At 46.1% G+C, this 72,089-nt stretch overlaps 1 long non-coding RNA gene across 1 annotated transcript; it reads left to right on the top strand.

The window, feature by feature from the left end:
- Positions 1–40,510: 40,510 nt before the first annotated feature.
- Positions 40,511–42,270, top strand: LOC140724299 (uncharacterized). Its single transcript, XR_012098086.1, has 2 exons — positions 40,511–40,579; positions 41,999–42,270. It is a non-coding gene; the product is annotated as an uncharacterized lncRNA (long non-coding RNA).
- Positions 42,271–72,089: the final 29,819 nt, after the last annotated feature.

The raw sequence follows: 72,089 nt of genomic DNA on the forward strand, positions 1-72,089 counted from the left end.
TCTGGCGGCGAGAGGGACCCTCCCAGTCTGATCCTTGCTGCATGCCCGGAGATCACTCCCACAGCGCGCTGCCGCGGGATTACTGCAGTGGAGACGAGACGGTCACTCACCTCTTTGCGGACTGTGGGCTGGCGAAGATCTGTGGAGAAAGATGCAAGGGCCTGTGCCACAGCAGCTGCGTGACAGAAGGCTCACTGATCCTCGGGTAAAGACATTGCACGGTTTATCCCTGTGAATATTTCATGGTGAATAATGCTTATTTTGATTTTTTTTTTAAAAAAACGTCAACGTCTGGGCTCTGTCCAGAATTGTGGAAACTGGTCTTTCACTGGAGCTGGGACAGACATGGGTAAAGTCAGAAAGTTTATTCAGGGCTTCACCGACCAAAATAATCTTTTCAACCCTGTGACGTGGAATGTCCAGTCCTGTACATTTCCCTGCAGCCACAGCATCCGTCTTATCACAGCACAATATTCTCTCGACATCCCCACTTTCAAGGCATGAACTAATTTAATAGTTTTTTTTTTAAATGGTTACTTAACCCCTGTTTTACACCCCCGTCTGACTCTCTTTACACTTCGGGAGAAAGAAAAATAAAAAACGAGCTGCTGGAGGAACTCAACGGATCAGGCAACATCTGAGGGAAATGGCGATCGAGATTTCGGGTTGAGACAGTCCAGCTGAAGGATCTCGACCTGAAAGTCGATTTTACATTTCTCTCCACAGATGCTGTCCCTGGAGTTTCTTACTCGAGATTCCAGCATCTGCAGTCTCTTGTGCCTCTCTTTTCAGAACTCGCCCCTTTCAGTCCTGCCTCAGACTGAACCAGGCTCTTCTCTCCGGCTTCATTTCTGTTCTGCTTCTTCTTTAGCCCATCACGCCTACCGGGACACAGGCCGCCAACAGCAGCTCGTCAGAGTCCCCTGTCCAGGGCGAAGGTTACCGGCCCTGTGGCTTCTCCTTTCTCCGCACGACTTCAATCGTCTTCCAGGGGAAGGTCCTTCCGATCCCAGGGATGAGGCCTTTGGCGGTTCATTTGACATTTCTGTGCACTGCCACTTTTTGGGATGAGGTTGCAAACCCCTGGCCCAACGCCGCTCCTTTCGCAGCCGGGCTCAGGCAGTCCATGGCCGAGTTTTCATTTCTGTTCTGATCTGTTTAATGTGTTGCTGATCTCACCCTGCGATGGAAATTACCACTATTACTTCCCACTGAACATATCCAGCAGCAGAATGTTCATTCCCCGAGTCTGCAGCGCGCGTAGTGGACAATCGCGGTACTGCAAGGGATCAGCCCCTCCCCGAAAGTGAAAGCATTCTGAATCAGGAAGTGCCGGGAGTTAACATGGCTTCGAAAGGACCGGTCGAGAGTTTGAGCGAGGAGGTAATTTGTCCCATCTGCCTGGATTTCTTCACCGATCCGGTGTCACTGGAGTGTGGACACAACTTCTGTCGCTCTTGTATCTCACAGTGTTGGGAAAGGGAGGAGAGAAACTCCTGCCCGGAATGTACAGAGGTGATTGCTGACCGCACCCTCAGGGCCAGTCGGGCCTTAGCAAATCTGGCTGAAAAAGTTCGGAATCTAAACCTGAATCCGAAAGGGAAGGAAAGTAAATTTCACTGCGAGGAACATGAGGAAGAACTGAAGCTGTTTTGTGAAACGGACAAAACACTGATCTGTGTGATCTGTGCAGTGGCGGAGGAACACAGAGAGCACCGCTTCAGGCCGATTAAAGAAGCTGTTAAAATCTACAAGGTAAAACGAAACCGAATTTGATACTCACCCCATCGTCCACTGTCCACGACACGAGCATCCATAAACAACACATCATCCCCCCACCGTTCGCCATCTCCAATGGGATTCTGCCACGAAGCACATCTTTTCCTCCAAAAGCCCACTCCCACCCTCCACCACTACAACTCTCCGCTCTCTATAGGGATCGCTCTCTACTTAACTCCCTTTTATCCACTCGCTCCTCCCCACTGATCTCCCTCCTAACACCGATACCTGCAAACGGGACAAGTGCTACACCAGACTCCTACCGACCCCGCCCTCGTCACGATTCATGGCTCCACACAGCCCCAAATCACTCCGTTTCCTCCATGGTCGATTGTCCTCTCGTATTAGATTCCATTTTCTCCAGCTCTTTACCTCTTCCACCTGTCCCCTCTCAGCTTCTCACTTCATCACCTTCCCCCACGTTCCCCCTCACGTTGTCTCACCTGTCAGCTGGTTCTCATCCCCAAGCTTTTTATTCTGGCTTCTGTCCCATTCCTTCCCAGTCCTAATGAAGGGTCTCATCCCGGAACACCGACTGTTTATTTCCCCTGAATAGATGCTGCCTGACTCACAGAGTTCCTCTGGCATTTTGTGTGATAATCGGGTTTGATCACCTGTTTCCTTTGATGCATCTTTGTTTCTATTTCCTTCACTCTCTGACTTCCAGGATCAGCTAAAATCTTCCTTAGACTCTCTCACAAAAAAGAAATCAGACTTCCAGGAAAAGGAGCAGCAACAGAAAGAGAAGATTTCCGGAGTTCGGGTGAGGCTTCCTGGGCGGAATTTCTGATATTACTATCGAGTTTTGCTCCATTTAATGCAGAATAGCTGAGATCACAGCTCCAGTGACCTGGGTTCGATCCTGACCTCTGCTGCCGTCTGTGTGGAGTTTGCATGCTCCCCCTGTGGCCATGACAGTTTCAGACACATTCCAAGGACCTGCTGGATGAATGGCTAATTACAATTAACCCTATGAGGGATGTATGTGGAGGAGGATGTATGTGAATCAGGTGGGAGTTAAAGGGGAGAATACGTTTCAGGAAAACGTGAGTGAATGGGAATGTTTCAGAGCTAGCATGGACATTAATGGACCAAATGGTCACCTTAATGTCATCAGGAAATACAACACAGCAATACAGTAAACTAATCTTCACCTTTCATTCGATAGGAACAGTCACACAGCCTTCAGTCCCACATCACATCCCAGTTTGCTGAACTGCGCCAGATTATCACTGAGAAAGAGCAGAGCTTACTCAGGGATCTCAGGGAAGAAGAGGAGAGGATTCTCAACCCAATGGAGAAAAATCTTCTAGCTCTTCAAGAGAATATAAGGATTATTCAGGAAGAAATCTCAAAGTTAAAGGAACAGATGGATCAAAAAGACGGTGTGATATTTCTCAAGGTGAGGGATTATATTTCAATTTGTTCCTGTCAAAGGGCACTAAATGAACAGTGGTATATTTGAAATAACCACAGCACAGCGGCCAATTCTAACAAATCAATTGTTGCTGCTGGTGTCCTCACACAGATTGTTAGACTTATAAACTCCTCAGCACAAAACTGCCCAGAACAAAGCATGGATATGTAACTTATTCCCTTCACTATTACCACACCCCACACGCGTGACTAGTTACCATAACAATCACGTGACATGGAATACAATGCAGACAGGACCATCAAAGACAGAAAACAGAGGTATTGCTCCTAGACACAGCATTTACAAATGGCAGTAAACTGTTTCTCACCAGACAATTGATACAACTATTCAGGGTTGTTGTTGTCCTAAAATTGGACTTAAAACAACTCATGTACATCGTAGGACAGAATGTAATCATTTCTGAAATGATTTACTCTGATTATAACACACGGCTGCTGATTGTGCCCTTAATTATCTCATTCAATATCCTTAAAACTCCCATTAACACCCAGATCCAGTCACAGGCTGTTAGTGTGTCTGGTGCGGTGGGTGTGAGGGTCTCTCTGTCAATCAGTGAGAACAAAGAATATGACCCACACATCAGACTTATCCTCTTTGTCCGGTTTCAGTCAGATTAGGGAAACTTTCACTGTTTCTTTAATTATTCAGATAAATTTCACATTAGAAACGTAGAAATATAAACATTGAAAACAATACAGGCCCTTACTGTGCCGAAGATGTCCTTACTTTAGAAATTACCCTGGGTTACCCATAGCCCTCTATCTTTCTGAGCTCCATGTACCTCTCCAGGAGTCTCTTAAAAGTCCCTATCGTATCCACATCCACTGCCGTTTCCGGCAGCCCATTCCACGCACTCAGCACTCTCTGCGTAAAAATATTACCCTGACATCTTCTCTGTACATTCTTCCAAGCACATTAAAACTGTGTCCTCTCGTGTTAGCCGTTTCAGCCCTGGGAAAAAGCCTCTGACTCTGATCAATGCCTCTCACCATCTTATACATCCCAATCAGGTCACCTCTCATCCTCTGTCGTTCCAAGGAGGAAAGGCCGAGTTCACTCAACTTACTCTCATAAGGAACTCTCCCCAATCCAGGAAACATTCTTGTAAATCTCCTCTGCACCCTTTCTATGGCTTCCACATCCTTCCTGTAGTGAGGTGACCAGAACTGAGCACAGTGCTCCAAGTGGGGTCTGACCAGGGTCCGATATAGCTGTAACATTACCTCTCGGCTCCATAACTCAGTACCATGGTTGATGAAGGCCAATGCACCATATGCCTTCTTAACCACAGAGTCAATTTGTGTAGCAGATTTGAGTGTCCTATGGACTTGGACCTCAAGATCCCTCTGATCTTCCACACTGCCAAGAGTCTTACTATTAATACCATAGTCTGCCATTATATTTGACCTACCAGAGTGAACCACCTCACACTTATCTGGGTTAAACTCCATCTGCCACTTCTCAGCCCAGTTTTGCATCCTATCAATGTCCTGCTGTAAACTCTGACAGCCCTCCACACTGTCCACAACACCCCCAACATTTGTGTCATCAGCAAATTTACTAACGCATCCCTCCATTTCCTCATCCAGGTCATTTATAAAAATCACAAAGAGAAGGGGTCCCAGAACAGGGCCCTGAGGCAGACCACTGGTCACCGACCTCCATGCAGAATATGACTCGTCTACAACCACACTTTGTCTTCTGTGGGCAAGCCAGTTAGAACCATAGAACACTACGGCACAGTACGGGCCCTTCAACCCTCCATGTTGTGCCGACCCATATAATCCTTTAAAAAAAGTACTAAACCCACACTACCCCATAACCCTCCATTTTTCTTTCATCCATGTGCCTGTCCAAGAGGCTCTTAAATACCCCTGTTTTAGCCTCCACCACTATCCCTGGAAAGTCATTCCAGGCACTCACAACCCTCTGTGTAAAAAACTTACCCCTGATGTCTCCCCTAAACATTCCTCCCTTAATTTTATACCTATGCCCTCTGGTGTTTGCTATTCGTTCCCTGTGAAATAGGTACTGACTATACACCCCATCTATGCGTCTCATAAACTTGTAGACGTCTATCAAGTCCGCTCTCATTCTTCTATGCTCCAAAGAGAAAAGTCCCAGCTCTGCTAACCTTGCTTCATATGACTTGTTCTCCAAACCAGGCAACATCATGGTAAATCTCCTCTGCGCCCTCTCCATAGCTTCCACATCCTTGCTATAATGAGGTGACCAGAATTGAACACAATACTCTAAGTGCGGTCTCACCAGAGATTTGTGGAGTTGCAACATGAACTCTCTACTCTTGAACTCAATCGCCCTGTTAATGAAGCCTAGCAACCCATAGGCCTTCTTAACTACCCTATCAACCTGTGCAGCGACCTTGAGGGATGTATGGATTTGAACCCCAAGGTCCCTTTATTCATCCACACTCTTAAGTAACTGACCATTAATCCTGTACTCAGTCTTCTGGTTTGTCCTTCCAAAATGCATCACCTCACACTTGTCCAGATTGAACTTCATCAGCCATTTTTCTGCCCAGCTCTGCAGCCTGTCTATATCCTCTTGTAACCTTCGACCACCTACAGCTCCATCTACAACTCCTCCAATCTTTGTGTCATCCGTAAACTCATTCACCCATCCTTCCGCCTGTACACCCAAGTCATTTATAAAAATCACAAATAGCAGGGGTCCCAGGACAGATCCCTATGACAGGTGTGGTTGAACAAATCAATGTCCCCTTGGATCCCTTGCTGAAATCCATATACACTATATCTACTGATCTACCTTTGTCAATGTATTTTCTCACGTCCTGAAAAATTCAATCAGGGTCGTAAGGCACGACCTGCCTTTGACAAAGCCATGCTGACTATTTCTAATCATGTTATGCCTCTCCAAATGTCCATAAATCCTGCCTCTCAGGATCTTCTCCATCAACTTACCAACCACTGAAGTAACACTCACTGGTCTATAATATCCTGGGCTATCTCTCCTCCCTTTCTTGAATAAGGGAATGACATCTGCATCCCTCCAATCCTCTGGAAACGCTCCTGTCCCCATTGATGATGCAAAGATCATCGCCAGAGGTTCAGCAATCTCCTGCCTCACCTCCCACAGTGGCCTGGGGTACATCTCGTCTGATCTCCATCAGAAACAGGCCATTCGGTCCATCATTTTCTATCAATTTCCCTGCTTCAGAATTCTCCTCCCACTTACTCCCACACCCAGCCACAGAGCCCCGAACTCGATGGTCCCTCACGTGTTTATCTAGTTTTCCCATTACATTCAATCTCTGCTGTTCCGCTTCAACCACTCCTGTGGCAGCGAGTTCCACTTTACTGAATTTCTTATGGGATTTATTAAAATCCATCTGGAATTTCATCTCCCACAATTCTTCCCATAAAGAGAGGTACATCCCCCTCCCTCCCGCTCACAAATAAATCCATCACTGATCTTAAATTCCTACATCTTATCACTCTGATGTCTTATCCAGATGAAAATGCACAACCTGTCCTGTCTTCCCTGTAAGTTTCATCCTCTCAGTAATGTTCTGACATTCAGAAACTTTCTCTGTAATTTAACCCGTGGTTCTGTATTGTCCGTGTGTCTGAGTGATTGCAGGAGTGGGAATTTTCAAAACCTTGTAATGATTTGGATGAAATTTAGGAGGTGGACAGTAAGTCCAAGTCTAATCAGATTTGTGTTTGATTTATTTCAGGAGGAAGCTCGTCGGAACAGGAGGTAGGACATACTCTTTATTGAAAACCTGTATAGTACAAAGTTTCAGTTTATAACCAGCAGTTTAATATTTACAGGATTAATGATGATGTCCAGGAATTGTCAGTGACAGATGAGGCCCAACCGTTTGAAAAATTCGATCACCCCTATTTGTTGAACACAGTGCTGAGGGAAACAGTTGATGCCATTAATCGAGGTAAAACTTACAAAGATTCATTTCTCCTTGTTCAATTAAGTTCCAACTTGAAGCAAGGATTGGCTGTGATAATGGACTGAAGGGGAACTGAATTTTATTCCACATCAACCCCACCGACTGGGAGGCATCACTGTCACATGGTCAGCTGGAGATGTCAGACCCCTGGACACACCAGCACAGGGTTACAATACAAACAATACACGGGACTGGCAGATGAACCACTGTGTCCTGATCCCAGGCACACTGCACTAACACACGAAGACATGAATTTGAATCCTACCACAGGAGCTGGGAATTTAATACTGACTTGATGATATTGTAGGGAATAAAAGCGGGTATCAGTGTGGTGACCGGGATTGTCAGGGAAATACACAAGTCCTTCGTGGGCTGTGAGTGCAGACTCTGACTGACACAGGTCTTCACCCCACCCCCTCCTGAGTCTGCAACTCTCACTGATATTAGATGGAGAGGTGGGGAGCTGTAGTGACAGGGGACTCAATCGTCAGGGGAGCAGACAGGAGAATCTGTGGGTGTGAACGGGACACCCGAATGGTATGTTACCTCCCAGGTACCAGGGTTAGGGATGCCTCGGATCGTGTCCGCAACATTTCAGAGAGGAAGAGAAAAATGACACAGGAAGTAAAAGCAAACTGGTCCTGAAAATAGAATTTAGAGAGCTCAGTATAAAACTGAGAAGCAGTACCTCCAGGGTTGTAATTTCTGGAATGTTGTCTGCCCCACGTGCCGGTGTGGGTAGGAACAGGACGTTTTGGCAGATAAATGTGTGGCTGAGAAGCTGGTGCAGGGGGCAGAGCTTCCGATTCTTGGATCATTGGGATCTCTTCTGGGGGAAGTATGACCTGTTCAAAAGTTCAAAAGTGATGGGTTGCACCTGAACCCGAGGGGGAACAATATTCTCTCAGAGAGGTTCGATAGAACTGTTGGGGAGGGTTTCAAGTAATTTGGCGGGGGGGGGGGGGGGGGGGGTTGGAACGAGAGTGAAGGGACTTTGGATAGGATTGATGGTAAAAATACAAAGATAGCGTGCAGTCAGTCTGTCAGATAGGGCGGACAGATGTGAGTACAGAATTGCAGTCAGCAGGGTGAGTGTCAGTGCATTAGGGATGCAGAATTAAAAAGGATGGCAAATACAGAACTCAAAGTGTTAGATCTCAATGCATGGAGTATAAAAAATAAGGTTACAGATTATCGGGTGTGATGTTGTAGCCATCGCTGAATCGTGACTGAAGGACGGTTGCAGTTGGGAGCTGAATGACCAAGGTTACACAATGTATCGGTGGTATAGGAAAGTAGGCAGAGGGGTGACATGGCTCTGCTGGTAAATCAGTAGAAAGTTGTGACATGAGATACGAACATGTTGAATCCTTGTGGGTTGAGTTATGAAACTACAAATGTAAAAGGACCCTGATGGCAGTTATATACAGTCACCCCAACAGTAGCTGGGATGTGGACCACAGGTTACAACTGGAAATAGAAAAGGCATGTCAAAAGGACAAATGTTATGTTAGTCATGGGAGATTTGAACATGCAGGTCATCTGGGAAAATCAGGTTGGTAATGGATTTCAGGAGAGTGAATTTGTTCAAAGCCTAAGAGATGGCTTTTTAGAGCAGTTTGTCCCCGAGCCTACTAGGAAATCAGCTTTACTGGATTGGGTGTTATGTATTGAACCGGAGGTGATTAGGAAACTTAAGGTAAAATAACCATTAGGAGGCAGTGCTCACAACATGACAGAGTTCAATTTGAAATTTGATACGGAGAAAGTAAAGTCTATGACGTTGTAGTATTTCACTGGAGTAAAGGAAATTACAGTGGTCTGAGAGAGGAGTAAGCCAAAGTAAATTGGAAGGAGAAGCTGGTAGTGATGAGAGCAGAGCAGAAATAGTGTCAGTTTCTAGGAAACTGAGGAAGGTGAAGGATAGGTGATTCCAAAAATAAATAAATACTCAAATGGCAAAACAGTACAACCGTGGCTGACAAGGGAAGACAAGCTGATGTAAAAGCAAAAGAGAGGGTATTCAACAAAGCAAAAATTAGTAGGAAGACAGAGGATTGGGAAGCTTTTAAATATATACAGAGAGGAACTAAACAAATTATTGGAAGGGAAAAAATGAAACATGAAATTGAATTGAATTGAATTGACTTTATTACTTTCATCCTTCATATACACGGAGTAAAAATCTTTAGGTTACGTCTCTAATTGTGCAAAGTGCAAATTATAGTAATTTATGATAAATAATATGTATAACATACTAGACAATATAACATAGAAATACAGTTGTGTCAGCATGAGTTAATCAGTCTGATGGCCTGGTTGAAAGTTGATGGCCTGTTGCTCCTGGATTTTATGCTGCGGTACCGTATCCTGGATGGCAGTAACTGGTACAGTTTGTGGTTGGGGTGACTCTGGTCTCCAATGATCCTTCAGGCCCTTTTTACACATCTGCCTTTGTAAAACAAGCTAGCAAACCGAATCAAATTGTGTTTCGTATTGTAAAAAATAGAGAAGAGAGTGGATATAGGATCACTTGGAAATGAGGCTGGATATACATTAACGGGGGACAAAGAGATGGCAGATAAACTAAATGAGTACTTTGCATCAGTCTTCACTGTGGAAGACACTAGCACTGTGCCCGGTGTTGAAGGGTGCGAGGGAAGAGAAGTGAGTGCAGTTACTGTTACAAGGGTGAAGGTGCTCAAAAAGCTGAAAGACTTAAAGGTACATAAGTCACCCGGACCAGATGAACTGCACCCTAGTGTCCTGAAAGAAGTAGCGGTTGACATTGTGGAAACATTTGAAATGATCTTTCAAAAATCATTGGTGGCAGAGGACTGGACAATTGCAAATGTCACTCTACTCTTTAGGAAGGAGGAAGGCAGCAGAAAGGAAATTATAGAGCAGTTAGCCTCACCTCTGTGGTTGGGAAGAAGTTAGTGTCAATTGTTATGTATGAGGTTATGGAATACTTGGTGACACTGGACATGATAGGACAAGTCAGCCTGGATTTCTTAAGGGAATATCCTGCCTGACAAACCTGTTGGAATTCTTTGAGGAGATTACAAGTAGGATAGATAAAAGGGATGCAGTGGATGTTGTATATTCGGAATCGCAGAAGGACGTTGACAAGGTGCCACACATGAAGCTGCTTACCAAGTTAAGAGCTCATGGTATTACAGATAGTTATTGGCTTAGTTAGAGCATTGGCTGACTGGTAGGAAACAGCAAATGAGAGTAAAGCGATCCTTTTCAGGTTGGCTGCCAGTGACTAATGGCATTCTACAGGGGTCATCATTTTATGCTGTATATCCGTATACCCACCTCTCTCTCTGTGGGAATGTTACCCCATAGATCCCTCATAAAAAAACTCTGTCTCACTTTCAATCTGAGCTCTCTGGTTATGTACTCCCATTTCTCGGAAAAAGACTCACTTTATCTAAGTCCTTTATGAATGTGTTCAGGGGTCATCGCTCAACATCCTACACTCCATTTAAATAGCCCAAGCTTATCCACTCTCTGCTTTTAACCTAAGTCCCCAGTCCTGGTAACATCCTCCTGAAGCCTCCTGTCCAGTGTAATGACATCCTCCCCATATCTGTGGAACCAGAAATGCAGACAATACTCCAAGTGTGGTCTATCATCAACATCAAAGACCTTACTTCAGTTCATGTGGACAGTGTGGAATAGGCTGATGAATACAGGACTGAAGGTGTTGTATTTGAATGCACCAGTATACGGAATAAGGGAGATGATGTTGTAGCACAGGTAGAGATTGGCAGGTACAACGTTGTTGGCATCACTGAGTTGTGGTGGAAAGGAGATCCTGGCTTGAAGCTCAACATTCAAGGATACACCTTGTATTCAAAGGACAGGCCGGTAGGCAGAGAGGCCGGGGAGGCTCGGTTGGTAAAGAATGAAATGAAATCTTTAGAGAGAGGTGAGATAGTATTGGAAGATGTCGAATCATTATGGGTAAAGTTCAAAAGCTGCAAGGGTAAAAAGACCCTGATGAGAGTGATGTACAGGCCTCCAAACAGTAGCCATGAATAGAAATGGGATACAAATTACACCAGGAGATAGAGAAAAGGACAAGGAGGTAGACTGGGAAAATCATGAAGATGCTGCATTCCAAGAGAAAGAATTTGTACAATGCCTCCATGATGGCTTTTTGGAACTGCTTGTGGTTGAGCCCAATGGGAGAAAGGCAATTCCAGAGTGGGATTTGTATAATGAACCAGATATGATTTGGGAGATTATGGTAAAAGAACCTTTAGGAACCAGTGATCATAAAATGATAGAATTCACCCCAGAGTTTGAGAGGGAGATAATGTCGGATGTATCAGTATCAGAGTGGAGTAAAGTTAGTTATGGAGGCACGAGGGAGGAGCTGATCAAAGTAGATTGGAAGGGGACACGAGCAGGGATGATTGCAGAACAACAAAGACTGGAGCTCCAGGGGCAATTTGGATAAATAAAACCCAAAGATGAAGAAGTATTATACAGGGAGGATGAGCTAACCGTGTTTGACACGAGAAGTCAAAAGCAGCATAAAAGCAGAAGAGAGGGCATACAATAGAACAAAAATCAGCCGGATGTTGGAGTATCAAGAAGATTCTGTTCATTAACAGAAAGGAATTACAAAGCCATAAGGAGTGAAAATGAGATATGAGGGAAAGCTCGCCTACAATACTCAAGAGGACAGAAAATGTAAAGAGTAAAAGAGAGTGAGAGTGGATATTGGACCCCTAGAAAATGACACTGGAGAGGAGAAATGTGAGATAAAGACATGGCAGAGGTACCTATTTAGTATTATGTGTCACTGTGGAAGATACCAACTGTATGTCAGAAATGTGAGAGTGTCAGGGGACAGAAATGAGTGTTGTTGCTGTTACTGAGGAGAAAGTACGTGGGACGATTGAAGATCTGAAGGTCCTGGACCAGATGGACTACACCCCAGTGTTCAGAAAGAGTTAGCTGAAGAGAATATGGGGACATTAGTGATGATCTTTCAAGAATCACTAGATATTTGGTCATTCAAGATGACTGGAAATTGCAAAGGTCACTTCACTCTTTAAGAAGGGAGAGCAGCTGGGGAAAGAAAATTATAGGCGGGTTATCTGGATGTGGTGTGCTTGGGAAGATGTTGGAGTCCAGTATTAAGGACGAGCTTTCGGGTACATGGAGGCAAATGATAAAATAGAGCAAAGACAGCATGCCTTCCCTTAAGGGGAAATCTTGCCTGACAAATCTGTTGGAATTCTTCGAGGAACACAAAGCCAAGATAGACAAAGAATGATTTCGATGAGAGAATTGTTGCCTTTGTGGCCGAGCTTGCAGACGATATGAAGATAGGTGAAGGGGCAAGTAGTGCTGTAGAAGCTCGGAATCTGGGGAAGGACAGAGACAGATCAGGAAATGGGCAAATATGTGATAGATGGATTATCGAGTAGGGAAATCGGGCATGCACTTTGGTAGAAGGAATAAAGGCATAGACAATTTTGTAAACAGGGCGAAATTCAAAAATCAGAGGTGCAAATGGACATGGGTGTCATTGTGCAGGATTCCCTGAAGGTTAACTTGCAGTTCGTGTCAGTGGTAAGATTGGCAAACTCAATGTTTGCTTTCATTTCGAGAGGATTAGAGTACAAGAGCAGGGATGTAATTCTGAGGTTTTATAAGGCATTGGTCAGACCACACTTGGAGTAATGTGAGCAGTTTCTGGTCGCATATATCGGAAAAGATGTGCTAGCATTGGAGAGAGTCCAGGAGGTTCACAAGAATGATTCCGGAAATGAAAAAGTTAACATATGATGAGTTAATATGATGTTTCTGATGGTAATATGATGGTTCTGGGCCTGTACTCATGGGAGTTTAGAAGAATGGTTGATTTATTACCCCTCTCAACCCTATTCTCCTGCCTCCTCCCCATAAATTTTGAGACTCTGACTGATCAAGAGGTTCACTTACCAACTTCTGCTTTAAAAATCAAACAGGAGAAAATCTGCAGATGCTGGTAATCCAAGCTACACAGGTTCTGATGAAGGGTCTCATCAGACCTTTCTGACTCCTGTCTGGAGAGAGAGATGATTTTGGGAGGATGTGGGTGGGTCCAGAACGGAAAGCACAGTCTCCGACTATAGGGATGTCCATTTATGACAGAAATGAGGAGGAATTCCTTTATCCACAGGATAGTGAATCTGCCACAGGCAGCTGTGGATGCCAAATAACTGAGTATATTTAAAGCAGAGTAACACACACAAATTGTTGGGGGAACAGCAGGCCGGGAAGTTTCTATGGAAAAGAGTAAACAGTCCACGGTTCAGACTGAAACACTTCATCAGGACCTGTGTTGCTTATGGGTCCCAGCAAATTCATCCCCTGTCCTAATGAGGGGCTGCAGGGGATGGGGTTCTGGGAAAGGGGACAAAGTCATCCTCATCTGCCATCTTTGCCCCCTCTAGCTTCTCATTACGTCTACACACACAGTTCACCCACAGGCTTTCCACCCCTCCCCCTCTTGGTTCAATCTGCCATTCATCTCTCCCCTACTGGTTCCCATTATCACCTCCTTTACTGTCTCAAACCATCACACTCCCCCACTTCACACTCACAAATGAATGTGAACATTGAATGAAGGGCCTGTTCCTGTGCTGTACTGTTCTATGTTCTCTGTTCCCTGTTTAGAAGGAGAGGAGATCTCAGGGAAACATGAAATTCTTTCAGGGGTCAAAAGGCTGGAGCCAGGGAGGATGTTTCCCCTGTCTGAGGAGTTCAGGGTCAGGGGTCACTGTGTTTGGAATTCTCAGCACCCGTGGGGGTTTGGGGGTTCTTAGCGATTCAGTTCACAGAGCCATCGCCATACAGCATAGAAATGTGCCGTTCGACCCATCACCTCTGTGCTGACCTATTTCCCATCCACATTCATCCCATTGGCCGGCATTAGGTCAGTCTCCCTCTGTGCCTTGCCTATTGAAGTGTCTGTCCAAGTGTCTCTTAAACACAGAGGACGGGAGGCCTGTGACCTGCAGAGGTCGGTGCTGGGGCCGGGTTGTTTGTCATTCATATTAATGATTTGGATGAGAATGTAAGTGACAAAGTTAGTAGGTTTGTGAGAGATACTAAAATTCATGATATAGTGGAGAGGGAAGAGGATTATCTCTGTTTACACGGGGCCGTTGATCAACTGTAGAGATGGGTACAGGGAGAATGTTTTAAAATACATCTTGCCAGGAATAAGAAAGGTTGGAAGAAATAATGGGCTTTTGTCGAGTCAAAGGTTCGTGTCGGCCACCCGACCGCGCCTGAGGCCCAGCGGCCTTTCCCTCGGTCCCGGGGCCGCGCTGCCCGGGTCTCCCCCCCATCCCCGGGGCCGCGCTGCCCGAGTCTCCCCCCGATCCCCGGGGCCGCGCTGCCCGAGTCTCCCCCCGATCCCCGGGGCCGCGCTGCCCGAGTATCCCACCGATCCCCCGGGACCGCGCTGCCCGAGTCTCCCTCCCGATCCCCGGGGCCGCGCTGCCCGAGTCTCCTCCCCGATCCCCGGGGCCCCGCTGCCCGAGTCTCCCCCCCCCGATCCCCGGGGCCCCGCTGTCCGAGACTCCCCACGATCCCCGGGGCCGCGCTGCCCGAGTCTCCCCACCCCCCGATCCCCGGGGCCCCGCTGCCCGAGTCTCCCCCCGATCCCTGGGGCCGCGCTGCCCGAGTCTCCCCACCCCCCGATCCCCGGGGCCCCGCTGCCCGAGTCTCCCCCCGATCCCTGGGGCCCCGCTGCCCGAGTCTCCCCCCGATCCCCGGGGCCGCGCTGTCCGAGTCTCCCCCCGGATCCCCGGGACCGCCGCTGCCCGAGTCTCCCTCCCCCCCCGATCCCCGGGGCCGCGCTGCCCGAGTCACCCCCCGATCCCCGGGGCCGCGCTACACGAGTCTCCTCCCCGATCCCCGGGGCCCCGCTGCCCGAGTCTCCCCCCCCGATCCCCGGGGCCGCGCTGCCCGAGTCTCCCCACCCCCCCGATACCCGGGGGCCCCGCTACCCGAGTATCCCCCCGATCCCCGGGGCCGCGCTGCCCGAGTCTCCCCACCCCCCCGATCCCCGGGGCCCTGCTGCCCGAGTCTCCCCCCGATCCCCGGGGCCGCGCTGCCCGAGTCTCCCCCCGATCCCCGGGGCCGCGCTGCCCGAGTCTACCCACCCCCCCCCCCGCCTATCCCCGGGGCCGCGCTGCCCGAGTCTCCCCACCCCCCCGATCCCCGGGGCCGTGCTGTCCGAGTCTCCCCCCGAACCCCGGGGCCGCGCTGTCCGAGTCTCCCCCCCGATCCCCGGGGACGCGCTGCCCGAGTCTCCCCCCCCCGATCCCCGGGGCCGCGCTGCCCGAGTCTCCCCACGAACCCCGGGGCCGCGCTGTCGGAGTCTCCCCCCGATCCCCGGGGACGCGCTGCCCAAGTCTCCCCCCCGATCCCCGGGGCCGCGCTGCCCGAGTCTCCCCACGATCCCAGGGGCCGCGCTGCCCGAGTCTCCCCCCGATCCCCGGGGCCGCGCTGTCCGAGTCTCCCCCCCGATCCCCGGGGCCGCGCTGCCCGAGTCTCCGCCCCCCCCGATCCCGGGGGCCGCGCTGTCCGAGTCTCCCCCCCGATCCCCGGGGCCGCGCTGCCCGAGTCTCCCCCCGATCCCCGGGGCCGCGCTGCCCGAGTCTCCCCCCCGATCCCCGGGGCCGCGCTGCCCGAGTCTCCCCCCGATCCCCGGGGCCGCGCTGCCCGAGTCTCCCCCCCGATCCCCGGGGCCGCGCCGCCCGAGTCCCCCCCCGATCCCTGGGGCCGCGCTGCCCGAGTCTCCCCCCGATCCCCCGGGCCGCGCTGCCCGAGTCTCCCCCCGATCCCCGGGGCCGCGCTGACCGAGTCTCGCACCGATCCCTGGGGCCGCGCTGCCCGAGTCTCCCCCCGATCCCCCGGGCCGCGCCGCCCGAGTCTCCCCCCGATCCCCCGGGTCGCGCTGCCCGAGTCTCCCCCCCGATCCCAGGGGCCGCGCCGCCCGATTCTCCCCCCGATCCCCCGGGCCGCGCTGCCCGAGTCTCCCCCCGATCCCCCGGGCCGCGCTGCCCGAGTCTCCCCCCGATCCCCAGGGCCGCGCTGCCCGAGTCTCCCCCCCGATCCCCGGGGCCGCGCTGCCCGAGTCTCCCCCCGATCCCCGGGGCCGAGCCGCCCGAGTCCCCCCCCGATCCCTGGGGCCGCGCTGCCCGAGTCTCCCCCCGATCCCCCGGGCCGCGCTGCCCGAGTCTCCCCTCCATCCCCGGGGTGGCGCTGTCCGAGTCTCCCCCCGATCCCCGGAGCCGCGCCGTCCGATTCTCCCCCCGATCCCCAGGGGCCGCGCCGCCCGAGACTCCCCCCGATCCCTGGGGCCCGCGCTGCCCGAGTATCCCCCCGATCCCCCGGGCCGCGCCGCCCGAGTCTCCCCCCGATCCCCCGGGTCGCGCTGCCCGAGTCTCCCCCCCGATCCCAGGGGCCGCGCCGCCCGATTCTCCCCCCGATCCCCCGGGCCGCGCTGTCCGAGTCCCCCCCCCCCGATCCCAGGGGCCGCGCTGTCCGAGTCTCCCCCCGATCCCCGGGGCCGCGCTGCCCGAGTCTCCCCGCGATCCCCCGGGCCGCGCCGCCCGAGTCTCCCCCCGATCCCCCGGGCCGCGCTGCCCGAGTCTCCCCCCGATCCCCGGGGCCGCGCTGCCCGAGTCTCCCCCCGATCCCCGGGGCCGCGCTGCCCGAGTCTCCCCCCGATCCCCGGGGCCGCGCTGTCCGAGTCTCCCCCCGATCCCCGGGGCCGCGCTGCCCGAGTCTCCCCCCGATCCCCGGGGCCGCGCTGTCCGAGTCTCCCCCCGATCCCCGGGGCCGCGCTGCCCGAGTCTCCCCCCGATCCCCGGGGCCGCGCTGCCCGAGTCTCCCCCCGATCCCCGGGGTCTCTCTAATTCTCTGCTTCTCCCCCCAGTCTTTGTCACCCTGGATGTGGAAACGGCGAATCCGTGTCTCGAGGTGTCTGAGGATCGGAAGAGTGTGAGATGGACCGGGACCTGGAGGGATCTCCCTGACACCGGGAAGAGATTCACAGACTGGGAATGTGTGCTGGGATCGGAGGGATTCACATCGGGGAGACATTACTGGGAGGTGGAGGTGACGGGGAATCAATACTGGTGTCTGGGAGTCGCCGCAGAGTCTGGGGAGAGGAAGGGATGGTTCAGTCTGAGTCCGGAGACCGGATTCTGGGTCATCGGGCGGGTTGATGACGTATTACATCGGGATTATGACGTATACAGTGATCTCCCCTCCCCCGTGTCCCATCTCGCTGCCGGTCCCATCCCCGGGAGGGTGGGAGTTTATCTCTGTTACGAGTCCGGGACAGTTTCATTTTACAACACGGAGACCAAGTCCCATCTCCACACCTTCACTGGGAATAAATTCACGGGGAAACTTTATCCTTTCTTTCGGACTGTGGGTGTAAACCAGTGGCTGAGAATCTGCTCCGGTTCCGCTCCGGGTCTGTAAACGGGTCGGGCCCCGGGACCGGCGTCAGGAGTAAAGTCCCTGTAAATATAAATGTGCGGAGAGTGCAGCTAAATACGTGGCTAAGGAGATGGTGCAGGAGGGAGGGCTTCATGTTTCTGGACAATTGGGCTTTGTTCCCGGGAAGGTGGGGCCTGTTCCGACGGGACGGTTTGCCCGTGAACTGGAGGGGGACTAACATCCTTGAGGGTAGATTTGCCAGTGCTGCTCGGGGGGGGGGGGGGGAGGGGGTGGGAGTGGGTTAAACTAGATTTGCAGAGGGAGGGGAACAAGAGTGTTAGAGCAGATAGTGAGGTGGAGGAGGATAAAGGTCATGCGAGGACTGCATGTATAGGCAGAAATCAAAGGTTTGTACATTAGGTTGTAAATTAATTTTCAGAGCTTTAGAAATTGTAGAAAATAAAGATTTCCAAAAAGATTTTGATGAAGAACATGACCAGAACATATGTGAAAAAGTGGCCACTTCAGTTTTACACCTATCGCAATAATTGTCTATGTTAGGAAATATTTTGGATAGTCTCTCCTTTGTTAAATAGTAACAGTGAACAATTTTAAATTGAATTAAACACTGATAGTTAATTAGCAAATATTCTCTCTCTCAAACACACTTACTGCAATATCTTCAGGTTAGACATTTTTTTACAAAACATAATTATCTAAGTTCCCACATATGCAAGAATCTGATTTGTTGGATACTATTTTAAATATGAATCCTTCAGTAAGAGAATTTGTAATTCTCATTGGTAGAATTTATAATTTATTTTTAATACATTAATACAAAAAGATAACCTCCCACCTAAGGTTTATACATGATAGAAATATTCGTTGTTTCAGACGTGATAGAGGGGGAGGGATGAAAGGGGGAGGAGTGGCATTACTAGTCAGGGAAAATATCACAGCTGTGCGTAGACAGGACAGACCGGAGGGCTTGTCTACAGAGGCCATATGGGTGGAGCTGAGGAACAGGAAAGGTGTGACCATCCTTTTCTTCTATACTTTCTCCTTGGCTTTGTAAAATTTTTAAAGATGCATTAAGTATAGGTAAACTACCACAATCTTTTTATAAAGCTTCTATTTCCTTAATTCTTAAAAAAGATAAAGACCCCACTGAATGTGCATCCTATCGGCCTATATCTTTGCTGAATACGGATTTTAAGATTTTTAGTAAAATTTTGGCTATTAGATTAGAAAATATATTGCCTCGGATTATTTCTGAGGATCAGACTGGATTTATTAAAAATCGCTATTCATCTTTTAACATTAGAAAATTAATTAATATTGTTTATACCTCTTCATCTAAAATCCCAGAATGTGTCATTTCCTTAGATGCCGAAAAAGCATTTGATAGAGTCGAATGGTCATATTTATTTAATACTTTGCAACATTTTAATTTTAGTTCAAAATTTATATCATGGATTAAATTAATATATCAGAAACCTTTAGCTTCGGTCTTCACTAATAATCAAAGATCCCCTTTTTTTCAGTTATCTTGGGGCACAAGGCAAGGTTGTCCTTTAAGCCCTTTATTATTTGACATTGCTTTGGAACCCTTGGCTATAGCTATTCGTGAATCACCCAATATTTCAGGTATTACCCGTGGGGAGACGATGTATAAGGTATCATTATATGCGGATGATTTGTTATTATATATATCTGACCCTGAAAGATCTATTCCTGCTATTTCTTCTTTGCTTGCTCAATTTAGTAATTTTTCTGGATATAAATTGAATTTTAATAAGAGTGAACTTTTTCCATTAAATATGCATACTTCAATTTATAATCAGGTACCATATAGAATTGTTACAGACTATTTTACTTATTTAGGTATTAAAATTACTAAAAAACAAAGATTTATTTAAAACTAATTTTTTGCCTTTAATAGATCAAATTAAGCAACTTGCTAATAGGTGGTCCCCACTATCTTTGTCTTTGGTAGGTAGAATTAATGCCATTAAGATGATGATACTACCTAAATTTCTATATCTATTTCAAGCATTACCAATTTTTATTCCTAAATCTTTTTTTGATATAGTTGATTCTAAAATATCTTCGTATTTGTGGCAGAACAAAAATCCTAGGCTAGGTAAAAAATATTTACAGAAGCCTAAGAAGGAGGGCGGTTTGGCTCTACCAAACTTAAGATTTTACTATTGGGCAGTTAATATACGGTATTTGATATTTTGGACACAAGAATCGACTACAGTTGCTGGCCCACAATGGGTAAATTTGGAATGTAAATCTGTGCAAGATTTCTCATTGATCTCAATCTTAGGATCTTCACTTCCTTTTTCGTTATTCAAAATGAATAAACAGATAACTAATCCTATAGTCAAGTATACATTACGAATCTGGTTTCAATTTCGTAAATTTTTTGGTTTGAATAAGTTTATGCTGTCAAGTCCTATAATATCTAACTACTTTTTCCGACCATCATCTATAGATCAAGCTTTTCTTTTATGGAAAACAAAAGGTATAACATGTTTTCGTGATCTGTTTTTGGATGATAACATTATGTCCTTTGAACAGTTATCTAATAAATATAATTTATCTAAAACCCATTTTTTTAGATATCTACACGTTAGAAATTTTTTATATAATGAACTAAAGTCTTTTTCGAAAGAATGTCCATTGGACATTACAGAAAGAATTTTAGCTCTTAATCCTTGTCAAAAGGGCTTAGTAGCTATCATTTATAATATGATTATGAATGTACAACCAGATATATCAGAAAAAATTAAGAAGGAATGGCAGGAAGAATTGCATTGCCCTATATCTATTGAGCAATGGGAAAAATTTTTATTATTGGTAAACTCATCCTGTATCTGTGCTAAACATGCTCTAATACAATTTAAGGTTGTACATAGAGCTCACATGTCTAAAGATAAACTTGCTCGATTTTATTCTTATGTTAATCCAACCTGTGATAGATGTCATTCTGATGTTGCTTCGTTGACCCATATGTTTTGATCTTGTCCTTGTTTACAAAACTATTGGAAAGATATTTTTAATATTATTTCAAGAGTCTTAAATATTAATCTCCAACCACATCCTTTTACCGCAATTTTTGGTCTACCAATGATAGATAATAAGCGTTTATCCGCTTCATCCCAACGAATGATTGCATTTGTTACACTAATGGCTAGAAGATCTATTTTACCGAATTGGAAAGAAATTAACCCTCCAACTGTATTTCAGTGGTTTTCTCAAACTATTTCCTGTTTGAGCTTAGAAAAAATTAGAAGTGTGGTTTTTGACTCTTCAGTTAAATTTGAGGAAACTTGGAGACCATTTATTCAACATTTTCATATGAATTAAATTGTCTGATCCTGAACCTTATTGTTACTATCCTGGATTGTGTGGATGGAGGTTGGGAGTCATTGGCACTGCTGTATGTATTCAACATTATGCGATTGCCCATGTTGGTTAGTTTTTTTAAAGTTTTTTTTTAGTTGTTTTTTTTGGGGGGGGGGGGGTTCTTTTTTTTTCTTAATTCCTTTACATTATACTATGAGTTTGAGAGACTCTGTGTATTGATTAATACATATTTGATTGTTAATTAATCTATTATGTACTCTCAAATGTTTTGTACTAATATTTTTCTTATGTTTTTCTTAAAATTAATAAAAAGATTTGAAAAGAAAAGAAAAAAAGGAAAGGTGTGACCACACTAATAGGGGTGTATTATAGACCGCCCAATAGTCAGAGAGAATTGGAGGAGCAAATCTGTATAAAGATAGTAGACCGATGTAAGAAACAGGAAGTTGTAATAGACGGGGATTTTAACTTTCCACATATTGACTGGGACTCCCAAACTGTAATAGGGCTAGAGTTTGTGAAATGTTTTCAGGAAAGTTTTCTAAATCAATATATAGAGGTACTTACGAGAGAGGATGCAATACTTGATCTCCTATTAGGAAACCAGACAGGTCAGGTGACAGAAGTATGTGTGGGCGAACATTTTGGGTCCAGTGACCGTAATGTCATTAGTTTCAAGTTAATTATGGATAAGGATGGGTCTGGTCCTCGAGTTGAGGTTCTAAATTGGAGAAGGGCTAATTTTGTGGAAATGAATAAGGATCTAGGAAGAGTGGATTGGGATAAGTTTTTTTTTCCTGACAAGGATGTGTTCAGTAAGTGGAAGGCCTCCAAATGTGAAATTTTGAGGGTGCAGAGTTTGCATTTTCCTGCCAGGATTAAAGGCAAAGTTAACAGGCATAGGGAACCTTGGTTTTCCAGGGATATTGGCGATCTGGTTAAGAAAAAGATAGAGGTGTTTAGCAGGTATAGGCAACAAAGAGCAAATGAGTTACTTAAAGAGTATAGAAAACGTAAGAAAATACTAAAGAAGGAAATTAGGAAGGAAAAAAAGACATGAGGTGGCTTTTGCAGATAATGTGAAGGAAAACCTGAAGGGTTTCTACAAGTATATTAAGAGTAAAAGGATAGTAAGGACTGTAGTAAGGCCTTTGACAAGGTCCCACATCGCAGGTTAGTTCAGAAAGTTCAGACATGAGGTATCCATGGAGAGGTTGGAGAGATTGAAAGAGTGCAGAGATTTACTAGGATGCTGCCAGGTCTTCAGGAGTTGAGTTACAGGGAAAGATTGAACAGGTTGGGACTTTATTCCTTGGAGCATAGAAGAATGAGGGGAGATTTGATAGAGGTTTACAAAATTATGTGGGGTATAGACAGTAAATGCGAGTAGGTTCTTTCCATTTAGATTAGGAACGATAAATACGAGAGGACATGGTTTAAGGGTGAAAGGGGAAAGCTTTAGGGGGAACATTAGGAGGATCTTCTTCACTCAGAGAGTGGTGGGAGTGTGGAACGAGCTGCCATCTGACATGGTAAATGCAGGCTCACTCTTAAGTTTTAAGAATAAATTGGATGGATACATGGAAGGGAGAGGTCTGGAGGGTTACGGACTGGGTGCAGGTCAGTGGGACGAGCGGAATAAAGTTTCCACACAGACTAGAAGCGCCAAATGGCCTGTTTTCTGTGCTGTAGTGTTCTATGGTCCTATGGAGTGAAATAAACACGACATGAGAATTGTCGATCGATTAATTTTAACTCGTTCACCGCATCCGTCAACCAAACAGAAACACCGCGGATTCAGCAGCAGCCGTGGGCGGCGGGTCCTGAGCTCCCCTGGGTCCTAGAGTCCACCCGTAATGAGACAGGTTAAATGGGACAAGTGGGGGCGGTACTGACTGGAAAAGACAGTGAAGATTGTTCATTAAGTTCATCTGCCATTTCTTAGTCCCCCATTACTACTTCACCAGCATCATTTTCCAGTGGTCCAGTATCAACTCTCATCTCCCTTTCACTCTTCATGTAACTGAAAACTAAACTTTTAGCATCCTGATTTATATTATTGGCCAGTTTGCCCTCATATTTCATCTTGACCATTCTTATGGCTTTTTTCGTTGCCTTTTGTTGGATTATAAGAGCATCCCAATAATCCAACATTCCACTCACCTTTGCTACACTATATGTCATTTCCTTAGGTTTAACACAATAATTACATGCCTTTTCCAGCTCAAACTGTGAATTGATTTAAAGTCAGTCCCATAATTTAATAAAGTTTTTATCTGAAAACTATCTACCCTCGCAAAGATTGTACTGAAGGCTGCATTTGATTTTTCTTCAGCCTTGTACGCTTCACATTGAAATAGTATGTGTTTCGACAGTTTCATAATGACAAAATGTACACGACACAGAATGAAGTTTTCCAATTAGTTACAAGTCATAATTAAGCATAGTGTGGACATTTCTATGTCATGTCAATATCATTCCTTCCCTTGTTTTAAGCCCTTCTTCTATAAACCCAACAGGTTTATGTATTCTGTAAAAGTGTCTGTCCTTATGTCCATTATCCTACGTCTTGCCATAAGCCCCTAATTCTTAACACTACCAACCCTTTAGCTTCTAATTTGCTAAGTGGAAGGTCTATAATCCACAGCTTAACATTTAACAACTTTTAGTGCTAAACAGTCAACCCCATCATTTCCCTCAACAGTGTGATGTGCAGGTCCCATAATGTGCAGACATATAAATCAAACTTTATATATGAAATACCATTTGAGGAGTTTTCAACAGTCAATCTGACCTACTGCCAGAATGACCTGTTTAAGACTCATCAAAACCGAAATGTATTATGAGCAAATTATAAGGACCAATTTCCTCCACCCACTGTAAGCCTAAACTGTTGGCAAAGAATTCTTCTTTCTATGCTGATAAATGACATAAGTCATTTCTTTATCATTACCTGCAATTCAGGCACACAAAAACAGCCACACCAACATCCCCAGTTACTTATCTTTTGATTCATCTGTAAAAATGGTTACTGTATGATAATAAATTTCATTAGTTGTTTGTAAACCACGTAATGTGTTTTAATGACTGAAAGCTTAAAATCCTCATCAATCTGCCCACTGTTTGACCTATTAATTGTAAATTGCAATTAATACCTCTAATCTATAAAGCTACATCATCTGTATATTGTGATTTACCCAGGGTATCCCACTTTCCCATCTCAGAGAAAATATTAAACCAACAGACTCTCAGGCAGAACCGAATCCGATCGTGTAACCTAAAATCAACTGAAGTCATTGGAAAAGACAAGGTGGGGTTACGGAGAAAGCTACGGTGGGACATATTGTACCAACCATCCAAAACTTAAAACACTCTTCTTGTGATTTCCCCAACCGTCCTCCAGCACAGCATTAACAAGATGATTATTTCTTTGCCCCTGCAAATTAATCTAGTATGTTGACATCAACTTGAACCTCTGTTACTTTGAGGGCAATTGTCCCATTGCAATCAGTAAAGCCAAAACAGGAGACAACATTACTGCACTAGAAAACAATCTTAATGTCTGTAATTGTATCACATGCAAACATTTTTAATTTGAAGATGAAGCTGATCCATAAGCCACACAGACATAATCAAGAACTGATCAAATTAAACAAATATATTTGGTCAACAAAGATTTTCAAGTTGCACCCAAGAATACCCACATAGATATCTGAGGAGATTTAAAGCTCCTTTACATTTATCAATTATTTTACTGATAGGTGCTTCCATGTCAGCTTATTATCCATCCACCTACTGAGAAATCTTACCACTGACACTTCCTCAAGATATTAATCATATAATTTAAAATCAAGTGCAAGCCTATTAATGTTGTTTGTAAACCACGTAATGTGTTTTAACGACTAAAAGCTTAAAATCCTCATCAATCTGCCCACTGTTTGACCTATTAATTGTAAATTGCAATTAATACCTCTAATCTATAAAGCTACATCATCTGTATATTGTGATTTACCCAGGGTATCCCACTTTCCCATCTCAGAGAAAATATTAAATCATAATATTAAATAATGAAGGGCTACAAATACTGCCTTGTGGGATCCCATTTTCTATTTCATAGAAACACAAACATAACATGCTGACCGATACTTGGACAGTCCATCCAAAAAAAAAATCAAAAAACTTATACAATGTCCCCCTTACTCCTAATTTAATCAAAAGTCCTTTCTTCCATATCATTTCCCTTTTCAGTATCAAGAAATACTGCTATTACAACATCTTTATTTAATTGTGCTTTCCGAATATCATCTTCCAAACCTAAAACTGAATCTAATAACATTTCACCCTTCCAAAATCCACTCTAATAAAACACTTTATCACCACTCTTTCCAAAATATTACTCAAGCGCTTGATTACCATACATTCCATAAGTTTACATATTTGAGACATTCACGATATAGGCCCTTAACTAGAAGGATCAAATGGGGATCTGCCAGGTTTCAGAATAGACACTACTATTTCCATTTTCCATGAGGAAAGTAGATGCACAATTCAAACATTTAACATTTTCACAGAAGAGAATTATATACAATTACAATTTCAAATATCACTCTTTCCTGGGGACACCAGACCTGCATTATTAATAGACTTCTTAAATTCATACAAAGAAATCTCTCCATCAGTGATGCTATCATTGCTACAGCTGACTTCCAGTACATCAGGGTATACACTGAATAACATATCCTTACATTGTTTAACTTCTTCACTTTAATTATCCTGATTGTGAATCTCAGCAAATGACCCAGCCAGTAACACAACCTTCCCTGTTTCAGTAACAATCATTTTGCCCTCATTAATCAACACTGGAATATTATGATCCCCACAAATCCCCCCATTTTCTAAATCATATCCCAAACAATTCCAAGTTTGATATCCCTTCCAATATTATCTCCATATAAACTCCAGTAGATAACCTCCTTCCTCACCACGGCCTTTGCCCTTTTATTGTTAATAATGTCACTCGGAGACTGATGCACCATCACATAAAAACTCACATTTCTCCCAATTTGCTTCCTGTTCCGTTATAAATCCAAATCCAAACTCATAAAGACAGGAAGGCTGACTGACGTTCACATAAACTAATCACCCTCCGAGTTCCCATTTGAGCGACAGTCTCTACAGCCAATGACAGCAGGGGTCAGTGTTAAATCTGAGCTACGAATGGCTGGAGGAAATCGGCCCATGATCAGCCCCTCCTCTTCCGCTCCATCGCCATGGCGGTGATCAGCGATGCGCTTCTGTCGGTGTCGCCGGTCTCGGCGCCCACAAGGACGGGTGTGATTCCCCTTCGCGCCTCGCTGGGTCTGTTTCGGTGACGTCTGTGGTGGCTGACAGGGAGCGAGCGAGGACAAATGACTACAACTCCCAGAAGGCCCCACTGTTTAGGGGTAAGGTATAAAAGCAAAATGGAGGAAAATGTAATGCATTACGTTTTCTGTACTGTGTCGAGCCTTCAATAAAAAATTAAATTAAAAGAGAGATTCCAGCGAGAAATAGATAGAACATAGAACAATACAGCACAGTACAGGCCCTTCGGCCCACAATGTTGTGCCGACCCTTAAACGCTGCGTCCCTAAATTTAAATTCCGCCATATACCTGTCTAACAGTCTGTTAAACTTCACTAGTGTATCTGCCTCCACCACTGACTCGGGCAGTGCATTCCACACACCAACCACTCTCTTGAGTATAAAATCTTCCTCTAATATCCCCCTTGAACTTCCCTCCCCTTACCTTAAAACCATGTCCTCTTGTATTGAGCAGTGGTGCCCTGGGGAAGAGGCGCTGGCTGTCCACTCTATCTATTCCCCTTAATATCAACTATACCGCTATCATTTCTCCTCTCATCCTCCTTCTCTCCAGAGAGTAAAGCCCTAGCTCCCTTAATCTCTGATCATAATCCATACTCTAAACCAGGCAGCATTCTGGTAAATCTCCTCTGTACCCTTTCCAATGCTTCCACATCCTTCCTATAGTGAGGTGGCCAGAACTAGACAGAGTACTCCTTGTGTGGCCCAACCAGAGTTTTATAAAGCTGCAACATTACATCGCGACTCTTAAACTCTTAAATCCTTCAACTTATAAAAGCTAACAACCCATAACCTTTCTTAACTACTCTGTCTACCTGTGAGGCAACTTTCAGGGATCTGTGGACATGTAGCCCCAGATCCCTCTGCTCCTTCACACTTACAAGTATCCTGCCATTTACTTTGTACTCTGCCTTGGAGTTTGTCCTTCTAAAGTGTACCAGCTCACACTTCTGCAGGTTGAACGCTATCTGCCACTTCTCAGCCCTCTCCTGCATCCTATCAATGTCTCTCTGCATTCTTTGACAATCCTCTTCACTGTCCACAACACCACCAGCCTTTGTGTCTTCAACAAACTTGCCAATCCATCCTTCTACCCCGACATCCAGGTCATTAATAAAAATCACGAAAGGCAGTGGTCCCAGAACTGATCCTTGTGGGACACGACTAGTCACAACCCTCCAATCCGAATGCACTCCCTCCACCACAACTCTCTGCTTTCTGCAGGCAAGCCAACTCTGAATCCACCTGGTCAAACATCCCTGGATCCCATGCCTTCTGACTTTCTGAATAAGCCTACAGTGTGGAACCTTATCAAATGCATTACTAAAATCCATGTAGATCACATCCACTGCAATACCCTCATCTATATGCCTGGTCACATCCTAAAAGAACTCCATCAGGCTTGTGAGACACCATCTGCCCTTCAGAAAGCCATGCTGACTGTCACTGATCAGACCATGATTCTCTAAATGCCAATAAATCCTATCTTTGTGAATCTTTTCCAACAGCTTTCCCACCACAGATGTAAGGCTCAATGGTCTATAATTATCCGGACTGACCCTACTACCCTTTTGGAACAAGGCGACAACATTCGCCTCCCTCCAATCCTCCGGGACCATTCCCGTGGGCAATAAGGACATAATGATCCTAGCCAGAGGCTCAGCAATCTATTTCCTCGCCTCGGATGCAGAACTGGGAAGTGGCAGAGGGAGTTCAACACAGATGAAGAGGTTCATTTCTGCAGGTCAAATTTGAACACAGAATATCATATTAATGGTGAGACTCTTGGCAGTGTGGAGGGTCAGAGAGATCTTGGGGTCTGTGTCCATACGACATTCAAAGCTGCTGTGGAAGTTGGCAGTGTTGTTAGGAAGGCGTCTGGTGTGATGGCCTTCATCAACCGTGGGATTGAGTTCAAGAGCTGTGAGGTGATGTTGAAGCTATATTTCTCCTAACCTGTACATAAGTAATTGTAATAAGATGATGAGAGGCTTTGACCATGTGGATAGCCAGCGGCATTTTCCCAGGCTTGAAGTGACTAACACGAGGGGACGTAGTTTTAAGCTGCTTGGAAGTCGGTACTGAGGGAATGCCAGGGGTATGTTTCTTACACAGAGAGTGGTGGGTGCATGGAATGCACTGCCTGCAGCGATGGTGGAGGTGGATACAATGGGGTATTTTAAGAGACTCTTAGATAGGTTCATGGAGCTTAGAGACATAGAGGGATATACGATCAGGAAATCCTAGGCAGTCTCTAGAGTAGGTTACATGGTCGGTACAACATTGTGGGCTGAAGAGCCTGTAATGTGCTGTAGATTTCTGTGTTCTGTGTCAAACACAGGCAGAGGGATTAGTTTAAATGGACAGGAGGACAGCATGGAAAGGTTGGGCCGAAGGGCCTGTGTTAGTCCCGTAAGTGATGGGTTCTGTCCCAACCATCGACTCTATTCCCCTCAACAGATGCTGCCTGACTTGACAACGTTCTTGAAAAGTTGCTTTCAGTTCCGCTTAGCATTCTGTACAAAGGATGTTTTGTGGTGGAAGAGTGCAGAGGAGATTCATCATGATTGAGGGGGCTTGTGTTCATAAGTCCATAAGGCATAGGAACAGAATTAGGCCATTCAGCCCATTGAGTCAGCCACCTTTCCATCATGGCTGATCCCAGATCGCACTCAATTCCAGATATCTGACCTCCCGCCATATCCTTTGATGCCCTGACCGTTCAGGAAACGATCAACTTCCGCCTTGAATATACCCACACACTCGGCCTCCACCGCAGTCTGTGGCAGAGCATTCCACAGATCCAATGCACCTTGGCTAATAAAAAAAATAAGCTGCTTACCTCTGTTTGAAAAGGTGGCCCCTCGACTTTGTGGCTGTGCCCCACCACAGGAAATACCTTCTCCACATCCACCTTATCCAGTCCTTTCAACATTTGGTAGGTTTCAATGAGATGCACCCGCATTTTTCTGAGTTCCAGTGGGCACAGGGTCAAAGCTGCCAAGTGCTCCTCATATTTTAACCCCTTCATTCCCGAAATCATCTTTCTGAACCTCCTCTGGACTCTCTCCAATGACAACACATCCTGACTGAGATGGGGGGCCCAACATTGTTGACAATACTCCAAGTGCGGTCTGACTAGTGTCTTATAAAGCTTCAGCATTATCTCGTTGCTGTTATATTCAAGGGGTGATATTGGACTGTGTTGATCTACAGGGCAGCGGGGCCCCGGGGATCGGGGGTGGGAGACTCGAGCAGCGGGACCCCGGGGATAGGGGGGAGACTCGTGCAGCGGGGGCCCCGGGGATCGGGGGGAGACTCGGGAAGTGGGGCCCTTGGAATTGGGGGGAGACTCGGGCAGCGCCGGGGATCGGGGGAGACTCGGGCAGCGGGGCCCCGGGAATCGAGGGGAGACTCGGGCAGCGGGGCCCCGGGGATCGTGGGGGGGGAGACTCGGGCAGCGGGGCCCCGGGAATCGGGGGGAGACTCGGGCTGCACGGCCCAGGAGATTGGTGGGGGGAGACTCGGAGAGTGCGGCCCCGGGGATCGGTGGGGGGGGAGACTCGGGCAGCGGGTCCCCGGAGATCGGAGGGAGACTCGGGCAGCGGGTCCCCGGGGATCGGGGGAGACTCGGGCGGCGCGGCCCCGGGGATCGGGGGAGACTCGGACAGCGCGGCCCCGGGGATCGGGGGGAGACTCGGGCAGCGGGTCCCCGGGGATCGGGGGAGACTCGGGCAGCGGGGCCCCGGGGATCGGGGGAAGGCCGCTGGGCCTCAGGCGCGGTCGGGTGGCCGACACGAACCTTTCTCGTGGTTTGACTCGACGAAAGTGGATGGACATCTGATGTCTCCCCAAGGGTTTTACGCTGGACCGAGAGCAGAAAGACCCCTGGCCCTTGACTCAGACAGGGGCTCTCATGACCCGCCTCAAAGGGCCTAACTGGGTAGACAAGCTTCCCTGGGTCCTGCTCGGAATCCGCACGGCGCCCAAAGAAGATCTGCGCACCCCGTCGGCCGAGTTGGTGTACGGCGCACCCTTGGTCGTCCCCGGGGAGTTCATACCAGCCCCAAGGGGGCAAGAGGAAGACCCCGCAGCAGTCCTGAGCAGACTACGAGAGAGGCTCGGCAACCTGGCCCTCATACCCACTTCGCAGTATGGGCAGAACCCGACCTGCGTACCCAAAAACCTGCGAAACTGTAAGTTTGTTTTTGTACGACAGGGCGGACATCGGGCACCGCTACAGCAGCCCTACGAGGGGTCGTTTACGGTGATCAGGAACAACGGGTCCACATTCCTACTGGACATTGGGGGGAGAGAGGAGGTTTTCTCGGTGGACCGACTCAAACCGGCCCATGTGGACGTGGCGCAGCCGGTCGAGATTCCGGCATCGTGGGGCAGAGGCAGACCTCCCAAACAGGGTCCGGCCCAGACTGTGGACATTGGGGGGTGTATCGCCGGTTCTGCGGGGTGGGGTATGTGGCGACCCACTTCCCAGCGCACTCGAACCGGCTCACAAAGTGGTGCATTGAGGCCTGTCCCAAAAAGGTCACCAAGCCTGCTGGGGAAAAGCCCACGCGTGGGACAGGACTGTGAATACGCGCCCCCTACAGCATCCGCGCGCGGGACGGGACTGTGAATACGCGCCCCCTACAGCATCCGCGCGTGGGACGGGACTGTGTATACGCGCCCCCTACAGCATCCGCGCATGGGACGGGACTGTGAATACGCGCCCCCTACAGCATCCGCGCGCGGGACGGGACTGTGAATACGCGCCCCCTACAGCATCCGCGCGTGGGACGGGACTGTGAATACGCGCCCCCTACAGCATTCCCGCGCGGGGCGGGACTGTGAATACGCGCCCCCTACAGCATCCGCGCATGGGACGGGACTGTGAATACGCGCCCCCTACAGCATCCGCGCGCGGGACGGGACTGTGAATACGCGCCCCCTACAGCATCCGCGCGTGGGACGGGACTGTGAATACGCGCCCCCTACAGCATTCCCGCGCGGGGCGGGACTGTGAATACGCGCCCCCTACAGCATCCGCGCGTGGGACGGGACTGTGAATACGCGCCCCCTACAGCATCCGCGCGGGACGGGACTGTGAATACGTGCCCCCTACAGCATTCCCGCGCGGGACGGGACTGTGAATACGCGCCCCCTACAGCATCCGCGCGTGGGAAGGGACTGTGAATACACGCCCCCTACAGCATCCGCGCGTGGGAAGGGACTGTGAATACGCGCCCCCTACAGCATTCCCGCGTGGGACGGGACTGTGAATACGTGCCCCCTACAGCATTCCCGCGTGGGACGGGACTGTGAATACGCGCCCCCTACAGCATTCCCGCCCGGGACGGGACTGTGAATACGCGCCCCCTGCAGCATCCGCGCGTGGGACGGGACTGTGAATACGCGCCCCCTACAGCATCCGCGCGTGGGACGGGACTGTGAATACGTGCCCCCTACAGCATTCCCGCGCGGGACGGGACTGTGAATACACGCCCCCTACAGCATCCGCGCGTGGGAAGGGACTGTGAATACACGCCCCCTACAGCATCCGCGCGTGGGAAGGGACTGTGAATACGCGCCCCCTACAGCATTCCCGCGTGGGACGGGACTGTGAATACGTGCCCCCTACAGCATTCCCGCGTGGGACGGGACTGTGAATACGCGCCCCCTACAGCATTCCCGCCCGGGACGGGACTGTGAATACGCGCCCCCTGCAGCATCCGCGCGTGGGACGGGACTGTGAATACGCGCCCCCTACAGCATCCGCGCGTGGGACGGGACTGTGAATACGCGCCCCCTACAGCATCCGCGCGTGGGACGGGACTGTGAATACGCGCCCCCGACAGCATCCGCGCGTGGGACGGGACTGTGAATACGCGCCCCCTACGGCATCCGCGCGTGGGACGGGACTGTGAATACGCGCCCCCTACAGCATCCGCGCGTGGGACGGGACTGTGAATACGCGCCCCCTACAGCAACCGCGCGGGACGGGACTGTGAATACGCGCCCCCTACAGCATCCGCGCGTGGGACGGGACTGTGAATACGCGCCCCCTACAGCAACCGCGCGGGACGGGACTGTGAATACGCGCCCCCTACAGCAACCGCGCGGGACGGGACTGTGAATACGCGCCCCCTACAGCATCCGCGCGGGACGGGACTGTGAATACGTGCCCCCTGAAGCATCCGCGCGGGACGGGACTGTGAATACGCGCCCCCTACAGCATCCGCGCGGGACGGGACTGTGAATACACGCCCCCTACAGCATCCTCGCGGGACGGGACTGTGAATACGCGCCCCCTACAGCAACCGCGCGGGACGGGACTGTGAATACGCGCCCCCTACAGCATCCGCGCGGGACGGGACTGTGAATACGCGCCCCCTACAGCATCCGCGCGGGACGGGACTGTGAATACGCGCCCCCTACAGCAACCGCGCGGGACGGGACTGTGAATACGCGCCCCCTACAGCATCCGCGCGGGATGGGACTGTGAATACGCGACCCCTACAGCAACCGCGCGGGACGGGACTGTGAATACGCGCCCCCTACAGCATCCGCGCGCGGGACGGGACTGTGAATACGCGCCCCCTACAGCATCCGTGCGCGGGACGGGACTGTGAATACGCGCCCCCTACAGCATCCGCGCGTGGGACGGGACTGTGAATACGCGCCCCCTACAGCATCCGCGCGTGGGACGGGTCTGTGAATACGCGCCCCCTACAGCTTCCGCGCGTGGGACGGGACTGTGAATACGCGCCCCCTACAGCATCCGCGCGTGGGACGGGACTGTGAATACGCGCCCCCTACAGCATCCGCGCGTGGGACGGGACTGTGAATACGCGCCCCCTACAGCATCCGCGCGTGGGACGGGACTGTGAATACGCGCCCCCTACAGCATCCGCGCGTGGGACGGGACTGTGAATACGCGCCCCCTACAGCATCCGCGCGCGGGACGGGACTGTGAATACGCGCCCCCTACAGCATCCGCGCGCGGGACGGGACTGTGAATACGCGCCCCCTACAGCATCCGCGCGTGGGACGGGACTGTGAATACGCGCCCCCTACAGCATCCGCGCGTGGGACGGGACTGTGAATACGCGCCCCCTCAGCATCCGCGCGGGACGGGACTGTGAATACGCGCCCCCTACAGCATCCGCGCGTGGGACGGGACTGTGAATACGCGCCCCCTACAGCATCCGCGCGTGGGACGGGACTGTGAATACGCGCCCCCTACAGCATCCGCGCGCGGGACGGGACTGTGAATACGCGCCCCCTACAGCATCCGCGCGTGGGACGGGACTGTGAATACGCGCCCCCTACAGCATCCGCGCGCGGGACAGGACTGTGAATACGCGCCCCCTACAGCATCCGCGCGCGTGACGGGACTGTGAATACGCTCCCCCTACAGCATCCACGCGCGGGATGGGACTGTGAATACGTGCCCCCTACAGCATCCGCGCGCGGGACGGGACTGTGAATACGCGCCCCCTACAGCGTTCCCGCCCGGGCAGGGCGTGATCAGGAAGGCTTTAAAGCGAGGCCGCGGTTTGAATAAACCTCTTTTGTATCTGCAGCTTATCGACTCCGTGTCGTTTATTGCAGAGCTGCGTGTAGCCACACCGCTACAGTCTCTCCTTTGTTAAATAGTAACAGTGAACAATTTTAAATTGAATTAAACACTGATTGGCACATATCAAAGAAGAATTGACCATCTTCATTAACAAAGGTCATATTAAGTTCTCTCTCCCAATGTTGTTTAATTTTTAGTGATTAAGGGGATCTGTTTTTTGCTTTTATTTATTTTTATTTTCCTTTATTTTGTGATGGTCGATTGATGACATTAAGAGTTAATTAGCAAATATTCTCTCTCTCATACACACTTACTGCAATATCTTCATGTTAGACATTTTTTACAAAAATAATTATCTAAGTTTCCATATATGCAAGAATCTGATTTGTTGGATACTGTTTGAATATGAATCCTTTAGTAAGAGGTTCCATTGGTAGAATTTATAATTTATTTTTAATACATTAATACAAAAAGATAACCTCTGACCTAAGGTTTATGCGTGATAGAATTATTTGTTGTTTCAGACGTGATAGAGGGGGAGGGATGAAAGAGGGAGGAGTGGCATTACTAGTCAGGGAAAATATCACAACTGTGCGTAGACAGGTCAGACCGGAGTGCTTGTCTACAGAGGTCATATGGGTGGAGCTGAGGAACGGGAAAGGTGTGACCACACTAATAGGGGTGTATTATAGACCGCCCAATAGTCAGAGAGAATTGGAGGAGCAAATCTGTATAAAGATAGTAGACCGATGTAAGAAACAGGAAGTTGTAATAGTAGGGGATTTTAACTTTCCACATATTGACTGGGACTCCCAAACTGTAATAGGGCGAGATGGCTTGGAGTTTGTGAAATGTTTTCAGGAAAGTTTTCTAAATCAATATATAGAGGTACCTACGAGAGAGGATGCAATACTTGATCTCCTATTAGGAAACCAGACAGTCAGGTGACAGAAGTATGTGTAGGCGAACATTTTGGGTCCAGTGACCATAATGTCATTAGTTTCAAGTTAATTATGTATAAGGATGGGTCTGGTCCTCAAGTTGAGGTTCTAAATTGGAGAAGGGCAAATTTTGTGGAAATGAAAAAGGATCTAGGAAGAGTGGATTGGGATATTTTTTTTTCTGGCGAGGATGTGTTCAGTAAGTGGAAGGCCTTCAAAGGCGAAATTTTGAGAGTGCAGCGTTTGCATGTTCCTGTCAGGATTAAAGGCAAAGTTAACAGGCATAGGGAACCTTGGTTTTCAAGGGATATTGGTGATCTGGTTAAGAAAAAGAGAGAGGTGTATAGCAGGTAGAGGCAACAAAGAACAAATGAGTTACTTGAAGAGTATAGAAAATGTAAGAAAATACTAAAGAAGGAAATCAGGAAGGAAAAAAGACATGAGGTGGCTTTGGCAGATAATGTGAAGGAAAACCTGAAGGGTTTCTACAAGTATATTAAGCGTAAAAGGATAGTAAGGGACAAAATTGGTCCCCTAGAAGATCAGAGTGGTTGTCAATATGTGGAGCCTCACGAGATGGCGGAGATCTTAAACAGTTTTTTTGCATCATTATTTACTCAGGAAACTGGCATAGTGTATATGGAAGGAAGGGAAACAAGCAGTAGCGTCATGGAACATTTGTAGATTAAAGAGGAGGAGGTGCTTGCTGCCTTACAGCGCATAAAGGTAGATAAATCCCCCGGGCCTGACTTGATATTTCCTTGGACCTTGAGAGAGACTAGAGTAGAAATTGCAGGGGCCCTGACAGAAATATTTAAAATGTCTTCAGCCACGGGTGCAGTGCCGGAGGATTGGAGGGTAGCTCTTGTAGTTCCGTTGTTTAAAAAAGGCTCCAATTGTAAACCAGGTAACTACAGGCCGGTGATCCTGACATCAGTAGTAGGTCAGTTATTGGAAGGTGTTCTGAGAGATAGGATATACAAGTATTTGGACAGCCAAGGGCTGATAGTCAGTATGGCTTTGTGCGTGGTAGATCATGTTTAACAAATCTTGTAGAATTTTTCGAAGAGGTTACCAAGAAAGTAGATGAAGGAAAGGCTGTGGATGTTGTCTGCATGAACTTTAGTAAGGCCTTTGACAAGGTCCCACATGGGAGGTTAGTTCAGAAGGTTCAGACACGAGGTGTCCATGGAGACGTTGTAAACTGGATTCGGAATTGGCTGTGTGGGAGAAGACAGAGAGTGGTAGTGGATGATTGCTTCTCAGACTGGAGGCCTGTGACTAGTGGTGTGCCTCAGGGATCTGTGCTGGGACCATTGTTGTTTGTTGTCTATATCAATGATATAGATGTGGTCAATTGGATCAGCAATTTTGCTGATGACACCAAGATTGGAGGCGTTGTGGACAGCGAGGAAGGCTTTCAAAGCTTGCCGAGGGATCTGGACCAACTGGAAAAATGGGCCAGAAAATGACAGATGGAATTTAATGCAGACAGGTGTGAGGTGTTGCGTTTTGGAAGGACAAACCAAGGTAGGACATACACAGTAAATGGTAGGGCACTGAGGAGTGCGGAGAAACAAAGGGATCTGGGAGTCACAGGTAGACAGGGTTGTAAAGAAGGCCTTTGGCATCCTGGCATTCATAAATCAAAGTACTGAGTACAGGAGTTGGGATGTTATGCTGAGGTTGTATCAGGCATTGGTGAAGACAAATTTGGAGTATTATCTGCAGTTCTGGTCACCTAACTATAGGAAGGATATCAGTAAGATTGAAAGACTGCAGAGAAGATTTACTAGGATGTTGCCAGGTGTTCAGGAGTTGAGGTACAGGGAAAGATTGAACAGGTTAGGACTTTATTCCTTGGAGCATAGAAGACTAAGGGGGGATTTGATAGAGGTTTACAAAATTATGAGGGGTATAGACAGTAAATGTGAGTAGGTTCTTTCCACATAGATTAGGAAAGATAAAAATGGGAGGACATGGCTTTAGGGTGAAAGCGGAAAGGTTTAGGGGGAACATGAGGAGGATCTTCTTCACTCAGAGAGTGGTGGGAGTGTGGAACGAGCTGCCATCTGACGTGGTAAATGCAGGCTCACTCTTAAGTTTTAAGAATAAATTGGATAGATACCTGGATGGGAGAGGTCTGGAGGGTTACGGACTGGGTGCAGGTCAATGGGACGAGCGGAATAAAGTTTCCGCACAGACTAGAAGCGCCAAATGGCCTGTTTTCTGGGCTGTAGTGTTCTATGGTTCTATGGAGTGAAATAAACACGAGATGAGAATTATCGATCGATTAATTTTAACTCGTTCACCGCATCCGTCAAACGAACAGAAACACCGGGGATTCAGCAGCAGCTGCGGGCGGCGGGTCCTGAGCTCCCCCGGGTCCTAAAGTCCACCCGTAATGAGACAGGTTAATTGGGACCAGTGTGGGTGGTGCTGAGCGGAAAAGACTGTGAAGATTGTTCATTAAGTTCATCTGCCATTTCTTTGTCCCCCATTACTACTTCACCAGCATCATTTTCCAGTGGTCCAGTATCAACTCTCATCTCCCTTTCACTCTTCATGTAACTGAAAACTAAACGTTTAGTATCCTGATTTATATTATTGGCCAGTTTGCCCTCATATTTCGTCTTTACCATTCTTATGGCTTTTCTCGTTGCCTTTTGTTGGATTTTAACAGAATCCCAATAATCCAACATCCCACTCACCTTTGCTACCCTATATGTCATAATGTGCAGACATATAAATCAAACTTTATATATGAAATACCGTTTGACAAGTTTCCAACAGTCAATCTGACCTACTATCAGAATGACCTGTTTAAGACTCATCAAAACCGAAATGTATTCTGAGCAAATTATAAGGACCAATTTCCTCCACCCACTGTAAGCCTAAACTGAGACAGAGAAGCAGTTTCAGCGACAGGTTACTATCGATGCAATGCTCCTCAGACAGGATGAAGAGGTCAATACTCCCCAATGCCATTAGGCTTTACAATTCTACCGCCAGGAATTAAGAACTTTTTAAAGCTATTATTAATGCTTTTTGAGATGGTGATTTAGATGCATATCACATTTTTTTTTACTGAGTTAAGTATTGTATGTAATTAGTTTTGCTACAACAAGTGTATGGGACATTGGAAAAAAGTTGAATTTCCCCATGGGGATGAATAAAGTATCTATCTATCTATCTATCTGTTGGGAAAGAATTCTGTTTCCTATGCTGATAAATGGCTATAAGTCATTTCTTTACCATTACCTGCAATTCAGGCACACAAAAACAGCCACACCAACATCCCCAGTAAACTTATCTTTTGATTCATCTGTAAAAATGGTTACTGTATGATAACAACTTTCATTAATATACTGATGAACCAACAGACTCTCAGGCAGAACCGAAACCGATCGTGTAACCTAAAATCAACTGAAGTCATTGGAGAAAACAAGGTTGGGTTACGGAGAAAGCTACAGTGGGACTTATTGTATCATCAAATGCACCCATATTCCCAGCGTGGTAAGAACCCAGCCACCCAAAACAAAAAACACTCTTCTTGTGATGTCCCCAACCGTCCTCCAGCACACCTTTAACAGGATGATCATTTCCTTGCCCCCGCAAATTAATCCAGTATGTTGACATCAACTTGAACCTCTGTTACTTTGAGGGCAATTGTCCCATTGCAATCAGTAAAGCCAAAACAGGAGACGACATTACTGCACCAGAACACAATCTTAAAGTCTGTAATTGTATCACATACAAACATTTTTAATTTGAAGATGAAGCTGATCCATTAGCCACACAGACATAATCAAGAACAGATCAAATTAAACAAATATAATTGGTCAACAAAGATTTTCATGTTGCACCCAAGTATACCCACATAGATGCCTGAGGAGATTTAAAGCTACTTTACATTTATCAATTATTTTACTGATAGCTGCTTCCATGTCAGCTTATTATCCATCCACATTCTGAGAAATCTTGCCACTGCCACTTCCTCAAGACATTAATCATATAATTTAAAAATCAACTGCAAGTCTATTAATGCTGTTTGTAAACCACATAATGTGTTTTAACGACTGAAAGCTTAAAATCCTCATCAATCAGCCCACTGTTTGACCTATTAATTGTAAATTGCAATTAAAACCTCTAATCTATAAAGCTACGTCATCTGTATATTGTGATTTACCCAGGGTATCCCATTTTCCCATCTCAGAGAAAATATCATTAATCATAATATTAAATAATGAAGGGCTACAAATACTGCCCTGTGGGATCCCATTCTCTATCTCATAGAAACACAAACATAACATGCCGACCGGTACTTGGACAGTCCATCCAAAAAAAACTCAAAAAAATTATACAATGTCCCCCTCACTCCTAATTTAATCAAAAGTCCTTTCTTCCATATCATTTCCCTTTTCAGTATCAAGAAATACTGCTATTACAACATCTTTATTTAATTGTGTTTTCCGAATATCATCTTCCAAGTCTAAAACTGAATCTAATGTCATTTCACCCTTCCAAAATCCACTCTAATAAAACACTTTATCACCACTCTTTCCAAAATATAACTCAAGCGCTTGATTACCATACATTCCATAAGTTTACATAAATGAGACATTCACGATATAGGCCCATAACTAGAAGGATCAGATGGGGATCTGCCAGGTTTTAGAATTGGCACTACTATTTCCATTTTCCATGAGGAAAGTAGATGCACAATTCAAACATTTAATATTTTCACAAAAGCGAATTAGAAACAATTACAATTTCAAATATCACTCTTTCCTGGGAACACCTGACCTGCATTATTAATAGACGTCTTAAATTCATACAAAGAAATCTCTCCATCAGTGATACTATCATTGCTACAGCTGACTTCCAGCACATCATTCCAGCAGTGAAAAACAGATCCCTACATTGTTTAAATTCTTCACTTAAATTATCCTGATTATGAATCTCAACAAATGACCCAGCCAGTAACACAACCTCCCCTGTTTCAGTAACAATCATTCTGCCCTCATTAATCATCACTGGAATATTATGATACCCACAAATCCCCCCATTTTCTAATCATATCCCAAACAATTCCAAGTTTGATATCCCTTCCAATATTATCTCCATATAACCTCCAGTAAATCACCTCACAACGGCCTTTGCCCTTTAATTGTCAATAATGTAAATCGGAGACTGATGCACTATCACATAAAAACTCACATTTCTTCCAATTTGCTTCCTGTCCCGTTATAAATCCAAATCCAATTGCTTCCTGTCCCGTTATAAATCCAAATCCAAACTCATAAGGTCAGGAAGGCTGACTGACGTTTACATAAACTAATCACCCTCTGAGTTCCCATTTGAGTGACAGGCACCACAGCTAGTGACAGCAGGGGTCAGTGTTAAGTTTGAGCTACGATAGGCTGGAAGAAATCGGCCCATGTTCAGCCCCTCCTCTTCCGCTCCATCGCCATGGCGGAGATCAGCGATTCGCTTCTGTCGGTGTCGCCGGCCTCGGCGCCCACAAGGACGGGTGTGATTCCCCTTCGCGCCTCGCTGGGTCTGTTTCGGTGACGTCTGTGGTGGCTGACGAAACATACTTTGACAGGGAGCGAGCGAGGAATATTGACTACAACTCCCAGAAGGCCCCACTGATGACGTTGTGGTGTTGTTCAGGGGTAAGTTATCAAAGAAAATGGAAAATGTAATGCATTACGTTTTCTGTACTGTGTCGTGCCTTCAATGAAAAATTAAATTAAAAGAGATTACAGCGAGGAATTGATAGAACATAGGACAATACAGCACAGTACAGGCCCTTCGGCCCACAATGTTGTGCTGACCCTTAAACTCTGCCTCCCTAAGCTTAAATTCCTCCATATACCTGTCCAGTAGTCTCTGAAACTTCACTAGTGTATTTTCCTCCATCACTGACTCGGGCAGTGCATTTCACACACCAACCACTTTCTGAGTATAAAATATTTCTCTAATATCCCCCTTGAACTTCCCTCCCCTTACCTTAAAGCCATGTCCTCTTGTATTGAGCAGTGGTGCCCTGGGGAAGAGTCGCTGGCTGTCCACTCTATCTGTTCCCCTTAATATCAACTATACCTCTATCATTTCTCCTCTCATCCTCCTTCTCTCCAGAGAGTAAAGCCCTAGCTCCCTTAATCTCTGATCATAATCCATGCTCTCTAAATCAGGCAGCATTCTGGTAAATCTCCTCTGTACCCTTTCCAGTGCTTCCACATCCTTCTTATGGTGAGGTGACCAGAACTGGACAGAGTACTCCAAATGTGGCCCAACCAGAGTTTTATAGAGCTGCATCGTTAGATCGCGTCTCTTAAACTCTATCCCTCGACTTATGAAAGCTAACACCCCATAAGCTTTCTTAAATACTCTGTCTACCTGTGAGGCAACTTTCAGGGATCTGTGGACATGTAGCCCCAGATCACTCTGCTCCTCCACACTTCGAAGTATCCTGCCATTTACTTTGTACTCTGCCTTGGAGTTTGTCCTTCCAAAGTGTACCACCTCACACTTCTCCAAGTTGAACTCTATCTGCCACTTCTCAGTCCACTCCTGCATCCTATCAATGTCTCTCTGCAATCTTTGAAAATCCTCTGCACTATCCACAACACCACCAACCTTTGTGTCTTCTGAAAACTTGCCAACCCATCCTTCTACCCCCACATCCAGGTCGTTAATAAAAATCTCGAAAAGTAGGGGTCCCAGAACTGATCCTTGTGGGACACCACTAGTCACAACCCTCCAATCCAAATGTACTCCCTCCACCCCAACTCTCTGCTTTCAGCAGGCAAGCCAATTCTGAATCCACCTGGTCAAACATCCCCGGATCCCATGCCTTCTGACTTTCTGATTAAGCCTACCGTGTGGAACCTTATCAAATGCATTACTAAATCCATGTAGATCACATCCACTGCACTACCCTTATCTATATACCTGGTCACCTCCTAAAAGAACTCCATCAGGCTTGTTAGACACGATCTGCCCTTCAGAAAGCCATGCTGACTGTCACTGATCAGACCATGATTCTCTAAATGCCAATAAATCCTATCTTTGTGAATCTTTTCCAACAGCTTTCCCACCACAGATGTAAGGATCAATGGTCTATAATTATCCAGACTATCCCTACGACCCTTTTTGAACAAGGGGACAACATTCGCCTCCCTCCAATCCTCCGGTACCATTCCCGTGGACAATGAGGACATAATGATCCTAGCCAGAGGCTCAGCAATCTATTTCCTCGCCTCGGATGCAGAACTGGGAAGTGGCAGAGGGAGTTCAACACAGATGAAGAGGTTCATTTCTGCAGGTCAAGTTTAAACACAGAATAAAATATTAATGGTAAGACTCTTGGCAGTGTGGAGGGTCAGAGAGATCTTGGGGTCCATGTCCATACGACATTCAAAGCTGCTGTGGAAGTTGGCAGTGTTGTTAGGAAGGGGTCTGGTGTGATGGCCTTCATCAACCGTGGGATTGAGTTCAAGAGCTGTGAGGTGATGTTGAGGCTATATTTCTCCTAACCTGTACATAAGTAATTGTAATAAGATGATGAGAGGCTTTGACCATGTGGATAACCAGAGGCATTTTCCCAGGCTTGAAGTGACTAACACGAGGGGACGTAGTTTTAAGCTGCTTGGAAGTCGGTACTGAGGGAATGTCAGGGGTAAGTTTCTTACACAGAGAGTGGTGGGGGCATGGAATGCACTGCCTGCAGCGATGGTGGAGGTGGATACAATAGGATATTTTAAGAGACTCTTAGATAGGTACATGGAGCTTAGAAACATAGAAGGATATATGATCAGGGAATCCTAGGCAGTCTCTAGAGTAGGTTACATGGTCGGTACAACATTGTGGGCTGAAGAGCCTGTAATGTGCTGTAGATTTCTGTGTTCTGTGTCAAAGACAGGCAGAGAGATTAGTTTAAATGGACAGGAGGACAGCATGGAAAGGTTGGGCCGAAGGGCCTGTGTTAGTGCCGTAAGGGAGGGGTTCTGTCCCAAACATCGACTCTATTCCCCTCAACAGATGCTGCCTGACTTGACAACGTTCTTGAAAAGTTGCATTCAGTTCCGCTTAGCATTCTGTACAAAGGATGTTTTGTGCTGGAAGAGTGCAGAGGAGATTCATCATGATTGAGGGGGCTTGTGTTCATAAGTCCATAAGACATAGGAACATAATTAGGCCATTCAGCCCATTGAGTCAGCCACCTTTCCATCATGGCTGATCCCAGATCTCATTCAATTCCAGATATCTGACCTCCTGCCATATCCTTTGATGCCCTGACTGATCAGGAAACAATCAACTTCCACCTTGAATATACCCACACACTCAGCCTCCACCGCAGTCTGTGGCAGAGCATTCCACAGATCCAATACACCTTGGCTAATAAAAAAAATAAGCTGCTTACCTCTGTTTGAAAAGGTGGCCCCTCGACTTTGTGGCTGTGCCCCACCACAGGAAATACCTTCTCCACATCCACCTTATCCAGTCCTTTCAACATTCGGTAGGTTTCAATGAGATGCCCCCGCATTTTTTTGAGTTCCAGTGAGCACAGGGTCAAAGCTGCCAAGTGCTGCTCATATTTTAACCCCTTCATTCCCAATATCATCTTTCTGAACCTCCTCTGGACTCTTTCCAATGACAACACATCCTGTCTGAGATGTGGGGCCCAACACTGTTGACAATACTCCAAGTGTAGCCTGACTCGTGTCTTATAAAGCCTCAGCATTATCTCTTTGCTGTTGTATTCATGGGGCGAGATTGGACTGTGTTGATCTACAGGGGGATCTTGGAATCCGAGTTCATATCTCCCAGATAGTGGTTCCATTGTCAGGCAGTTATGTTGCAGTTGTATAAATCTCTGGTTTAACCACATCTGGAGAATTGCATTCGAATACAGGAATAATGCGGAGGTTTTGGATGGTGAGTGAAAGAGGCTTAACAGGATGCAGCCTGGATAAAGTGTAATCGGACAATCTCGGGGAATTTTCTCCGGAGTGGCAGAGGCTGAGGGAGGTCTGACAGACGTTTACAGGAATGTGAGAGGCACAGACAGAGTGGACAGCCGGGATTTTTTCTTTGAGGAGGAAATGTCCAATGCCAGTGGGTATGCACTTCAGGAGAAAGGGGGAACACATCCTCATTGGTCCTTTTTGCACTATTGAAGTATTTTGTAATTTAGTGCATTTTGTATCTTTTCTCTGCATAGCTGCTGTTGAAAAACAAAACAATTAGAAAAGACAATGATGTTAAAAACCTGTCTCAGGATGTTTAAAGGAGATTTGCGTTTCAAGTTTTGTTTTTCATTCCCATAGTGGTGGGTGTCTGGAGTGAATGTCGGGTTTTGGTGGAGGCAGATGTGATAGAGGCCATTAGATAGCACGTGAATGTGAGGAGAATGGAGGGATGTGTTCCTTGTGTAGGAAGAAGGGATTGGTTTAGTAAGGCATGAAGTGACCAGTTCAATTGGTTCAGAACAACACAGTGAGCAGAAGGGCCAGTTCAAGGACAAGTACAGCAAGCAGAGCAGGTAACCTGGATAAAGTGATCCCACTCATAGAACAGACTGTGACGTCAGTGGATATATGTCGGCATCACAGTTCTGTCTCAAAAGATACCTCACTGCTAGATAAAATGAAGTTTGTGATGTTTATATCCGATGTGGTGAATTGTACTGCTCAGACATCTCATCCTGCTGAGGAAATTAAAATTATTGTGAAAGCTGCAGACTGGTATCTTGGTGTAACTGGTGTTTTGTGGGAAGCTGTAAATGAAGCTCTGATTTGTGGGGGTTTCTGCATCCCAGTCTACTTGTGAAGATATGTAATGGGATTGAAATATTGAAATGAAATGCAAGAAGCCTGATTTTACATGGTCAACACTTATAGCAGTTTATTTCTGATTTGTTAGATTCTTCCGATGTTATATCTGTTCTGGAAACCTGCACATTTTAAGTTTTATTCCTGTGCAGGATTATATTGTCGTTTGGCTTGACAGGTTAGTTGGTAGAGGGGTGGTGTTGTCAGTTTTATAAGGAAAGGGGCAGAGTATAGTGTTGTGAATGGAAATAAAATGTATCATAAACTTGTAGAAAATCTTGATTCAACAGGTATGTGTGTAATTTTCTTTTGTGAAAATATTAACTTTATGAATCGTATTCGGAGGTTTGGCCATCTACTTTTCTCATGGAAGATGGTTGTAGTAGTTCCCATTCTAAAACCTGGATCTCCCCGTCTGATCCTTCTTGTAGGCCAATATCATTAAAGTCTCATTTATGTTAACTTGTGGAATGTATGGTAATCGAGTGTTTGAATTATATTTTCGATAAAAGAGGTAATTTCATGTTTTATCAGAGGGGAATTTGGAACGGTAGAATAAGACCATAAGACAAAGGAGCAGAAGTCGGCCATTCGGCCCATCGAGTCTGCTCTGCCATTTTATCATGAGCTGATCCGTTCTCCCATTTAGTCCCACTCCCCCGCCTTCTCACCATGACCTTTGATACCCTGGCTACTCAGATACCTAGCAATCTCTGCCTTAAATAACATTGGAATCAGTTTGGGTTTGGAAGATCATATTAGGAAAGTACAGTTAAATAAAGATGTAATAGTAATATTTTTGATATTGAAAAGGCAAATAATATTTATTGAAGGATGGACTTTTGATTAATGTTTGGAAATGCAATTGAGAGGGCTGTTGTACAATATTTTCTGATTGTTTCTATTTGTACGTCTTGTAAAGGTCTGGATGGGCAAGTATGACATTGAATTCATTTTTATATTTGGAAGATGGTATTAGTAAAGCCAGTTAAATATAGATGTTGTAACAGCAGTACTTTTACTATTCAAAAGGCAGATGGTATTTATGGAAGGAAAGAAATTTTATGAAATTGTGGAAATGAGGATGGAGGAGCTATTATCTAACTTTGAGTTGTTTTAATTGAACGTTTTGTGTCAGGTATGGGTGGGAAAGTTATATTCAGGTTGTTATGAGATTGAGACTGGGATCCCGTAGACAGTATTTGTTATATTATAATTAATAATATGTTTCTCTCAGATAGGTTTTTCATTCTGTAAATCCCTATATGCAAATGATGGTTTATGGATTAGAGGTAGAAATTTCACTTTTATTGTATATAGGATGTGTTAACAATTAGTAAGGTCGAACAGTCGGCAAATAGATGGGATTTAAGTTTTCAGTAGCAAAAACACAAATTATGTGCTTTACAAACAGGATTAGCAGACCTGTACTTGATTGGAAATGATATGGTCAAACTCTGTAAAAGGTGTCAGTGGTAAGATTTTGAGGCATTCCAGCTGACATGGTAGCACTGGATCAGAAAATAATTGATAAATGTAAAGAAACTTTAAATACTCTTCATTATCTCTGTGAGTATTCTGGGGTGTTACATGAAAATATTTGTTGACCAATCTCGTTTGTTTAAACGATCTGTTCTTGATTATGTTTGTGGTTTATAGATCACCTTCCTCTTCATCTTTATGATGTTGGGTGTGATACATTTCGTGCTTTAAGATTGTGTTGTGGTTAAGTCAGGTCGTCCCCTGTTTCGGCTTTACTGGTTGAAATGGGACAATTACCCTTACAGGGACAGAGGTGGAAGTTGATGTTAACAAATTGGATTGAACATCCTGTGCTAAAGGGTGGTTGGGAACATCACAAGAAGAATGCTTTCAGTTCTGGGTGGCTGGGTTCTTATAACGCTGGGAATATGGGTGTATTGGATGATACAATATGTTCCACTGTAGCTTTCTCGGTAACCCCACTTTGATGTTTTTTCCAATGACTGTAGTTAATTTTAGGTGACACAACTGGATTCTGTTCTGCCTGAGAGTCTGTTGGTTCACGAGTATATTAATGAAAGTTATTATCATGCGGTCAGCATTTTTACAGATGGATTAAAACATAATTTAACTGGGAATGTTGGTGTGTCTGTTTTCATTTTTTGTATGTGCCTGAGTTGCAGGTAATGATAAAGAAATCACTTACCAGCCATTGGTGGGTCTATGGAGCAGAATTCTTTGCTTTGATTTTAGGGTTACAGTGTGTGGAGGAAATTGGTCCTTGCAAACTTGTAATTTGTTCAGATTCTCTTTCGGTTTTGATGAGCCTTAAAACAGGACAGTCTAGCAGTAGGTCAGATTGACTGTTGGAAACTCATCAAACATTATTTCATTTACAGAGTTCGGTTCATATGTCTGCACCTTATGGGCCCTGCACATCGCACTGTTGAGGGAAATGATGGGGTTGACTGCTTAGCAACAAAACCTGTTAGAAGTTCAACTGTGGATATAGACATTCCACTTCGCATATCAGAAGCTAAGGGGACGGTAGGGTTAAGAATTCAGGACTTATGGCAAGATCTGTAGGAAAATTGACATCAGGACTGACACCTTTACAGAATACATAAACAAGTTGGGTTTAAGGAAGAAGGGCTTAAAACAGGAAGGGAAGGAATGATATTGACACGACTTAGAATTGCCAACACTATGCTGAATTATGCCTTGTATCTAATTAGAAAACTTCATTCTGTGTCATAGGACCATAGAACCATAGAACAGAACAGCACAGAACAGGCCCTTCAGCCCTCCATGTTGTGCCGACCCATATAATCCTTTAAAAAAGTACTAAACCCACACTACCCCATAACCCTCTAATTTTCTTTCATCCATGTGCCTGTCCAAGAGGTTCTTAAATACCCCTAAGTTTTAGCCTCCACCACCATCCCTGGCAAGTCATTCCAGGCACTCACAACCCTCTGTGTAAAAAACTTACCCCTGATGCCTCCCATAAACTTCCATCCCTTAATTTTGTACCTATGCCCTCTGGTGTTTGCTATTGGTGCCCTGGGAAACAGGTACTGACTATCCACCCTATCTATGCCTCTCATAATCTTGTAGACCTCTATCAAGTCCCCTCTCATTCTTCTACGCTCCAAAGAGAAACGTCCCAGCTCTACTAACCTTGCTTCATATGACTTTCGTGTACATTTTGTCATTATGTAACTTTTAAACACATACTATTTAAACACATACAGTAAAAGTGAAATTTCTAATCTCTAATCCATAAACCTCCATCATCTGCATACAGTGATTTACACAATCCAAACCCTATCTCAGAGAAAAATATTATTAATTATAATATTATTAATTATAATATAAAATAATAAATACTCCCTGTGGGATCCCAGTCTCTATCTCATAACAACCTGAATATAACTTCCCCACCCATACCTGACACAAAACGTTCAATTAAAACAACTCAAAGTTAGATAATAGCCCCTCCATCCTCATTTCCACAATATCATAAAAATTCTTTCCTTCCATAAATACCATCTGCCTTTTGAATAGTAAAAACACTGCCTGACAATGGAACCACTACCTGGGAGTTATGAACTCAAATTCCAAGATGCCCCTGTAGATCAACACAGTCCAATCTCGCCCCATGAATATAACAGCAAAGAGATAATGCTGAGGCTTTATAAGCCACGAGTCAGGCCGCACTTGGAGTATTGTCAACAGTGTTGGGCCCCACATCTCAGACAGGATGTGTTGTCATTGGAAAGAGTCCAGAGGAGGTTCAGAAAGATGATTTTGGGAATGAAAGGGTTAAAATATGAGGAGCACTTGGCAGCTTTGACCCTGTATTCACTGGAACTCAGAAAAATGCGGGGCATCTCATTGAAACCTACCGAATGTTGAAAGGACTGGATAAGGTGGATGTGGAGAAGGTATTTCCTGTGGTGGGGCACAGCCACAAAGTCGAGGGGCCACCTTTTCAAACAGAGGTAAGCAGCTTATTTTTTTTTTATTAGCCAAGGTGTATTGGATCTGTGGAATGCTCTGCCACAGACTGCGGTGGAGGCCGAGTGTGTGGGTATATTCAAGGTGGAAGTTGATCGTTTCCTGATCAGTCAGGGCATCAAAGGATATGGTGGGAGGTCAGATATCTGGAATTGAGTGTGATCTGGGATCAGCCATGATGGAAAGGTGGCTGACTCAATGGGCTGAATGGCCTAATTCTGTTCCTATGCCTTATGGACTTATGAACAGAAACCCCCTCAATCATGATGAATCTCCTCTGCTGTCTTCCAGCACAAAACATTCTTTGTACAGAATGCTAAGCGGAACTGAATGTAACTTTTCAAGAACGTTGTCAAGTCAGGCAGCATCTGTTGAGGGGAATAGAGACGATGGTTGGGACAGAACCCCTCCCTTACGGCACTAACACAGGCCCTTCGGCCCAACCTTTCCATGCTGTCCTCTTGTCCATTTAAACTAATCCCTCTGCCTGTCTTTGACACAGAACACAGAAATCTACAGCACATTACAGGCTCTTCAGCCCACAATGTTGTACCGACCATGTAACCTACTCTAGAGACTGCCTAGGATTTCCTGATCGTATATCCCTCTATGTTTCTAAGCTCCATGTACCTATCTAAGAGTCTCTTAAAATATCCTATTGTATCCACCTCCACCATCGCTGCCGGCAGTGCATTCCATGCACCCACCACTCTGTGTAAGAAACTCACCCCTGACATTCCCTCAGTACCGACTTCCAAGCAGCTTAAAACTACGTCCCCTCATGTTAGTCACTTCAAGTCTGGGAAAATGCCTCTGGCTATCCACATGGTCAAAGCCTCTCATCATCTTACACACCTCTATCAGGTCACCTCTCATCCTCCGTCGCTCCAAGAAGGAAAGGCCAAGTTCAATCTATTCTCATAAGAGCAACATCCCTGTAAATCTACTCACACTCTCTATAGTATCCACATCTTTCCTGTAGTGAGGCCACCAGAACTGAACACAGGACTCCCAAGTGGTGTCCAACTAAGCCCACAGCCCTGCTGTGTTGGGGTACAATTACTTATGTACAGGTTAGGAGAAATATAGCTTCAACATCACCTCACAGCTCTTGAACTCAATCCCACGGTTGATGAAGGCCATCACACCAGACGTCTTCCCAACAACACTGCCAACCTCCACAGCAGCTTTGAGTGTCATATGGACATGGACCCCAAGATCTCTCTGACCCTCCACACTGCCAAGAGTCTTACCATTAATATTATATTCTGTGTTCAAATTTGACCTGTAGAAATGAATCTCTTCATCGGTGTTGAACTCCATCTGCCACTTCCCAGTTGTCCCCTTGTTCAAAAAGGGTAGTAGGGATAGTCCGGATAATTATAGACCATTCCCATCTGTGGTGGGAAAGCTGTTGGGAAAGATTCACAAAAATAGGATCTATTGACATTTAGAGAATCATGGTCTGATCAGTGACAGTCAGCATGGCTTTCTGAAGGGCAGATCGTGTCTAACAAGCCTGATGGAGTTCTTTTAGGAGGTGACCAGGCATGATTGTTATATGGTTATATAGATGAGGATTGTGCAGTGGATGTGATCTACATGGATTTTAGTAATGCATTTGATAAGGTTCCACACAGTAGGCTTATTCAAAAAGTCAGAAGACATGGGATCCAGGGATGTTTGACCAGGTGGATTCAGTATTGGTTTGCCTGCAGAAAGCAGAGAGTTGTGGTGGAGGGAGTACATTCAGATTGGAGAGTTGTGACTAGTGGTGTCCCACAAGGATCAGTTCTGGGACGCCTACTTTTTGTGATTTTTATTAACGACCTGGATGTGGGGGTAGAAGGATGGGTTGGCAAGTTTGGAGAAGACACAAAGATTGGTGGTGTTGTGGATAGTTCAGAGGATTGTCAAAGATTGCAGAGAGACTTTGATAGGATGCAGGAGTGGGCTGAGAAGTGGAAGTTAGAGTTCAACCTGCAGAAGTGTGAGGTGGTACACGGTGGAAGGACAAACTCCAAGGCAGAGTACAAAGTAAATGGCAGGATACTTGGAAGTGTGGAGAAGCAGAGGGATCTGGGGCTACATATCCATAGATCCCTGAAGGTTGCCTCACAGGTAGACAGAGTATTTAAGAAAGCTTATGGGGTGTTAGCTTTCATAAGTCGAGGGATGGAGTTTAAGAGTCGTGATGTAATGATGCAGCTCTATAAAACTCTGGTTGGGCCACAGTTGGAGGACTCTGTCCAGTTCTGGTCACCTCACTATAAGAAGGATGTGGAAGCATTGGAAAGGGTACAGAGGAGATTTACCAGAATGCTGCCTGGTTTAGAGAGTATGGATTATGATCAGAGATTAAGGGAGCTAGGGCTTTACTCTTTGGAGAGAATGCAGATGAGAGAAGAAATGATAGAGGTATAGTTGATATTAAGGGTAACAGATAGTGTGGACATCCAGCGCCTCTTCCCCAGGGCACCACTGCTCAATACAAGAGGACATGGCTTTAAGGTAAGGGGAGGGAAGTTCAAGGGGGATATTAGAGGAAGATTTTATACTCAGAGAGCGGTTGGTGCGTGCAATGCACTGCCTGAGTCAGTGGTGGAGGTGGATACACTAGTGAAGTTTAAGAGACTACTAGAGAGGCATATGGAGGAATTTAAGCTTAGGAAGGCAAAGTTTAAGGGTAGGCACAAAATTGTGGGCCGAAGGGCCTGTACTGTGCTGTATTGTTCTATGTTTTATCTATTTCTCGCTGGAATCTCTCTTTTAATTTAATTTTTTATTGAAGGCACGACACAGTACAGAAAACGTAATGCATTACATTTTCCTCCATTTTGCTTTTATACCTTACCCCTAAACAACACCACAATGTCGTCAGAGGGGCCTTCTGGGAGTTGTAGTCATTTGACCTCGATCGCTCCCTGTCAAAGCATGTTTCGTCAGCCACCACAGACGTCACCGAAACAGACCCACCGAGGCGCGAAGGGGAATCACACCCATCCTCGTGGGCGCCGAGGCCGGCGACACGGACAGAAGCGAACCGCTGATCTCCGCGATGGCGATGGAGCGGAAGAGGAGGGGCTGATCACCGGCCGATTTTCTCCAGCCTATCGTAGCTCAGACCTAACACTGACCCCTGCTGTCATTGGCTGCAGTGCCTGTCGTTCAAATCGGAACTCAGAGGGTAATTAGTTTATGTGAACGTCAGTCATCCTTCCTGTCTTAATGAGTTTGGATTTGGATTTATAACGGGACAGGAAGCAAATTGGGAGAAATGTGAGCTTTTATGTGATGGTGCATCAGTTTCTGAGTTACATTATTAACAATAAAAGGGCAAAGGCCGTGGTGAGGAAGTAGGTGATTTACTGGAGGTTATATGGAGATAATATTGGAAGGGATATTAAACTTGGAATTGTTTGGGATATGATTTAGAAAATGGGGGGATTTGTGGGGATCATAATATTCCAGTGATGATTAATGAGGGCAAAATGATTGTTACTGAAACAGGGAAGATTGTGTTACTGGCTGGGTCATTTGCTGAGATTCATAATCAGGATAATTTAATTGAAGAATTTTAACAATGTAGGGATATGTTTTTCAGTGAATACCCTGATGTGCTGGAAGTCAGCTGTAGCAATGATAGTATCACTGATGGAGAGATTTCTTTGTATGAATTTAAAAAGTCTATTAATAACGCAGATCAGGTGTCCCCAGGAAAGAGTGATATTTGAAATTGTAATTGTATATAATTCTCTTTTGTGAAAATATTAAATCCCCATTTGATCCTTCTAGTTAAGGGCCTATATCGTGAATGTCTCATTTATGTAAACTTATGGAATGTATGGTAATCAAGCGCTTGAGTTATATTTTGGAAAAAAGTGGTGATAAGGTGTTTTATTAGAGTGGATTTTGGAAGGGTGAAATGACATTAGATTCAGTTTTAGGTTTGGAAGATGATATTCGAAAAGCACAATTAAATAAAGATGTTGTAATAGCAGTACTTCCTGATACTGAAAAGGGAAATGATATGGAAGAAAGGACTTTTGATTAAATTAGGAGTGAGGGGGACATTGTATAATTTTACTGAGTTTTTTTTGGATGGACTGTCCAAGTACCGGTCGGCATGTTATGTTTGTGTTTCTATGAGATAAAGAATGGGGTCCCACAAGGCAGTATTTGTAGCCCTTCATTATTTAATATTAAGATTAATGATATTTTCTCTGAGATGGGAAAATGGGATCCCCTGGGTAAATCACAATATACAGATGATGTAGCTTTATGGATTAGAGATATTAATTACAATTTACAATTAATAGGTCAAACAGTGGGCAGATTGATGAGGATTTTAAGCTTTCAGTCGGTAAAACACATTACGTGGTTTACAAACAGGATTAATAGACTTGCACTTGATGTTAAATTATATGATTAATACCTTGAGGAAGTGTCAGTGGTAAGATTCCTCAGTATGTGGATGGATAATAAGCTGACATCGAAGCACCTATCAGTAAAATAATTGATAAATGTAAAGGAGCTTTAAATCTCCTGAGACATCTATGTGGGTATTCTTGGGTGCAACATGAAAATCTTTGTTGACCAATTATATTTGTTTAATTTGATCTGTTCTTGATTATGTCTGTGTGGCTAATGGATCAGCTTCATCTTCAAATTAATAATGTTTTGATGTGATACAATTACAGACTTTAAGATTGTGTTCTAGTGCAGTAATTTTGTCTTCTGTTTTGAATTTACTGATTGCAATGGGACAATTGCCCTCAAAGTAACAGAGGTTGAAGTTGATGTCAACATAATGGATTAATTTGCGGGGGCAAGGAAATGATCATCCTGTTAAAGGTGTGCTAGAGGACGGTTGGTAACATCACAAGAAGAGTGTTTTTTGTGTTGGGTGGCTGGGTTCTTCACACGCTGGGAATATGGGTGTATTTGATGATACTGTTATGACCCCAGCCCCCTCCTTTGTGAGAATCGCAAGAGAGAGAGAGAGAAAAGCCTTACGGTTTGGAATGTGGGCTGGCCTCTCAGCCAGACAAAAGTCACGGACATAGCCATTGTCTTGGGAGACACCTTTGTGGAATAAGGTACTGGACTACGTGCAAACCCTCAGGGCAACGTGGGCTGGGTGATGGGGGAAAGATTGCCTCACCCCCACCCTGATTGACATCTACAACCCTGCCAGTCCAGATAAAAGGTGGGCTGCCGAGGCGGGGCCTCAGACGCACCAAGGAGACACACGAAGAAGACACGATAGCGCTTCCCGTCGGAGCGGGATGCCATTTGGAAGGAAGCCAAGTGCGTTAGATTCCGGATCGGGAGTCTGTGGCTGAAACCAAAGGAAAACCGTTTTAACTAACAACAGGGATTTGCTTCGCAAAGACGACGGGCAAGTGTTCCTTCTTTCTCACCACTCTCTCTCTCCAACACGTGAAATGCCAGCGGTTCCCAAAACGGGAAAGCCTGCAGACTTTGAGTGACTCTTATATTCCATTGGACTCAGTATTATCCCCTAGACAACGATAGAGCTTATTTCTGATTGATTATTACTATACATGTGCTTTAGATTGAGTTTTGACGACGTATATGATCTGAATGTTTTGTATTAACCATACGTTTGTGCCCCTTTATAAATAAAAAACGTTTGAAAATAGTAGCACCAGGCTTCAGCGGACCTCTCTATCTTTGCTGGTAAGTCACACGGTTACTGGGAACGTAACAAGTGGGGCCTCGTCTCGGGATTTGAAACCAAAGGGGAGGGTCAGTGAATCGGGCTGTAAGTCCAAACTTAAATCTGGTTACGCAGGTAGCCAGACAGGTAACCAGCAAAGATGGATGTGGATGAATTTATGAGAAACCCGCCTGAGAGGCGCTAGGGGCGGCTACCAAATTAGACTTGGTAAATCTGGCAAAGGAGTTAGACCTCACAGAGGTGAGGTCATCAATGAAAAAGCAGGAAGTGCGAAGGGTCATACAACAGCATTACGTTGGGAAGAAGGTGTTTGCAGCTGAGGATTTGGAAAATATCCCCGAAAAGAGATTAGCGGGTGGGACAGATCAGTTAGAGTTGGAGAAAGTAAGGTTGGAACATGAATTTAAAGTAAAGCAGCTGGAAGCAGCTGAGAGAGAAAGGGAGCAGGCGTTAAAACTAAAGGAATTAGAGGTGATACAGGCTCATGAGCTCCAGCTAAAGCAGCTGGAAGCAGCTGAGAAAGAGAAGGAAAAGGAACGGGCTGAGAAAGAGAAACAAAGGAGCCATGAGTTGGAGCTGGACAGGCGAAGGCAAGAACGAAGAGCTCAAGGGGTAGAGAGAGAGGAGGGCTTTGATGTTAGTCTGGCGTTGAGGTTGGTCCCCCCGTTCGAGGAGACGGATGTTGATAGTTATTTCTTGCTTTTTGAAAAGGTGGCAGTGAATCAGAAGTGGCCCACAGAGCAGTGGGTGGCGTTGTTACAAAGTGTGTTACGAGGGAAAGCACAGCGGGCATATGCAGCGTTGCCCCCGGAAGGGGAAGGGAATTATGACCAAGTAAAGGAGGCCATTCTCCGGGGTTACGAGTTAGTACCTGAAGCTAAGACAAAGGTTCAGAAATTTAAGGAAAGGGTGGAATCAAACGAATACCGAGCTAGCCCATGAGAAGGGTGTGCTCTTGGACCGTTGGTGCACCGCGGAAAAGGTGGCCGAGAATTATGGGCGTCTCAGGGAGTTATTTTTGATTGAGGAATTTAAAGGTTGTGTTCTGGAAGAGATCCGGATGTATTTGAATGAGAGGACGAATCAGTCCATCTCAGAAATTGCTAGGTTCGCAGATGAATATGCCCTAACCCACAAGACAAAGATTTCCTCGCCAAAAAGTTACCAGAGAGACCCTGGGAACGGTAGAGAAAGTCCGCCGGCTGAGGCGGAGATCCCGCTGGGAGCTAGTGGTAAAATTGAGGAGGAGAGGCAAGACGGCAAGAGAGGTCCTGGCTTGACCTGTTTTAATTGTGGAAAGGTGGGTCATATTGCATCTAAATGCTTTGCTCCGAGAAAGGAGCCAGTGAGAGGGAAAGCAGCGATCCCTATCGGGTGTGCCGTGGTAATCAGAAAATCGGCAAGAGGGTCCCAGGTAAGCAGAGAGCGCGAGGGGTCGGAGATTTATCTGTCACACGGAACCGTGTCTGTGAGGAAGGGGGACCCGCCAATTCCCGTACGGATTTGGAGAGACACAGGGGCGGAGCTATCCTTGATTAGCCGTAATGTGTTAAAATTCGGACCTCGGACGGGAGAGGTAGCCCTGAGAGGCATAGGAAACCTGACCGAGGTAGTGCCTTTGCATAGGGTCCTTCTAGATTGTGAGTTGGTGTCGGGACCAGTGGAACTAGGGGTCCTGCCGGAGTTGCCGGTGGAAGGCGTGGACGTCCTTCTGGGTAATGACCTAACGGGTGGGAAGATGGATGCAGTTGTGAAGCTGACAACCCAGCCCGTGAGAGTTGAGACCCCTCCCTCAGATCCAAAAATCTATCCCGCATGCGCAGTCACTCGCAGCCTGTCGAGAGCGGCAGCTGAGAACGAGAGCAGTTTAAAATTGGCCAGTTTTGATTTGGCCCAGACCTCTTTACCGACCCTGTGCCATGAGGGTTTCGAGGGTGGTAAAACGAGGAATAGTAACGTAAAAGGGGGTAAGGGAGAGAAGGTAGATCCACCCTTAGCGAAGAAAAAAGGTCCTAGAGGTAGGATATAAAGATGAGGAACAGATAAAGCTGTTAAAAGGTCCAGGGTTGGACATGAATGATCTGTCTGGTTTGGCAGAACTGTTTGAAGAAGTTGAAAATTCTAAAGGTGTTCCCGATAATGAAATGAGGGCAGTCCTAGATGAAAAGGATGCCATTACCTTGAAGAAGTCTGCTGGGTTGGCAGATGAGGTTGTTTCAGCCCGCGGGGTTGAGTTTACTCCGGAAGTGAGTTGCCCAGAGAGTAACTGGGAGGATCAGGGGAATTTAGAATTTGAAAAGGGTACGGGTATTGAAAGCCTGGAAGAGGCCAATGCCCCGTTTGAGTGTGTCCAAGGTGGGGATGCACGTGGTCCTGAACCTAGTCACGGAGCTCAGAAAAAGTCTGAAGTATTTGACTCAGCTGGACGAGACGGCCGTCCTTTTGGATCAGATAGACTTGGTTCGGGGAAAAAGGGGTTAACCTTGGGAAGTGTGAGTTCCCAGATGGTTGTGCTGAAGGGGGTGTTCAGAGTTAATGTGGAGTTTACGAATGGGGAGATAACTGTTGTTGTGGAGGAGAACGGTAAATCTGTAGTTCCCAAATCGAATGAAAAAAAGTTAAAGTCTAGAATGATGCCTGCGCATCGATTACAGGTTGACTTGGAATGTAAAGGTGCCTCACACGCTATTGTTATTCAAGAAAGCGCTGTGAGGAAGCCGAAATTTAAATGCGGCTGGAGAAAAAGGTTCGAACTGAAACACATCAGCCTGCATGGTCTTGACAAAAGGGTTAACTACCTGTGTAGCATTAAAGAATTGGGTGGAAATTCCCATGATGGACTAAGTTGGGGACACGGAGTTAAGAGAATAACCCTCGTGGAAAGGAAAGGCGGAAGAGTACCTCGCCAAATTACTCAAGTTCCCCACGGGGGAACTCCCCGGAAAAGAGGCGATGGTTAATCGAAAATGCCATTTTTTAAACAGCAACGCCGGTTGTACGGGTTTGCGCCAAAGCCTGTGAATAATAAAGACAACCCCTTTGGAGACCTGCCGGTGAAATAACACGACCGAAACGATTAGTATTTGTATAAACTTTTGTAGATGCACCTAAGCTAAGATCACACCTCCTTAGTTATGTTGCTGAAGAAAATAAATAAATCGGTGGTTATTGAGCTGAAGTTTGATGCTCCAAGACTTTAGTACGGTACGTGATGTTAAGATATTAAAGAAAGGGGCACTGTAATTGTTACCTGTTTAGATACTGACTTGAATGTATAACGGTAGTACTCTGTGAAAAGAAAAGCTTGTGTAGTATGTTAGATTCCAAAAATCCTGTACGACTCTGTACCAACTTGTTTTTAACCGCTGGTAAAAAAAACTTTTAAGAGGGGAGGTGTTATGACCCCAGCCCCCTCCTTTGTGAGAATCGTAAGAGAGAGAGAGAGAGAAGCCTTACGGTTTGGAATGTGGGCTGGCCTCTCAGCCAGACAAAAGCCACGGACATGGCCATTGTCTTGGGAGACACCTTTGTGGAATAAGGGACTGGACTACGTGCAAACCCTCAGGGCAACGTAAGCTGGGTGATGGGGGAAAGATTGCCTCACCCCCACCATGATTGACATCTACAACCCTGCCAGTCCAGATAAAAGGTGGGCTGCCGAGGCGGGGCCTCAGACGCACCAAGGAGACACACGAAGAAGACACGATAGCGCTTCCCGTCGGAGCGGGAAGCCATTCTGAACGAAGCCACGTGCGTTAGATTCCGGATCGGGAGTCTGTGGCTGAAACCAAAGGAAAACCGTTTTAACTAACAACAGGGATTTGCTTCGCAAAGACGACGGGCAAGTGTTCCTCCTTTCTCACCACTCTCTCTCTCCAACACGTGAAATGCCAGCGGTTCCCAAAACGGGAAAGCCTGCAGATTTTGAGTGACTCTTATATTCCATTGGACTCAGTATTATCCCCTAGACAACGATAGAGCTTATTTTTGATTGATTCTTACTATACATGTGCTTAGATTGAGTTTTGACGACGTATATGATCTGAATGTTTTGTATTAACCATACGTTTGTGCCCCTTTATAAATAAAAAACGTTTGAAAATAGTACCATCAGACTTCAGCGGACCTCTCTATCTTTGCTGGTAAGTCACCCGGTTACTGGGAACGTAACAATACAATATGTCCCACTATAGCTTTCTCTGTAACTCCATCTTGTTTTTTCCAATGACTTCAGTTGATTTTAGGTTACACGATTGGATTCGGTTCTGCCTGAGAGTCTGTTGGTTCATCAGTATATTAATGAAAGTTATTATCATACAGTAATCATTTTTACAGATGAATCAAAAGATAAGTTAACTGGGGATGTTGGTGTGGCTGTTTTTGTGTGCCTGAATTGCAGGTAATGATAAAGAAATGACTTACAGTCCTTTATCAGCAGAGAAAGCAGAATTCTTTGCCAACAGTTTAGGCTTACAGTGGGTGGAGGAAATTGGTCTTTATAATTTGTTCAGAATACATTTCGGTTTTGATGAGTCTTAAACAGGTCATTCTGGCAGTAGGTCAGATTGACTGTTGGAAACTAGTCAAACGGTATTTCATATATAAAGTTTGATTTATATGTCTGCACGTTATGGGCCCTGCACATCACACTGTTGAGGGAAATGATGGGGTTAACTGTTTAGCACCAAAAGCTGTTAAATGTCAAGCTGTGGATATAGACCTTCCACTTAGCAAATTAGAAGCTAAAGGGTTGGTAGTGTTAAGAATTAGGGGCTTATGGCAAGACGTAGGATAATGGACATAAGGACAGACACCTTTACAGAATACATACACCTGTTGGGTTTATAGAAGTGGGCTTAAAACAAGGGAAAGAATGATATTGACATGACATAGAAATACCCACACTATGCTTAATTATGCCTTGAATCTAATTGGAAAACTTCATTCTGTGTCGTGTACATTTTGTCATTATGAAACTGTCGATACACATACTATTTCAATGTGAGGCGTATAAGGCTGAAGAAAAATCAAATGCAGTCTTCAGTACAATCTTTGCGAGAGTAGATAGTTTTCAGATAAAAACGTTATTAAATTATGGGACTGACTTTAAATTAATTCACAGTTTGAGCTGGAAAAGGCATGTAATAAATGTGTTAAGCCTAAGGAAATAGCATATAAGGTAGCAAAGGTGAGTGGGATGTTGGATTATTAGGTTGCTCTTAAAATCCATCAAAAGGCAACGGAAAAAGCCATAAGAATGGTACATACGAAATATGAGGGCAAATTGGCCAATAATATAAATCAGGATACTAAAAGTTTAGTTTTCAGTTACATGAAGAGTGAAAGGGAGATGAGAGTTGGTACTGGACCACTGGAAAATGATGCTGGTGAAATAGTAATGGGGGACAAAGAAATGGCAGATGAACTTAATGAACAATCTTCACTGTCTTTTCCGGTCAGCACCGCCCCCACTTGTCCCATTTAACCTGTCTCATTACGGGTGGACTTTAGGACCTGGGGGAGCTCAGGACCCGCCGCCCGCAACTGCTGCTGAATCCCCTGTGTTTCTGTTCGGTTGACGGATGCGGTGATCGAGTTAAAATTAATCGATTGACAATTCTCATGTCGTGTTTATTTCACTCCATAGAACCATAGAACACTACAGCACAGAAAACAGGCCATTTGGCGCTTCTAGTCTGTGTGGAAACTTTATTCCACTCGGCCCATTGACCTGCACCCAGTCCGTAACCCTCCTGATCTCTCCCATCCATGTATCTATCCAATTTATTCTGAAAACGTAAGAGTGAGCCCGCATTTACCAAGTCAGATGGCAGCTCGTTCCACACTCCCACCCCTCTCTGAGTGAAGAAGTTCCTCCTAATGTTCCCCCTAAAGCTTTCCCCTTTCACCCGAAAGCCACGTCCTCCCGTTTTTATGTTTCCTAATCTAAGTGGAAAGAACCTACTCGCATTTACTGTCTATACCCCTCATAATTTTGTAAACCTCTATCAAATCCCCCCTCAGTCTTCTATGCTCCAAGGAATAAAGTCCTAACCTGTTCAATCTTTCCCTGTAACTCAACTCCTGAAGACCTGACAACATCCTAGTAAATCTTCTCTGCAATCTTTGAATCTTACTGATATCCTTCCTATAGTTAGGTGACCAGAACTGCAAATAATACTCCAAATTTGGCCTCATCAATGCCTTATACAACCTCAGCATAATATCCCAACTCCTGTACTCAGTACTTTGATTTATGAATGCCAGAATGCCAAAGGCCTTCTTCACAACCCTATCTACCTGTGATGCCACTTTCTGGGAATTATGTACCTGAACTCCCAGATCCCTTTGTTTCTCCGCACTCCTCAGTGCCCTACCATTTACTGTGTATGTGCTACCTTGGTTTGTCCTTCCAAAATGCAACACCTCACGCTTGTCTGCATTAAATTCCATCTGTCATTTTCTGGCCCATTTTTCCTGTTGGTCCAGATCCCTCTGCAAGCTTTGAAAGCCTCCCTCGCTGTCCACAACGCCTCCAATCTTGGTGTCATCAGCAAAATTGCTGATCCAATTGACCACATCTATATTAGTGATATAGACAGCAAATAACAATGGTCCCAGGATAGATCCCTGAGGCACACCACTAGTCACAGGCCTCCAGTCTGAGAAGCAATCATCCACTACCACTCTCTGTCTTCTCCCACACAGCCAATTTCGATTCCAGTTTCCAACCTCTCTATGGATACCTAGTGTCTGAACCATCTGAACTAACCTCCCATGTTTGACCTTGTCAAAGACCTTACTAACCTTCATGTAGACAACATCCACAGCCTTTCCTTCATCTACTTTCTTGGTCATCTCCTCGAAAAACTCTACAAAATTCATTAAACACGATCTACCATGCACAACGCCATACTGACTATCCTTAACCAGCCTTTGGCTGTCAAAATACTTGTATATCCGATCTCTCAGAACACCTTCCAATAATTTACCTACTACTGATGTCAGGCTCATGGGTTGTAATTACCTGGTTTACTATTGGAGTCTTTTTTAAACAACGGAATAACATGAACTACCCTCCAATCCTCCGGCACTGCACCCGTGGCTGAGGACATTTTAAATATTTCTGTCAGGGCCCCTGCAATTTCTACACTAGTCTCTCTCAAGGTCCGAGAAAATATCAAGTCAGGCCCGGGGGATTTATCTACCTTTATTCGCTGTAAAGCAGCAAGCACCTGCTCCTCTTTAATATACAAATGTTCCATAACACTACTGCTTGTTTCCCTTCCTTCCATATACACTATGCCAGTTTCCTGAGTAAATACTGATGCAAAAAAAACTGTTTTAAGATCTCCCCTATCTCGTGAGGCTCCACACTCTGATCTTCTAGGGAACAATTCTGTCCCTTACTATCCATTTACTCTCAATATATTTGTAGAAATCCTTTGGGGTTACCTTCACATTATCTGCCAAAGCAACCTCATGTCTTTTTGCCTTCCTGATTTCCTTCTTTAGTATTTTCTTACATTTTCTATACCATTCAAGTACTTCATTTATTCTTTGTTGCCTATACCTGCTATACACTTCTCCCTTTTTCTTAACCAGATCGCCAATATCCCTTGAAAACCACGGTTCCCTATGCCTTTAATCTTTAATGTCTTTGTCTTTAATCCTGGCAGGAACATGCAAACTCTGCACTCTCAAAATTTCACCTTTGAACTTACTGAACACATCCTTGCCAGAAAAAAAAATTATCCCAATCCACTCTTCCGAGATCCTTTTTCATTTCCACAAACTTGGCCCTTCTCCAATTTTACCGGAACATTAAGCTGCCAGTTCTGCCCCTTCTGCCACCAAGTCTCACTGATAGCAGTAATCTTCTTCAATAGGTTCGACAGCACAATCTCATCCTCACCTCACCAGGCTTACTTCCCTCACAGGAAAATAGCCACTCACAGGAGACCTTGCCCACGCCCAGGATTACGGCTGCACAGGTGGAAGGTCAACTGAAGAAGATCTGTACCAGCAAGGCGGCTGGACCGGATGGAGTTTCCCCACGATTATTGAGGGCCTGTGCGACTGAGCTGGGAGAACCACTACAGCGCATCTTCAACATGAGCCTAGAGCAGAGAAGAGTACCCAGATAGTGGAAAACATCCTGTATTGTCCCGGTACCGAAGAAACCACAACCAAAGGAGTTGAATGACTTCAGACCTGTTGCCTTGACGTCGCACGTGATGAAGACCATGGAGCGGCTGATAATACAGAATCTGAGGCCACAAACCAGGCACGCCCGGGATCCTCTTCAGTTTGCGTATAAGGAGAAGGTGGGAGTGGAGGATGCTATCACGTATTTGCTGCACAAATCACTCTCTCACCTAGATGGGGTCAGTGGTGCTGTGAGGATTACATTCCTTGACTTCTCTAGTGCCTTTAACACCATCCAGCCCAAGATCTTAAGGCACAAACTAACGGAGATGGGAGTAGACTCTCACATGGTGGATTGGATAGTGGACTACTTGACAGATAGACCTCAGTATGTGCGGTTGGGAGACTGTAGGTCTGACACGGTGGTCAGCATCACAGGAGCGCCGCAGGGAACCGTACTCTCTCCGGTCCTGTTCACCCTGTAAACATCAGACTTCCAGTATAACTCGGAGTCCTGCCATGTGCTGAAGTTCGCTGATGACACAGCCATAGTGTGGTGTGTCAGGAATGGACAGGAGGAGGAGTATAGGAAACTGATACAGGACTTTGTGATATGGTGCAACTCAAACTACCTGCGTCTCAATATCACCAAGACCAAGGAGATGGTGGTGGACTTTAGGAGATCTAGGCCTCATATGGAGCCAGTGATCATTAATGGAGAATGTGTGGAGCAGGTTAAGACCTACAAGTATCTGGGAGTACAGTTAGATGAGAAGCTAGCCTGGACTGCCAACACAGATGCCTTGTGCAGGAAGGCACAGAGTCGACTGTACTTCCTTAGAAGGTTGGCGTCATTCAATGTCTGTAGTGAGATGCTGAAGATGTTCTATAGGTCAGTTGTGGAGAGCGCCCTCTTCTTTGTGGTGGCGTGTTGGGGAGGAAGCATTAAGAAGACGGACGGCTCACGTCTTAATAAGCTGGTAAGGAAGGCGGGCTCTGTCGTGGGCAAAGTACTGGGGAGTTTAACATCGGTAGCTGAGCGAAGGGCGCTGAGTAGGCTACGGTTAATTATGGAAAACCCTGAACATCCTCTACATAGCACCATCCAGAGACAGAGAAGCAGTTTCAGCGACAGGTTACTATCGATGCAATGCTCCTCAGACAGGATGAAGAGGTCAATACTCCCCAATGCCATTAGGCTTTACAATTCAACCGCCAGAACTTAAGAACGTTTTAAAAGCTATTATTAATGCTTTTTGAGAGAGTGATTTAGATGCATATCATATTTTTACTGAGTTAAGTACTGTATGTAATTAGTTTTGCTACAACAAGTGTATGGGACATTGGAAAAAAATGTTGAATTTCCCCATGGGGATGAATAAACTATCTATCTATCTATGTATCTATCTATCTAATGTCGTAATCCCACGTGTCAACCCACGCCCTAAACTCATCTGTTTTACCTACAATACTCCGTGCATTGAAATAGATGTACCTGAGAATATTTATATCATGCATAAAGCTTTTTTTTCATTTCCGTCTATACATGCAGTCCTCTCATGTTCCTTATCCTCCTCCACCTCACTAACTGCTCTAACACTCTGGTTCCCCTCCCTCTGCAAATCTATTTTACCCACCTCCACCCGCCCCCGAGCAGCACTGGCAAATCTACCCTCAAGGATGTTAGTCCCCCTCCAGTTCAGGGGCAAACCGTCCCGTCGGAACAGGCCCCACCTTCCCGGGAACAAAGCCCAATTGTCCAGAAACATGAAGCCCTCCCTCCTGCACCATCTCCTTAGCCACGTATTTAGCTGCACTCTCCGCACATTTATATTTACAGGGACTTTACTCCTGACGCCGGTCCCGGGACCCGACCCGTTTACAGACCCGGAGCGGAACCGGAGCAGATTCTCAGCCACTGGTTTCCATCCCCGGTCGCGAAGAAAGGGTAAAGTTTCCCCGTGAATGTATTCCCAGTGAAGGTGTGGAGATGGGACTTGGTCTCCGCGTTGTAAAATGAAACTGTCCCGAACTCGTAAATGAGATAAACTCCCACCCTCCCGGGGATGGGACCGGCAGGGAGACGGGACTCGGGGGAGGGGAGACCACGGGACACGTCATAATCCCGATGTAACACATCAGCAACCCGCCAGATGACCCAGAATCCGGTCTCCGGACTCAGACTGACCCGTCTCTTCCTCTTCACAGACTCTGCGGCGACTTCCAGACACCAGTCCCGATTCCCCATCACCTCCACCTCCCAGTAATGTCTCCCCGATGTGAATCCCTCCGATCCCAGCATGCAAGCCCAGTATGTGAATCTCTTCCCGGTGTCAGGGAGATTCCTCCAGGTCGGGGTCCATCTCACACTCTTCCGATCCTCAGACACCTTGAGATACGGACCCGCCGTTTCCACATCCAGGGTGACAGAGACTGGGGGGAGAAGCAGAGAATTAGAGAGTCCCCGGGGATCGGGGGGAGACTCGGGCAGCGCGGCCCCGGGGATTGGGGGGGGAGACTCGGGCGGTTGGGCCCCGGGGATCGGGGGGGAGACTCGGGCAGCGCGGCCCTGGGAATTGGGGGGAGACTCGCGCAGCGCGGCCCCGGAGATCGTGGGGGAGACTCGGACAGCCGGGCCTCGGGGATCGTTGGTGGGGGGGGGAGACTCGGGCGGCGGGCCCGGGACCGAGGGAAAGGTCGCTGGGCCTGAGGCGCGGTCGGGTGGCCTACACGAACCTCTGACTCGACAAAAGCGGATGGACAACTAATGTCTCCCCAAGGGTTTTCCGCTGGACAGGGGAAACATCCTCCCTCACTGCTGCCTGTTGACCCCTGAAAGAATTTTGTGTTTCCATGAGATCTCCTCTCATTCTTCGAAACTGGGAACAGAGAACATAGAGCAGTACAGCACAGGAACAGGCCCGTCATACAATGTTCACATTCATTTGTGACTGTGAAGTGGGGGAGTGTGATGGTTTGAAACAGTAAAGGAGGTGATAATGGGAACCAGTAGGGGAGAGTTGAATGGCAGATTGAACCAGGAGGGGGAGGGGTGGAAAGCCTGTGGGTGAACTGTGTGTGTAGACGTAATGAGAAGCTAGAGGGGGCAAAGATGGCAGATGAGGATGGCTTTGTCCCCTTTCCCACAACCCCATCCCCCGCAGCCCCTCATTAGGACAGGGGATGATTTTGCAGGGACCCTGAAGCAACACAGGTCTTGATGAAGTCTTTCAGTCTGAACCATGGACTGTTTACTCTTTTCCATATAAACTTCCCGGCCTGCTGTTCCCCCAATTTGTGTCTGTTACTCTGCTTAAATAGACTCAATTATTTGGCCTCCACAGCTGCCTGTGGCAGATTCACTATAAAAGATAAAGGAATTCCTCCCCATCTCTCTCCTAAATGGACATCCCTATAGTCGGAGGCTGTGCTTACCGTTCTGAACCCACCCACATCCTCCCAACATCAACTCTCTCCCAACAGGAGTCAGAGAGATCTGGCGAGACCCTTCATCAGGACCTGTGTAGCCTGGATTACCAGCATCTGCAGATTTTCTCCTGTTTGATTTTTAAAGCAGAAGTTAATAAGTAAACCTTGATTAGTCAGAGTCTCAAAAGTTATGGGGAGGAGGCGAGAGAATAGGGTTGAGGGGGATAATAAATCAGCCATTCTTCTGAACCCCGGTGAGTACAGGCCCAGAACCATCAAACACTCCTCATATGTTAACTATTTCATTCCCGGAATCATTCTTGTGAATTTTCTGGACCCCCTCCAATGCCAGTACATGTTTTCCGATAGAAGGGACCAAAACTGCTCACAATACTCCAAGTGTGATCTGACCAATGCCTTATAAAACCTCAGCATTACATCCTTGCTCTTGTACTCTAATCCTCTCGAAATGAAAGCAAACATTGAGTTTGCCAATCTTACCACTGACACAAACTGCAAGTTAACCTTCAGGGAATCCTGTTGAATTTTCGCCCTGTTTACAGAATTGTCTATGTCTTTATTCCTTCAACCAAAGTCGTACCTGCCTAAGTTTGTACCTGTCAAACTCTACCTGTGCTACAAGATCCTTATTCCGTATACTGGTGCATTCAAATAAGACCAGAAGACAAAGCAGCAGAAGCCGGCCATTCGGCCCTTCGAAACTGCTCCGCCATTTTATCATGAGCTGATCCATTCTCCCATTTAGTCCCACTCCCCCACCTTCTCACCATGACCTTTGATGCCCTGGCTACTCAGATACCTATCAATCTCTGTCTTAAATACACCCAATGACTTGGCTTCCACTGCCACAAGAAATTCACAGATTCACCACCCTCTGGCTAAAAAGATTTCTTCGCATCTCTGTTCTGAATGGGCGCCCTTCAATCCTTAAGTCATGCTCTCTCGTACTAGACTCCCCCATCATGGGAAACAACTTTGCCACATCCACTCTGTCCATGCCTTTTAACATTCGAAATGTTTCTGTGAGGTTCCCCTTCATTCTTCTAAACTCCACGGAGTACAGTTCAAGAGCGGTCAAATGTTCCTCATATGTTAACCCTCTCATTCCCGGAATCATTCTAGCGAATCTTCTCTGAACCCTCTCCAATGTCAGAGCATCCTTTCTTAAATAAGGATCCCAAAACTGCACACAGTATTCCAAGTGAGGTCTTACCAGTTACTTATAGAGCCTCAACATCACATCTCAGAACTTTGAATTCTCTCTCCATTTAAATAATAGTCTGCCATTTATTTCTTTTACCAAAGTGCATGACCATACATTTTTCAACATTGTATTTCATTTGCCACTTTTTTGACCATTCTCCCAATCTATCGAAGTCTCTCTGCAGACTCTCTGTTTCCTCAGCACTACCGTCCCCTCCACCTATCTTTGTATCATCAGCAAACTTAGCCACAAAGCCATCTATTCCATAATCCAAATCGTCGATATACAACGTAAGAAGAAGTGGCCCCAACACGGACCCCTGTGGAACACCACTGGTAACTGGCAGACAACCAGAATGGAATCCTTTATTCCCACTCTCTGTTTCCTGCCAATCAGCCAACGCTCTATGACGTATGTAACTTTCCCGTAATTCCATGGGATCTTATCTTGTTTAGCAGCCTCATATGTGGCACCTTGTCAAAGGCCTTCGGAAAATCTAAATACACAACATCCACTACATCTCCCTTGTCTAGCCTACTTGTAATTATCTCAAAAAATTTCAATGGGTTTGTCAGGCAGGATTTTCCTTCAAGGAAACCATGCTGAGTTTGGCCTATCTTTTCATATGCCTCCAGGTACTCCGTAACCTCATCCTTGACAATTGATTCCAGAAAATTCCCAACCATTTCTCAAGCTAACAGGTCTATCATTCACTTTTTGCTTCCTTGTCCCCTTCTTAAATACCAGAGTGGCATTTGCAATCTTCCACTCCTCCGGAACCATGGCAGAATCTATTGACTTTTGAAAGATCATTGCTAATGCCTCTGTGATCTCCACAGCTACTTCCTTCAAAACACAAGGGTGCATTCCATCTGGTCTGGGAGATTTATCTACCCTTAGACTATTCAGCTTCCTGAGAACTTTCTCTGTCGTAATTGTGACTGCGCACACTTCTCTTCCCTGACACCCTTGAGTGTCTGGTATACTGCTGATATCTTCCTCAGTGAGGACTGATGCAGATACTCGTTCAGTTCCTCAGCCATCTCCTTATCTCCCATTACAATTTGTCCAGCATCATTTTCTATCAGTCCTATATCCACTCTCACCTGTTTTTTATTCTTTATGTACTTGAAAAAGCTTTTAGTATCTTCTTTGATATTATTTGCTGGCTTCTTTTTATAGTTCATCTTTTTGCTCTTAATGGCCTTCTTAGTTTCCTTTTGTAAGCTTTTAAAAACTTCCCAATCCTCTGTCTTCCCACTAATTTTTGCTTCCTTGAATGCCCTCTCCTTTGCTTTTACTTTGGCTTTCACTTCTCTTGTCAGCCACGGTCGCATCCTTTTTCCATTCGAAAATTTCTTCTTTTTTTTTGGAATATATCTGTCTTGCACCTTCCTCACTTCTCGCATAAACTCCAGCCACTGCTGCTCTGCCGTCCTCCCGCTAGTGTCCCTTTCCAGTCAAATTTGGCCAGTTCCTCTCTCGTGCCACTGTAATTTCCTTTACTCCACTGAAATACCGACACATCGGATTTCGGCTTCTCTTTCTCAAATTTCACAGTGAACTCAATCATGTTACGATCACTGCCTCCTAACGGTTCCTTCACCTCAATCTCTCTAATCACCTCTGGGTCATTACACAATATCCAATCCAGTGCTTACGATCCCCTCGTGGGCTCAACAACAAGCTGTTCTAAAAAGCCATCTCGTAGACATTCTACAAATTCTCTCTCTTGAGATCCAGTGTTGACCTGATTTTCCCAATCCACTCGCATGTTAAAATCCCCCAGAGTTATCATAACACTGCCCTTCTGGCAAGCCTTTTCTAGTTCCTGTTGTAATTTGTAGTCCACATCACTGCAGCTGTTAGGAGGCCTGTAGATAACTGCCATCAGGGTCCTTTTACCCCTGTGATTTCTTAGCTCAGCCCAGAAAGATTCTTCCGATCCTATGTCACCTCTTTCTAATGATTTAACATCATTTCTTACCAATAAAGCCACGCCAACCCCTCTGCCTATCTGCCTATCCTTCCGATACACCGTGTATCCTTGGACGTTCAGCTCTCAGAGACATGCATCCTTTAGCCACGTCTCAGTGATGGCCACAAAATTATACCTGCCAATCTGTAGCTGTACGACAAGATCATCCACCTTATTCCTTCTGCTGTGTGTTTTTAAGTATGACACCTTAAGTCCAGTATTTGATACATTTTGTTTTGATTGCACTGCAACTCATCCCAGTGGCTGCAAATTTGCCCCATCACCTGCCTGTCCTTCCTGACATCTTTACTGCTCACTATCATAGATTTATTTCTGTTTTCTCCCTCCTCCACTCTATCATTCAGGTTTCCCATCCCCCTGCCAAATTAGTTTAAACCCTCCCTAACAGCTCTATTAAACATTCCCGCTACGATATTGATCCCCTTCGGGTTCAGGTGTAACCCGTCCTTTTTGAACAGGTAATACTTCCCCCTGAAGAGATCCCAATGATCCAAGAATCTGAAGCCCTGCCCCATGCACCAGTCTCTCAGCCACCCATTCATCTGCCTGATCCTACTATTCTTGCCCTCGCTAGCACGTGGCACAGGTAGCAATCCTGAGATTATTACCCTGGAGGTCCTGCTGCTCAGCTTCATTCCTAACTCCTGGAAATCTCTCTTCAGGACCTCTTCCCTTTTCCTCTCTATGTCATTGGTACCAACATGTACCAAGACAGCTGGCTGCTCGCCCTCTCCCTTCAGAATATTCTGGACCCAATCCGAGATATCCCGTACCCTGGCACCTGGAAGGCAAAACACCATGTGGGTATCTCTATCAGGCTCACAGAAACTCCTGTCTGTTCCCCTGACTATGGAATCCCCTATGACTACCGCATTCCACTTCTCCCTCCTTCCCTCCTGCACAACAGCACCAGGCTCAGTGCCAGAGACCCGGTCACCGTGGCCGTCCCCTGTCAGGTCATCCCCCTCAACAGCATCCGAAAATATACTTGTTGCTGAGGGGGGCAGCCACAGGGGTGCTCTCCACTATCCGGGCATTTCCCTTCCCTTTCCTGACAGTCACCCAGTTTTCTGACCCCTGTAGCCTAGGGATGACTACCTCCCTGTAGCTCCTGTCTATCACCTCTTCATTTTCTCTAATAAGCAGTAGGTCATCAAGCTGCAGCTCCAGATCCCTAACACGGTCTCCGAGGAGCTGCATCTCGGTTCACCTGGTGCAGATGTGGCTATCAGGGAGGCTGGATGTCTCCCAGGATTCCCACATCTGACACCCTGAACAAAGCACTAACCCTGCAGACATGCTACCTAATTCTACAGGAATGAAACAAAGAAAGATAGGTCTATTCACCCACTTACTTCGTCAAGCACACAAATTTTTTAAACCATTAGCTAATGTGTCCTGCTGTTCCCACGTCCGTCCGGGCCGATTTGCCAAGGGGAGGAAAAGAGTCGGTGCCTCGCTCTCGTCTCTTCCCGTTACCGCTTAAGCCCGTTGAGCCAAAGCCCTACACTCTGCTGCCACCCACTCCGCTGCTCGCTATATAGGGTGGACATCTTTTTAAACTCTCCGCGCTGTCCTGCGTAGTCTCGTCGTTCTTGTACGCAAAGTTTTTTTTTAGAAAACTGCCTTCCTTCAGAATTTAGCTCCCACGCCGCCCTTCTTGTCCCAATCTAAAAAATACCTTCAGTCGTGTATTCATCAGCCTATTCCACACTGTCCACATGAAATAAACAAGGTCTTTGATGACGATAATAGACCACACTTGGAGCATTGTCTGCAGTTCCGGTTCTCGAATATGGGGAGGATGTCCTTTCACTGGACAGGAGGCTTCAGGAGGACGTTACCAGGACTGGGGGCTTGGGTTAAAAGTAGAGAGTGGATAAGCTTGGGCTATTCAGCTGTAGTGTACGATGTTCAGGTATGACCCCTTATCGAGGTAAATAATTCTAAGGAGCTTAAATAACGTTTCTTTTTCCAAAAAATGGAAGGACAGAACCAAAGGCCTCAGATTGAATGTGAGACAGGAAATTTTTCTGAGTGGTCTATCGGGTAACATTCTCATAGAGAGGGAGGTTGGTAAATGGAATTTGCCCTCAGACGCTGTAGAAACAGGTAAAAATAAAATATTGTAAAATAAATTTGGGCAGGTACACAGATGGGAAATGGTTAGAGGGATGGGGATGGGGGGGGGCAAACACACACAAATGGTCCATGCTCAAGAAGACATCTTAGTCTTGCAGATTGATGAAGTGGGCCGTGAGTTCAACATCCGTCAAACCCTCCCAGATCATCCTCCTGAGGAATCTCACCCCGGAGTCTGTCTCTGAAGTGTTGATGTGACGTCACGTCAGAGGGCAGCTCAGTGCCACAGTGCCACACAGTGTCAGCGTAACAGACAGACTGGGTAAGGACGGCAGATTTCAATCCTAAAAGGGAATTTGTGCCTATTTCTGTGGATGTGTGTCACACTCTGATAGTATATCTGTGTGTGTGTGTGTGTGTGTGTGTGTGTGTGTGTGTGTGTGTGTGTGTGTGTGTGTGTGTGTGTGTGTGTGTGTGTGTGTGTGTGTGTGTGTGTGTGTGTTGATTGTGGTAAATATCCGTGTGGTGTGTATACACATTGATGGAGAGTGTGCACATTGAAGAATTTGTATGTTACAGTGTGTCATCACATGTCTGGTGTGTGTTGAGAATGTGTCACACGTGATTGAGTTGTTTAAATGAATAAATGACAGTCACTGAAGAGATTGGTTTCCAGGTTACTGAGGGAAATAACGACGTACATTGCTGAGGCTCTGACTACAATCTGCCAGTCCTTCCTGTGTATGTGTGTGAGGGA

The sequence above is a fragment of the Hemitrygon akajei genome, unplaced genomic scaffold (genome assembly GCF_048418815.1).
Source record: "Hemitrygon akajei unplaced genomic scaffold, sHemAka1.3 Scf000185, whole genome shotgun sequence".
NCBI lineage: Eukaryota > Metazoa > Chordata > Chondrichthyes > Myliobatiformes > Dasyatidae > Hemitrygon > Hemitrygon akajei.